Consider the following 72,089-nt stretch of genomic DNA (forward strand, 5'->3'; position numbering starts at 1 on the left):
CTGTTCTTCTTAATTAAATCAGTTCCCTGGCATCTTGTCTCCAAGGCATCCCATATCTCCTTTGCATTCTTGCAGTTAATTACCCTTTTTGACATGACATTATCAATGGCACTATGCAGCAAATGCTTTACCTTTGCATCCTTGGTAATAGATGAGATATCTTCAGCTGTATATTCACTTTTCTCCTTTGGTACAGTCATTGTTGGATGACCTGCAACTACAATAGAGAGCTTGGTTGGCTTATGTGGTCCTTCATTAATTCTGTCAAGGTATTCTGGATCTGTAGCTTCCAGAAACATAGTCATCCTCACTTTCCATATAGGATACTCAGAAGGTTTCAGTATGGGAACCCTAATAGTCTCATATCGAATATGAATTTGAGTCTTTAGAGTTTTTTCAGTTTTGGTGGGCTTGGTTGGAGTTTTCTCTTCTTCAGACATGATTGTTTTGGATCTTTACTGTATATGTGTTAACAGAAAGCTCTGATACCACTTGTTATGTCACACACACTGTAGAAGGGGGTTGAATACAGTGTATACTACAATCAAATCGAATTAAGAACACAAGTATGAAACAAAGAATAATCTTATTAATAAAACAGTATTACAATGGAACCGTTCTCTCTCGGTGATGAACAAATATCACGAGAGCTGCTAGGGTTACAATGAATAATATTCTCGATTAAGATACCACTTATAGTGTAAACCCTATGTTGTGCTTATATAGACACACAGTTACAAGACAGTCTTCTAATTGATATCGAATATAAGTCTGCATCCTAAAATATATCAATTAGTTATCTTTTCCTCCAAGTCTTCTATTCTTCATAGAATTCTTCTCCATGCATATCTCTTCTTGTGTTTGTCTTAATCTTCTGTCCTTCAATCAGCCGTCTTCCTTATCTGAATGTCTTTTTAAGTTCTGATATTATCTCCTGATAAATATCTTCTGATATCTTAAGTTCTGATAACTTAAGTTCTGACTTCAGTATAAGTACTGATTTCCAGTTAAGTTCTGATTTGTCTTGTTAGTTAAGATCTGAAAACTAAACATAAATCATTATTAGACATGACATTACAAATATATCTAACAAATTACATCATCTATAGGACTCATTCAATGAGCTGGTAATCCCCCTTATTTATTAATTACGAAATTAATAAACAATCAGGGCTTTGGGCCTCATTAATTGGGCTTCGTTATTAGACCGTATCTGGTCTAATCAATTCAACATTAGTTATACTTCTAGGCTAATTTTAGGCCCAGATCATTTGCCCCCCAACTTCTGGGAAACCGTAAAAGATTTCGCAGAAGTTAAGTTCATCTGTTCCCTTACAGGGTATCGTTTCTGCGTAAAGTGTGGAGCGACCTACACATTTACAACAATTCGCCTTGCACACGGCTTCAGGGTCGTTTTAGAACCTCCTTCTTATTTTCCTTACCTTATTCCTTTTTAGGAATTTTGTGGTATTTTTCAGGAATTTTCCCTTAATTTCTGGGATTTTTCCCTAATTTACAGGAATTTTCCCTTAATTTCTGGGATTTTTTCCTAATTTACAGGTACTCACAGGTATTTTTCCCTAAATTTTCAAGAATATTTAACAAAAATAATTTTTGAAAATAATTTTTTTAATTTTCCTGATTTTCTAAGTTTTTTGCTTTATTTTCCCCTATTTTTTGGAATTTTTCAATAATTTTCTTAATTTTAGCCCATTTTCTGATTAATTAAATAATCAGAAAATAGGCTTTTATTGCATAATGCATCCTAGGCGTTGTTGACCCCCGCCTAGGAGACGTCCTTCCAACAGCGCCTAGGAATCTTGTCTCTTGGGCGTTCTTGGAGGGTCCATACTTTCTAGGCGTTGTTGACCCCCGCCTAGGAGACGTCCTTCCAACAGCGCCTAGGAATCTTATCTCCGGGGCGTTGTTGGAGGGTCCATATTTCCTAGGCGTTGTTGACCCCCGCCTAGGAGGCATGTTTGGTACCACGCCTAGGAATCATGTCCTCTAGGCGTGGTTGGGATTTCAAGCCTTGATATATCCTAGGCGTGGGTAACCCCCGCCTAGGAGGCATGTTTGATACCACGCCTAGGAATCATGTCCTCTAGGTGTGGTTGGGATTTCAAGCCTTGATATATCCTAGGCGTGGGTAACCCCCGCCTAGGAGGCATATTGGTACCATGCCTAGGAATCATGTCATCTAGGCGTGGTCGGGCTTTCAAGCCTTGATATATCCTAGGTGTGGGTAACCCCCGCCTAGGAGGCATGTTTGGTACCACGCCTAGGAATCATGTCCTCTAGGCGTGGTTTTGTCCCTTGATATGTTCGGTGAATTTTGGTTTTTTTTGGTTTAGAATGTTCTAGATCGTTCCCAAATACAAACTTTATGGGCTTCACGCCTTTATTAGGCCCATTTCCTTTGGCCCAGATACGTTTGAGCTTCCACACGCTCGTCTATATAAGGAGTGGAGTGTGAGTTCATTTCTCATACTTCACTTCCAAAAAATTTCCTCACCTCTACATTTTTCTACTCTGCAACTATTCTCTCAAGAATCGCCACCACAAAGCGATTTTCGGCTTTCTACACCACCGCTTTCTGGGCTTATTTTGAAGATTCCGTTTGAATCTTCATCTTCTTCGCTTATCTTCAAGAGCTTTCTGGGTTTCATTCTTCTTCCATGGCGGATTCTGACTCATCCCACTCCCAGGTTCCCCAAGTTGTTCCCCGCCCATCTAGGGCCAGCCGAGGTAAAAAATCTCTCGTTCATTCCTCAGTTTTTTTTCTTAGGGATTTTTTAACCGAATTTGGGCAATCCTTCCCTAATATGTTACACTTATATGCATATAATTATCCTTCTAGATTTGATTCTGAAAAAGTAGGCACCATAGCTCGTCTTTTTGGTATTTCACACCCTTATAGGGCCGTGGCTCCAGGCCCAAATGATAGGGCATGTTACCCAAAGCCTGGGGCCATTCAGGTCTATAAGGAAACCTTTTATGTTGGTTTTCATCTTCCTCCTCATCCCTTCGTTTTTCGCCTTCTGGCTGAAGCCCGAGTCTGTCCGACCCAACTCACACCCAATTCTTGGCGTTTCATTCACTGTTATATGGCCCAATCACGTAAACACGGTTTTGAGCCCAATATTTGCGTCTTTCGCTATTTATTTAAGTTTTAAATGCTTCTGAGGACCAAGAATGTGTCAAAATAGTTCATAGATCCTTGGCCCGCTCCTGCTTTGTTTCTGGCACCAATCCTGACTCGTATCCAACTTGGAAGACAGAGTGGTTTCATGTGTTTCTGAATTCCGAGGAGGGTTGGGACCATTTTTTCAGGCCCAACTTCTCAAAAAGTATAGACGGCTCTTTAAGAGACCTAAAATTGGGAATAGATGAAGATGCGACCATCAAGGCCATCGCAGCTGATAACTTGCATCATTGCACTCTCATCCTTTCAGAGGGCAATTTGCAAAATTTAGGTCTAAGTGACCTAGGTCCCGAGGGTATTTCTTTCCCCTTTTACTTCACTATTTAACTCCTTATTTTTGTCCTTCTTTCTTACGTGCCTATATCTTTTTGCAGCTAGGGCAACTCTGGACATAATTTTCAAGAAGAGGGAGGCTCGTGCTGCCAAGGGCTCCGCTGTTGAGACTCACCGCGACAAGCGGGGTAGGATTGGTGGCGGCCCTTCAGTCACGGTTAAGGAGGTTGTCCTTACTTTTATATCTGAGATGCCCCTTAGCCTCGATGAGGATACTTCTCCCTTTACTGTCACTTGGGGCCTTCAGAGGAGGGACACTGTAGTAGGGGAGCTATGAGGCTGCTGATGTTTGGTCCGAGAGCGTGGTTACGCCTCGTGATAGGGCCGAGATAGTAGAGTCTTCTGACAACCTACAGATCGAGCATCTGGGTGCTTAGGCTGTAGCTTCTGTAAGCCTCTCCCTTGTCTCATTTTTGACTATTTTCAACCCTTTCACACTTACTTCTTGTATTTGGATATGTTTATGCAAATGAATACCTATCTCCAGGCTGCCCTTTACAACCTGAAGGATGTGAGTACTAGCCTGACCATTGCTGAGAGAGATAGGGATAGGTACCTCAAGGCTTCGGAGGCTAACTTCAATCGCTTCTGTGAGGTGGAGAAGGAGCTGGCGGAGGAAAAGGAGAAGGTCTGTAAGCTGGAGTTGGATGCTCAGAGGGCCCGGGCTGAGGTGATAGCTGAGTATAAGGCATCTCAGGACTTTCAGGATGTCCTGAATGCCGAGTATGATGCTAACTTTCCGGAGACCTTTTCTAGCTGCTGGGAGCAGATTGTGGAGGAGATTGGGAGGAAGATCCATGAGGTGACTCTCGCAGCCTATCCATTCCCTGCTATTCCTGGGCAAGGGCCTCTTCTTGAGGATATTCCTCTCTCTCCTACTCTCACTACTTCCGCTGAGGCCACAACTACTCCTCCTCGAGATGCTGATCCTATGGGAGATGAGCTCGTTCCCCCTTCTACTGCTGCTGATGGGGGAAACGATGATGATGATTTTTTTAAGGATCTTGAGTAGTTTGCTTTTCTTATTTGGCCCATCGTGGCTTTTTATGTATTAACTTATTCATATTTGGAACTTATTACCCTTCGGGGTTTATTATGTTATTTTAAGTTGTTTGTTTGCTTTTCTACTATTTCTTTCAAGTACTTGTACTATTAGTTTGCTAGCCTTTTCATAGCTTTCCCTTATTTTTCCTTGTACTTGTACTAAAATAGATAAGCAAACTCAACCATATATGGTATGAACCAAACATTTCTAGGATAAGATGAACCAAACAGTTCTAAAACAAGTTTATGGAAACTCTTGGGATTCATCCCTTACACAAGTCTTAATAATCCTCAAACTAAACATGTAAATCCTAAGCAACCAAAGCTTCAAGGTGCTTTTCAACCTACTTGTCTTCTTGACAAGTGAGAATCATACTCGATCATTTTACACGTAGTAAACCTTCAGGTTTTGTGCATGCCAAGTTCTCGGGATTTCAAAACCATTCATAGTCTCTAGCTTGTAGGTTCCTCTTCCCTGAACACTTTTGACCTTATATGGTCCTTCCCAATTCCGGGAAAGCGTCCCTTTCTGCCCAACGCCAGAGGCTTCCACCTTCCTCGGGACTAAGTCACCTTGCTTGAAGAACATTTCCTTAACCCTTAGGTTGTAATAGAACGAAGCCTTTTTCAGATATTCCTCTATTTTTGCATGTGCCTCATCTCGTACTTCATCAATTAGATCCAGGGCTAACCTTTGCCCTTCTTCATTTTCCTCAGGATTGAAAGCATGAATCTTGGGAGATGAATGTGATATCTCTACAGGAATAACCGCTTCTGCCCCATACGCTAACATGAAGGGAGTTGCTCTAGTTGTGACTTTACAGGTAGTCCTATAGGCCCATAGTATTGGGATTATTTCATCCACCCAGTTATTCCTTGACTTCTCGATCCTCTTCTTTAGTCCATCCAGGATTATTCGATTTGCAACTTCCGCTTGCCCATTGGCTTGCGGGTGAGCCACAGAGGTGAATCGTAATTCAATTTCATTCTCCTCGTAATACTTCTTGAATTCCTCATTGTTGAACTGTGTTCCATTACTGGTAACTAGGATACGGGGAATTCCATAACGACACATGATGTTTTCCCACAGGAATTGTGCAACCTGCTTAGTTGTGATTTTGGCCAATGGTTTGGCTTCAATCCACTTAGTAAAATAATCAATGGCTACAATCAGGAACTTCCTTTGTGCCGTAGCCATGGAGAAAGGCCCAAGTATATCCATTCCCCACATAGCAAAGGGGATGGGAGAGTTGATTGAAGTCAGCATCTCGGGGGGTTGTCGAACGACAGGTGCATGTTTCTAACAGCGATCACACCTTTTCACATACTTTTTGGCACCGGCCATCATCTCTGGCCAATAAAAGCCTAAACAGGTTATCTTATAAGCCAGTGCTCTGCCCCCCAAGTGTTGCCCACAGATTCCTTCATGTACTTCCTCAAGAGCCAAGCGTGCCTCATCGGGCCTGAGACATCTTAAGTAAGGAACCACATAAGATCTTTTATACAGAATTCCATCTATCAAAGTGTATCTCAGTGCTCAAACAACCAATCTTCGGGCTTCAGTAGCATCATTTGGCAGCCAACCGGTTTGAATATGGGCCTTAATGGGATCTATCCATGACATCCCCAGACATATAGGAGCTACAAGCTTAACATCAATGCTCCATATTTTCAGAACACGGAAGTATACACTTCCTGAACTTTCCTCTATCTCAGATGAAGCAAACTTTGATAATGCATCTACCTTAGCATTTTCCTCCCTTGGAATGTGCTCAATATGGCATTCATCGAATTGGGTCATTACAGCTCTTACTAGGCAGACGTACTTAGCCATCGTATCTTCCCTTGCCTCAAACTCTCCCTTCACCTGGGATATGACCAACTTTGAGTCTCCACAGACCTTTAAGTTCTTGACTATCAGTGTCCCTGCTAGGCCAAGGCCAGCTATCAGAGCTTTATATTCTGCCTCATTGTTTATGGTTGGAAAGTCTAACTTCATAGAATATTCAATCAAGAACCCATCGGGGCTTTGTAAAACTAACCCTGCTCCACTTGAAATTGTTTTTGATGCTCCATCAAAATAGAGAACCCAATATTTCTTCTCCTTCTCATTCTTTTCTTTATCCCCCTTATCAACTTCCTTGTCTTGAGGTATGGTATCTTCCTGCCCCCCGACTTCTTGGTTGGATATGGTACATTCCACCACGAAGTTCGCCAATGTCTGGGCTTTTATTGTCGTTCGTGGCTTATACTTGATGTCAAATTCTCCCAGCTCTATTGCCCACTTAATCAGCCTCCCACTAGCCTTGGGACTATGAATAATATTTCTCAAGGGCTGATTTGTTAGCACTTCAATCTTATGAGCCTGAAAGTAAGGACGCAACTTTCTCGAAGCCATTACCAAGGCTAAGGAAAACTTCTCAATAGTTGAATAATTCAACTCAGCTCCATGCAAAATTTTGCTCACATATTATACGGGTTTCTGGATTTTTAGTTCCTCCTTAACCAATACAGCGCTCAAGGCACTCTCTGAAACGGCCAAGTACAAGTATAAAACTTCATTCAAAGCGGGCTTGGCCAACAACGGGGCCTGAGCCATATATTTCTTTAATTCCTCAAATGCCTTCTGGCTTTCCTCACTCCATACAAAATCCTTAACCTTCTTTAAGGACTTGAAGAACGACAAACACTTGTCCCCAGACTTGGAGATGAAACGTCCCAATGCAGCAACCCTTCCAGTGAGCTTTTGAACATCTTTGATAGTTTTTGGTGGCTCCATGTCCAGGATTGCCTTTATTTTATCGGGATTGGCCTCGATTCCTCTCTTGGAGACCATTAATCCCAAAAACTTTCCAGATCCTACTCCGAAAGCACACTTTGTAGGATTTAATATCATCTTGTGGTATCTCAGGACTTCAAAAGCTTCCCTTAAATATGTTATATGGTCAGTCTTTACTAGACTCTTGACTAACATGTCATCGACATAAACTTCCATGGTCTTGCCAATAAGATCCTTAAAAATTTTATTTACTAACCTTTGATAGGTGGCTCCTGCATTCTCGAGACCAAATGCCATAACAAAATAACAATAAACACCAAAGTCAGTGATGAATGATACATTTGGGATATCATCCTTGTACATTTTGATCTGATTGTATCCACTGAATCCATCCATGAAGCTCAGCATCTCATGTCCAGTGGTAGCATCTATCAATGTATCTATCATTGGCAATGGGAAACAGTCCTTATGGCATGCTTCATTCAGATCATTGAAGTCCACACACATCCTCCATTTTCCATTGGCCTTCTTTACCATCACATGGTTTGCTAACCATTCTGGAAATTGTATCTCCTCAATGAAACCGGCCTCTAAGAGCTTCTCTACTTCTTGTTTTATAGATTCTTGTCTTTTTGGGGAAAAACTTTTTTTCTTTTGCTTCACCGTCTTTCGACTTGGATCCACATTCAGCTTGTGAGTGATCAGTTTCGGGTCTATACCTGGCACATCAGCTGCCGACCATGCAAACACATCACTATTTTCTTGCAAAAATTTCACCAACTTCCCTCTAAGGGGCTCTTTAAGTGTTGCTCCAACGAAAGTCACTTTCTCAGGATCCTCGGGAGCCAAAGGAATCGTAACCAAGTCTTCTACTGGCTTCTCTCTTTTCTCATCATTCTCTCAGATATCCAGATCTTCAATATGCATAACTTGCCCCCAACCCCATCTTCCCTTAGAGAGGCTACGTAACAACTTCTTGCCATTTTTTGATCTCCTCTCTCTTCTCCAATCCCATTTCGGGTGGGAAACTTCATAACTTAATGGTAGGAAGAAGGGACTGCCTTGAAGGCATGTATCCTTGTTCTTCCCATGATAGCATTGTAAGTTGAACTAGCCTTCACCACCACAAAGTCCAACATTTGTGTTGCTTGCCTTGGTTCCTGTACTATGGTTGTTGGAAACTTGATTTTCCCTTCCACGGGGCCCTCCACTCTCGCAAATCCATATATTGGCATATCGGTCGGGGTTAGTTGAGAATCATTATAAGCCATCCTTAAAAAGGTGTCATGGAGCAAGATATCCACTGAAGCACCATTATCCACAAGGACCCTCTTAATCAGGATGTTTCCTATTATCGGTGTTATGACCAGCGGGTCGTCATGGGGAAATTTTACACTCTTCAGGTCAGAATCTCAAAATCCATTGTTACTCCTGTCCTGGCCCTCTTCGGGGCTTCCCCAATAATATGCATAACTTCTCGGGTATATGCTTTCCGGGAGTTCTTGGATAATCCAGCAGCAGTTGGTACTCCAAAAATTGTGTTTATCACAGGCCCTCGGGGTCGCGGTCCTCCAAAGATTGCATTTATAACCGGTCCCCTAGGCTGGGGATTCCGCCCCTGATCATCTTGGTCCCTCCTACGATCTTCAAAGTTCTTTCTCCCATTATTATTCCTATCTCTTCCTTCCCCAGTGTCTTGTTCAATCTTCCTTTCCGAATGAGGAATTATATTTCATCCTTCAGTTGCCTACACTCATCGGTGTCATAACCAACATCTTTATGAAATCTACAATATTTGCTTTTATCTAGCTTGGCAGGATCAGCCTTCATGGGTTTAGGCAATGAATATCTTGATCTTTCTCGATTTTCATCAAGATCTGGCTTCAAGGGGCATTCAGCTTAGCGTATTCAGTGAACTTTTGTCCAGGTCCTCCCTTCTTTGGGGTTGAATCAGGATTTTGCTCATTTATGGGATACTTTCCAGATCAGTTTTTCGCTTCTTGCCTCCAGTGGGCTCGTTACTCTGTCTTCCTCATGCTCTCCTCCACTTTGATGTACTTCCCGGCCCTATCTTGGAGCTGCAACATGCTTTCAAGGGGGCGCTTGGCCAAGGACATCTTGAAGAACTCATCCCTAGTTCCTTGTTGCAGTGCTATCATGGCTACCTTGTCATCAAGGTCCGGAACTTTTAAAGCTTCTTTTGTGAAACGATTCAGGTAGTCTCTCAAGGATTCCTTCGCTCCCTGCTAGAGGTGGCCACTAGTGCGGTCCGGGCGGTCCGGGCCGGGTTGATTACGGGTTGAACACGCGAACAACGAACACTGAACCGATACGCAAGTTGAACGAATCGGGCCGGGCCGGGTTCGAACTGACAGACACAAACTCTTAACCAGCACAAGGTTCGCGAGCCGTGCGGGCTTCGCGGGTTGGAGTTCAATTTAAGTTTTTGGGCAGGATTGGTCTACGTAGCCATAACATCACTCCAAATCACTTATGCACTGTATATTTTTGTTTTGATATTTTTTTCAATTTTAATTTAAGAAGTCAACATTAATAATTATATTAAATAAATTTAATTTTAATCGATTAATTTTATTATTTTAAGTTCTTGGTTAAAAGAGGACGGTTTTAAGTTTAGGTTTCTAATAATTCTAATTAATTATAATAATTAAGCAGGGAGAATATAAATCTTGAGAAGGTTTTATTTTTGGGAAAATAAATTGGTTAGGGAAAATAATAAAAATCTGGTTGAAACTCGGAAAAAGAAACAGAAATAGGAATGGTGGTCGGTGGCGGAGACTGAAATTGAGAGAGACGGAGAGAGAAAGAGAGTTAGAGGGAGATAGAGAATTAGAAATTGAGAGAGACTGAGAGTTAGAGGGAGATGAAGAATTAGAATTAGAGTGAATGAATAAGGCAGAGTTGAATGTGATCATTGATGGAAATAAGGCAGGTGCGTGCAACACAACCGCGGGCTCGTGCGGGATGTGCGGGTTGTGCTCAACGCGCAGCTCGTGTGATTTCGGTCCGTGCGGGCTCGAGCGGGCTTGTGCGGTTCCGGGTTTTAAATTTGCAATTCGTAATCGGTTCGTGTAATTTAACGAGTTGGGCGGGTTTGAACTGACCCGTTTAGTGCCGAATTTTTTCCGTTTTCCGTACGAGCCGGTCCCGAATGAGCGGTTCGAACCCGCACATTTGGCCGGCTCTACTCCCTGCACAATGCTCATGAGGGGTGCTGAACTTTTCTCATGCACTCTCCCGCTGATGAACTGCTTAATAAAAGCTTGACTTAATTCTCTGAAGGACCCAATAGAGTTCGGGGGCAAACGACTATACCATCTTTGTGCCATACCCGACAAGGTTTAAGGAAAGGCCCGACACTTAATAGCGTCATTCACGGGCTGCAACAACAGTCCATTGGAGAATGTCCTAACATGATTAGCGGGATATCCCATGCCATCTTAAACTTTGATAGTGGGCATCTTGAACTTCCTTGAGATATGGGCATTCATTATCTCTTCAATGAATGGTGGAGTAGGATCATCATGATCTTCAAGGGGAAGAAGATTGCTTGGATCCGCTCTTGGGACTACAGCCCTTCTTTGTGACGGACCATCCAGGTCTATGATTGGAGGAGGATTTCTCCCCCTAGGTGGTAATGGGAGTCTGGGAGCCTGGTGCGCCTCCAAGTCGCGCTTCAGCCTTTGAATCTCAGCCTCGTGGGCCTTGATCCTCTCCTGCACTTATTGAGGATTCACTCCTCGGGTGCTCCTAGGACGTTGGTTACCATCAGTCATCGGCTTTTTGCCAACACATCTCCTTCTTGGGGTCACTTCGTCATCCGAAGATTCAGAGTCTCTCTCAGTATAAGGACCAGAAAATTCCTGATCCTCCGAGATAAGAGCTAAACCTTGTATGTAGGGGGTGTTTGCCCCCGTGCTTCACTCCTTCCAGCATGTCCACTTCCTCCAACCTCGGGGTAAAGGGGCATCCCGTAAGGGGGGTTAGTAGTCACAATAGTTGAATACTCATACCCAGCGGGTCGAGAATTCACAGGTGTATGTAGTTGTTGAAGTTGGGAATTCGTCCCTTGAGTAGCCGAGTGAATCGTCCCTTGTGGTTGAGGTTCAGTTGCCCCTACCTGGGCTTCGCCTTGGGTGGCGGCATAGGTTGAATGCGGAGGTACCTCCACGGTTGACGGAATCGTTTGGGTTGTCCCTGCGGGTGTTCCTCCTTCAAGGGCGCTGCTTGTTCTCCGTGTTCTCGCCATGGTTGTTGTTGTGCTTCCCCACAGTCGGCGCCAAATGTTATGGATTAAAAGTTAAGGTATATTGATTGCTGTATTTATTACTAAGGTTCGGGAGCTCAAGGCCTTTAATGGCTGCTCTCGTGTTTCGTAGCTTAATTCCGCCTTTACGAGATGCTTACGTATCTCTGTGAATTAGAGAATCAAGCCAAAAAAACGTAGTTCTGATTTGAGGGATAGATCCCTTTATAGAGATGTTGAGAGTCCTTAAATTGGACTATGGATAGGAGACTTATTGATCAAGTTCTCAAACTTTGGATAGATTTTGAAGTCTTAGAATAGAGGAATCAGATTCCTAGTTGGTATAGGTGCTATTTGAGGCTATCTTTTATAGAATTACATCATCGATATGACTCATTCAATGAGCTGGTAATCCCCCTTATTTATTAATTACGAAATTAATAAACAATCAGGGCTTTGGGCCTCATTAACTGAGCTTTGTTATTGGACCGTATCTGGTCTAATCAATTCAATATTAATTATACTTCTAGGCTAATTTTAGGCCCATATCACAATCTATTATGCAATATCGTATTATTGCAAATATTTCCTGAATAAAATAGTGTTTTTGTAAATATTTTTATAATTTAATAAAATCGTAAATAATTTTATAAAAAATAGTATTTTTGGTAAATTTCCATTTTAGTGATCTTAATTCACTTAAAAAGTAATACCCATTTAAAAAATACAAAATTTAAAATACAATCTTACTTTGCCATGGACCGCACCATCCAACGGTTCTTTCCTTTGCGGCCCTGAATCTGGACCGATTAACTGAAGTCTAGGTTGCTCTGTTATGTATCAAGCTATCATCAATACATAGCCCGCCCAAATTTCCCGCCATCACATTTCATTTAATAACCAAAATTACTGAAAACTAGTCATCTCTCTTACTGATTCATGTAATTTTGGGCGCATGGCAAGTCAATCTGATCCCCATGGCTCTGCCTTTTCTGCTGCAGAGGTTGCAATCTTTCTCTCTCTCCCTCTCTCCCCCCTCCCTCTCTCTCTCTCTCTCCCTCCCCCCCCCTCTATCTATTTACTTTAATTTTTTTTTGCTAGATTATACTTATTATTAAATTGTAGAGATGTAATTTTGGGGGATTTAAGGATAGTGTGATTCGATAATTTGTATACTCTTGGTGATTTACTGATGGCGGCGGCTATTTTATTTAATCACCGCAGTTGGAATTTCTTGCTGAAGATGAAATGGTTGAAATTGTTCCGAATATGAGGATGGATCCTCTCAATTTGATATCTGTACTTTCCGATATTACTCACACTTAATACTTTTCTTATTGTGTTAATTTTGATGGATTAGTTTATGTATCTGTCTGCATATTGCGTAACTTGTAGGGGGATTTTGGGCCTTTTCGCCCGCAAATTGCGACTCAGGTGCCTTTATGGCTAGCAGTGGCCTTAAAGAAGAGAGGGAAGTGTACCATAAGACTTCCTGATTGGATGTCAGTTGGTAAGTTTTCTAATTCACCTAGATTAGATACACTAATTTTACTTGTATATAGAACCTCTGATAGAGTTGTATGGGAAAAAAGTGACAAGGATTTACTTGATTGAACTTTGTGTTAACATATTTAGTAGATGAGTTGCTACTCTAGAAGTCAGGTTGGTTACTAAAATTTAAGAAAATTGTATGTTGAGGGTTCATGAATTTGTGCTCACCTTGCATGATCTAAATGAGAAGCCTAATCTTATTCATTGCCATCTTTTGTGCATTAGGTTGTAATTCTAAAAGTATTACCCTGCTTAAAGGATGTTAAGGTTCGAGATTAGTTCATCCTCATACGTGTGCACTTTTGTGATGATGAGTCTATGTTCTACATTTTCTGACTATTAATCCGTAATTTTCTGACTCAAGTAATATATTAATTAACAATGGTGAAAGCAAGAAATCACTAGGGCTAAATTTGAACTTGGGAGATTGGAAGATGGTAATTCAGGTTAAGGACAAACCACAGTATTTGTGGAACTTTGGTTGCTAGCTACTGCCTATACTCCTATGTACGTTCTTCATATTTCTACATATTTTAAAAATATAACAGATCTGTTTTAGAGTATACCTGTTTCAATATATTATTCTTCGGTGTTGAAAGTTGGAACTTAAAACTGTATACGATCTTATTTAAAACTATGAAGAATGGAAAATTTAAAGATCTAGATATTTCAATAGTCAAATATTGAATTATGGTAAACAGATTTCCCTAAGATCAACAAACTCCGTCATTCCCTTAATGTGCACAATTTATATTTTTAATATTTTATGGTTAACTGAGAAGTTACTATATCTGAAATAAAATGGCTTATGATCCTACAAAATAAATGTATTAAAAGCACAGAGAAGGCTCTAAGTTTTTCATATTATCATGTTATCCAATAATCCTATTTGAATGAACTTAGATGGAGTTTCTGGCTAGACATTTTGAATGTAGTCTAACAGTGGTGCCCTGTTATCCCAAAACTTTGCACTGGAGTGAAGTGTAGAAAACCTTTACCTTGTTCAAGTGTTGAGTGTTTTTTGAGAAGGGTACTTTTGATAAATTAAAGTCCATGTAATCTGCATATAATATTATATATAAATATATAACAGGATGGCTGAAAATTGGCAGTAATAGTAGCATTATTAAAATAGATCAATGTCAGCAGCTATAGACCATGGAGCCAGTGCCACATTCTTCTGGTTTTAACACGACTTGTTCAAAATATAACATATTTTTTCCATATGCCAATAGAATTGCAGTCTTTTACATTAGAGATTTGGGGCATGACAGAAAGCTAAGTGTGTCATCACCTTGTTGATACTAAAGCCAATTGTATTTATTTAGATGTGAGCAAGGTGATAAAATCGTATAATCTACTATAAATGTAATCTACCATCAGTTTTTACGTTTCACAGGCGTGTGGTAGACGTAGTCAAGGTGTTAATCTACAATCAGTTTTTACGTTTCACAGGCGTCTGGTAGACGTAGTCAAGGTGTTTGTGTCCGGTTAAGTGGCTGTGGCATACATTCTACTTGCTAAGTTTTCTAGATGTTAGTCTTGTCTTGTCTCTTGATTGTAAACCATTATAAGGTTCTCAGTTCCATATTTAAAAGAATATAATATATTATTATATAAAATACAAATCGGTCCAATATTTATTTCTGCTGTGTGCACCAGAAAAGTTAACGCAGGTTTTGGAAGCAGAGCGTGACTCGGCTCGGGATTTTCAACCACTTCCATTTCATTATGTAGAGATCTCAAGACTTCTTTTTGACCAGTGAGTAAATTTACCTATCATCTATAGTTTTACCTGGCATAAATTTTCAAACAAAAGACTGATATATTTTTTCTGTTCTGTAGTGCTCGTGATGACATTCCAGACATATATATGGTAAGCCAGTAAGCCTAAAACTGTAACATTTAGTAAGTCTCTTCATTTTCACTTCGACTCAGAGTTTAAAATAAAATGTTCTTATAGGTGAGGTCCCTCATTGAAGACATTAAAGATGTTAGATTCCACAAAATTGGCACTGGATTAGAGATAATATCTGAGCGTACTTATGCAGTAAAGGTATGATTAGCTTCTGCCTTGAAGATTTTTATCAACATGAATTCTTGATGTTGACATCATCTGTCCTAGTCCTTTGGGATATTTAAAGTTACCTATCTGTATCTGTTATTATTTAAAGAGCAAGTAGAGTAGAAATGAAGTAAATCAATTATTTTTCATGTTGATGTTTCCAAATTCCGATAATACAGCACATATTTTTAGTTGTGCAACATGGCCGAAAAGATGTCACCACTTGGGATACTATGCCAATTACCCAAGTTAATCATGCTTCGCTAGGTTTTAATGTAACTGATGGCCGTAATATCCTCCCTTTTTTGCCAGCTGTCCTAGCTATTTCCTAGAGGTCATGACTGGCCGGGGCTAGGACTACACGTGTCGAATGAAGGGGTGAGAGTGGGATGCGGAGAAGCTTGAGAGTCAGACACGTTGGGGGTTAGGTGGATGGATTGAAGGGAACAAGCATGGCCCGCTTTGGCTGAAGGCGGGGCTTTCTGCAGGTGTAATTCCTTCAGCCTCAAAGCAGGGCCTTACGGGAAAGGGTATTCCCTTCGGAGAAGTGAAAACCGTAGGCCAGGAACAATCTGTGGGTTCATAGGATTATGAAGGGAGAGGATTTTAGCTGGCCACAGGCTGAAAATTTTGGAAGCCATCAGTAACTAACTTATAGATAGGTTTAAAAAGGTGTAGAAACTACATATGATTTACAAATTACAATCAAATCTAATTAAAATGTATAAAATCCCAGCATGATAAGCAGAAATTGTTTTTTTTGTTTAAATTTATCAAACTGTAGGGTGTTTGTGGTTAATTTTAATTGGGAGAATGTGAACAAAAATTTAGATGCTTAAAAGATCACCCATGTTACTGCTTCCTGAAACTTCCTTCCACCTAAACCAGAACCTCCGCACAGTGACAAGAAAATAAAATAAAAACACATTCTCTGATATTTTATAACTGCCCTTTAATCTCTTAAATCCGAAACTGCAGCTGTTGAATTTGTCAGCAATGGAAGTCAATATAGTACGTCCATTTGTAGCAAAAGCTCTCGAGACATTTTATAAACTCGATAGTCCAGAGATGATACAAGATGCAGAGAGAAGGCCTGATGCACGTTCACAGGCAGCTGATCGTGGACCAAGAGTAAGTTCTCTTTTCAAGTTTATAAATACCAAAATTAGCAATCATTAAGAACTCAATTATGAGGAATTTCCTCATCCTCTGTTTCTACATTTACTGATAATAAGTAAAACATGCATTATGGTGATAAGAATTCTGTTTAATATCCTTTTTTTCCCAAACAATAAATAATTGAACTAGTTCTATGATTAGTTTCTTTGGAAAAAGTTTATGTCCTTAAATATGTGTCTTCTTTTCCAGCGTCCGCTTAGACCTCGATGAGAAGGGTCACCGTAAGAACTGTAGTTTCCTTCATTTGTGCAAGAGGCTTCCAGCAGGACCAGCACACTTTCATAGCTTGATGGAAGTCACATGAAAATTACCAACTATCTTTGCCTGGATTCCTAGAAATTCTATAGATCTTCCAAATGACTAATACTTTGTTAAACTGTTGCATTATGATGTTATTTAACTTGGCGCTTTTCTTGTATAATCAATCTGATGAGAAGTAATAATGTTTCCTGTTGATAAATTCTGTCGTGTGTAACCCAGTTTTATTTTTATGTAATTCTACTGTTAAGTTGCTAATGGGGAACTTTCGGTGCATTAGAAAATAATGCATGTACCTATCTTGTATATCTGTAATTTTTCTACTCAAGATATATTTGATATAGGCGCACAAGGCTCCGCCATCACAATTGCAACTTGAATTAAAAGGGAATTAGCAAAAAAAAAACTTGAATCAAAAGGGGCAGCGTCTTTTGATAGTTGTGAACATTAATAATATGCTAATTACCTTAAAACATTATGATGTGCTGAAAAAGATTTGAATACCATCAGCTAAAGCAAGGCAAATGAAAATCGGGTGCTAATATCTGAGATGTACTGCTAGGTTATAAATGTTGTAACTTTGTAATTTTAGCACTATATCGGAATAATAAAGTCATCCCTCCCCTTTAGTACATCGTGTTTTCATTTCAAAATTAAAAATGTGAGGATAACTAGACAGCATGTTGTTGCTGCCACTTGATCAACCTCACGGGGTTCTCATGGTGATTTTATGGGTTGTATTATAAATTGGATATGTATGTTTTTGTTGAATACCATAATTTTCAACTTCTCTTGTACTTGATGTATCTTCTTAGTTCTTAGTTAATTTTGTGCACTGTCAGTTGCATTTGTATTCTGAAAATTTGCCATAGGTTCTAGTCTTTTGTTGCTGGTTGTGTAATAGTTGCACCCTCCTTGACTGGATCACTTCAACCCTTACCAGGATATTGATGCCTACAGACAGGTGATGTACATAGATGTTTTGCTCCAACATCAACAAAAAGCTTTGTTTCACCCAGCTTTATTTGATGTCTCCAGTTTCGACATCTTTGCAGTTTAGAAAAAATCAAGATTTTTTTTCTCAACTTCTTAGTTTTCCCAGTAGAGATCTCTGCCTGTTCAAGGGGAAGGGGAATTCATTTTACCTTGGCATATACAAATTTTCTTTTCTATAAATATATCTGAAAACACAAGAATCTAGAATTACAGTAGATGTAGTATTCTGGTAATTCCAAAGAACTGAAAGTGATAATCTTCTAATAGAAAAGTGGTCCCACAACCTAATGCTTGGTCGTTATATTTCAGTAGATAGGAGATTCACTCAATCAACAAAAACATATCCTCTTGTTTTGTGATAGAAGTCTGGATAGGGATTTGATTCATTTTACACCAGAGGAAAACAATCCATTTATTTATCAAAAAATAAATAAAAACACTTGGCTTTAATGGACATTACATTTACATTCCAAGTTCTATAACTAATCATAACTCTATGAGAACAGTAAAGAATATGTCCCACGAAAAGATGTCCAAAATTACAGATGCATAATAAAATGTATATGTTGCGCTTGTGATGTGTGAAACCTGCATAATGTATGTTGCCCAACACATTTCAAGAGTAAGGAAGAACAACAAAATTAATTTCTTTCAAGTTTCTCTACAAGAGTAAGAAGTTTTAAAGGGTCAAGCTCATACTTGTTCAAACATCTTCCCAACAATAAGTCAATTTTACGGTTTCACAAGTTCTGCTGGGCAAATATAGACAGTGAAATAAATATAATTATTGACAAACACAGTCATTAGCTATGGTTAACTAGGCCAAAAGGAAGAAGTTACGGAACAACTAAAAAATTAGTAATAGAACATTCATAGTTTGAAGCATGGAGATTTCTCATACTATTACTGGATTCTAGAGGCAACTATCCAAACTTTAAAGTTACATCAAATGATCTAGTACAAAAATAAACAAGGTTGGTTCCTCTTCAATTTATGCAATTTTATGCAATATTCAACAAGTTCCATGGCAGTCATACTCTAATAATCTAGTACGTCTCCGGGCACTCCTAACCTAAAGATTTTTAAAATGTTTAGGCTTGGAAAGCGGAAACCTAGCTCACAGTTGTACATAACTGATGCCATTCATTTCTAGTAATGCAGTACCTCTATTCAACAACATTGCATAATTTAAACAAATTTTTGAACATACAAAAGGAATCTAGTAATGCTGGCAACAAGGCAAGATTCTATGCAAAATGTAGACCACAAGGGAAACTCATGTGTTAGAGGATATCATCTAGAGCTCTAAGCACTAATTTATCATATAGAGCTCTAAGCACTAGTATGCGCTGTTTCCTTAACCAACCAGCTAACCAAACACCAACTCACACAAAGAACTCGGTAATTACGGTAGACGAGCATAAAGTGACAACCTAATGGCAAAAATAAATCCCACCACTCTCTGTCTCAGGGATGCTCTAGTGGCAAATATATATCCCACGCATCTCCCTGTAAAAATTCATAGATTAATTCATCATTCCCCCTTCAACTCATTTTAGAATGATTTAGGAATAACACTGTGATTTTCCACTGCAAAAATTGTAACTGTGAGTTTATGAAACATTATGCATGAACCCCGCATGATATATAATTCCTAAAACATGAATATACAAGCTTTAAAAAACTTTTTTCTATTGCAAGCATTTTTGGACTCGAGATTGTGCGTGCAGTGTGCACCTTCTACAAGCACTTTCACATTCTCATAGACTAACAAAACATCAATACCAAGGACACTGTATTTAGTTAACCATTTCCAAGATCATAGTTTGTTCGCATAGGAACAATTTATATGGGATATAGAGAAATAAGTACTACATTACACGATTTGTTCTGTACTTATATTGCCTTAACATGCTTAATGATTAATGATATGGCTGTTTTGAATATGGAGATAAAGGGGATGTAAAGTGGGAGAATCCATTTCAAACCATTTATGTGAAAAAGCTCTAACATACACTTCCATATTCCATCCTTCATCCCCACTATTAATTAATCAAACAGATCCTTAGAGAATTTGATTTACAATAGTTTTGAATGTTCTGACACAATCCATAATGCCCATTGAACACTGGAGTCATACAAAAATATCTTCAGAAAATGTCATTTTCAGTAAATTTAAGAGGGAAGTCTTGGCTAAAAAAGAAGAACGCTATCCGACAACAGCAACGTATTGTACAATTACCCAAAAACTATTGCATTTCATGATTATAACTTATCTATACATCAATCATTATTCAAACAGAAGCATCAATGAGCAAGTAAAACAAAAGCAATCAAGCACATTTATTCAACAACTCAAAATTTCCTCCTTTAAGCAACACAGCAATCAAATACATCAAAGTATATTGGTGCAAATTATTCTAATTTTACCCACATTGGCACAAAAAATTAGAACTTTATTCATATACCACATATAACAAGTTACAACAATTATCAAGATAAAATGTAGAAAAAGTTTTTAATTTCTCACCGCAAATTACTTGCTCTTAACACTAACACCACCACTCCCTGCAATAATCACCGCAGTTGTCATATCAAGAAACAACCCATGTTCAACCACACCTTCCAAACTCGAAATCTCTTTCCCAGCAGCAGGAGCATCAGTAATTGGAGTCTTAAAATACAAATCCACAATATAATTCATATTATCCGTGACATACGGTTTCTCCCCATCCAATCTCAATTTCGCTTCCACCCCTTGATCCTTAAACATTTCTTGTAACCTAACCAAATTATACTTCCAACAAAACTGCACAACCTCAACCGGCATTGCAAGTCCACTACCCCCAAGACCACTAACCAACTTCGAATCATCGACAACTACGACAAACTTATCGGAAGCGGCTTCCACCATTTTCTCCCTCAAAAGAGCCCCTCCACGGCCCTTAACTAAATTCAAATCAGGATCAACTTCATCCGCACCGTCTATTGCTAAATCGAGATGCGGATGAGCATCGAGAGTCGATAATGGAATGTTTAAAGACGATGCTTGTTCATAAGTGCGTTGAGAAGTGGGGATACCTACGATGTTGTCTAGGGTTTTGTCAGCGAGAAGTTCGCCGAGTTTGGAGACGACGAAGGCGGCGGTGGAGCCGGTGCCGAGGCCGAGGACCATGCCGGATTTGACGTACTCGATGGCTTTGTCGGCGGCGAGTTTTTTGAGGTCGTCTTGGGAGAGAGTTGGGGGAGATGGAGAGGGAGATGAGAAGGTGATGAAAGAGGGTGGGGTAGGGGTGTGGGGTCGGAGGTGGAGATGGGGGGTTGTGTGGCGGCGGAGAGATGGGAGAGAGAGGAGAGAGAGAGTAGCCATGGTTAAGAGAGAGAGAGAGAGATGGTAATTGGTAAGATGTGAGACCAAAACTAAACTAGTGTTTTGTTGTTGTGTGCATCTGTTTACTGACTAGACTAGAGAACTGAAATGTGCAGACCATTGGCTTGAGGAAAATTATCATATCTTGTGGGCCCACTTATTTCATTTTACAACAGATTATTGAATATTTTTAATATCTGAAAAGCAGCGGTATTATTTTTCAAACTAAAAAAAGTCCAAATATGTTGTTCTGGGGTGATCACGGTTCGGGTTAAACTGCATAATCCGCATAAACCGAACTAATATTTAACCGATCCAAATCGAAACCGAAATGTCGTTTGCGGTTACGGTTCAACTACTTTAAAAATCCGCGGGTTATGGGTTGGTTTTGGTTTGACTTTGACCCAACCCGCTTCCGACTCGAACCGTATCAATATATGTATATATAAACACAGTTTTACATTTATGATTATATAACGTAAAACAATTATATCCTATAATTAATAACAAAATTATTGTTAAATCTTATTAAATAATCACGAACTTATCATACATTTCAATAGATTGTGTATTGTTTTTCTTTAAAAATAATGTTGAAAACTTTTTTATTTCTTTTATATTAAACATTATTATTGCAACTAACTGATCAACATGTTATTAGACGTTAGTCATTTATAATTAATAAGAATCATATACTTTACTGTGAAAGAATACATAAATTGTAAGAATGAAAGTTTAAATAGAAGAAATGTTGCTTAGATAAAAAAATAAAGACGAAATGCTATTTGAGTTCACTAATAAAAAATGTCATAAACCGTCAAAATCTGCTAACCAAACCGAATAAAATCGGACCGAGTGCTCTGGTTTTATTGGATTACGAGGTTCAGATTGGTTTGAATTTTTTCCAAACCGCAATTATGTAATTTGGTTATGGTTTAATATATAAACCGAACCAAACCTGTCCGTGATCACCCCTGCTCGATAAGAAACAAAAATATATTAATGTCACTCAGTTTTCACAATAATTTTTGTAAGGAAATTGATTTCGCGGGTAGTGATTTGTGGGAAATTAAAAGATAACCGCTCAGGGTATATTTCTGTAAAAGTCAAGTTTTTTAGCAATTTTTTGAATAGGATTAAGTAATTGTACTTCTTTTCTGTAAAAATGATACCCGTACACTGTGTCCGTTTGAAATTTTTTAAAATAAATAACCTATCACTTAAACCGAATAATTTATTGATAAGTGATAAGTTAATAAATGCTTATAAATTATACAAGTGTTTGGATAATTTAACTTATAAGTTAGAATTTTTTTTATTTAAATAAACTAAAATAAAGAATTTTTAAATATAATTATCTAAATTCTTATATTTTAAGTTAGTTTAACATTAAAAATAAATATATTTTAAAACTAAAATTTATAAAAAAATGAAAAATAAAAAATAAGTTGAGAAAAAGTACGTTGTTACTAACATTTAACTTATGAGCTTATAAATTGTAAATTTAACTTATAAATTGAGTCGAAAAACGCTCATAAGTTGTTGCGGGCTTATTAAAATTTGCCAAACGGTCCCGCTATAAGAATAATATGTCTCCCTGTAACTAGAAAAGGTTTGTCTAGAAAAGGTTTGTCTAGTGTGTGTCTATGAGCACATGCTAAGTACTAAAACTTATAAAATTTGAAGTATTTTGATCGGTGTATTTGTAGTAAATGCGGGGGTCCACCATTATTCAGAAGTGTTGATCAATCAAAACAAGCTAAAATTATAGAAGTTTGTGCTTAATGAATACTCACGGGCATACCACGGAAAAACCGAACTAGAAAAAATCGCAGCAAGCAAAAAGTTTCACATAGTTTAACTGTTCTTTGTTCATTCATTTTCTTTGTAAGGAAAAAGTCTCACATAGTTTAACTGTTTTTTTTTTTGAGAAAATAGTTTAACTGTTCTTTGTTCATTCATTTTCTTTGTTAAATCTGATCTTGTCAAAAATATAAAAGTAAGGGTTAATTGCACTTTGCAACCCTATCTTTTATTTAAAATCAAAATAGTATAACTACTGTATACTAACTTCAATTAACTGTGTTAATATAAAACACAGTTTACAACCATTAACTTTCAATACTAACTTCAACATGCATCCCTTCCGATTATAAAACTGAAATTGAGATATTAATATTAATAGACTAATTTACACTTTACATCCCAAAACTTTGGTTGAATCTCACTTCAAGTTTAATATTTTAAACTAAAATAATTTGCACCCCAAAATTTAGAAACGCGGTCAATAAGCATCACTTTAACGTTTCAGACGTTAAATCAGAAGTTAACGTTATTGTCAGAACGGTATTTCTGGTAATGTATATTTTTAAAAAATTTATGCAAACTTAAATTACAGTCTGCATCCCATATTTTATCTCGAATCTCATTTTAGGTCTATAACTTTATACTGTAACAATTTGCATCCCACGATTATTTTAAGCATTAATCTAAAATAATTGAATTTCCTTTTTTCCAGTTTTGATATAATTTAAAATAAAATATAATAAGTCGAAATATAATATTCCCTCTATCCCCCCAATTTTTTATATTGGGCGACGAGGACTCGACACGCATTTTAAAACTGTTATGAAATATGGTTGCCTCAATTTTTTTTAAATTCTTTGCTTCTAAATAGAGATTTAATGTTCAACTTTTTATAAAAAAACAAAGAAAATTCTAAAAATCAATTATGGTACTATAATTTGTAGTAGCCTCAATTATGAGACGGAGAGAGTATTATATTAAGAAAAAAGAGTAAATAATCATTAGCTAAATAAAATAAGCGTAATGAGAATAATTAAAGATAGTCTGATTTTAATACTTGAAAATTATTTTAAACGGTCAAGATTATATAATATTATATGATATTTAATTGTACAGTACTTAAAATATATATTTAAATTCATAAATAACTTATGCTTTTATGATTTGTAAATTTTATAAATAAAGTAATATCGTATTATAAAATTCTTAAAATTTCGTATAAGTCATAAAATTTTATCAATTGACTTTTAGAATTTAATATACAACCAAAATAATAAAGATTCTGCGTTAAAAAATCATATAAACTAGACCAAATTAACTAATGGTCCAGTTTTAAAATCCTAATATGAACATAAAAATTAATACAACTCAATTATTTATTGATATTTTGAAATTACCATTATTTTTTGATAACATGAATTACAAAACTCTTGGATGCAAAGTAAGATTTGAGGAAAATTCTAGGATGCAAACCGAAATATAAAAATGTTACCAAAAATACCCTTCTGACAATTAACGTTGACAATTAACGTTAACGTCTGAGTTAACGTCAAAACTACCAAAGGGATGAAAAAAGTCACCATTTTTTAAGTTTAGGATGCAAACTGTTATGGTTAAAAGTAATGGTACTAAAGTGAGATTCAGCCAAAATTTTGGGATGCAAAGTGCTAATTAGTTATATTAATAACTAAAATTTTAAATCAATAAAATATTTATTTTAATGAATATTTTACATGAAAAAAATTATATCCCCTCCGTCCCACTGGATTCTTTATATTGGTGACGGAAGATCGGCACGCATTTTAAAACTTTTATAAAGTATGGTTTCCTAAATAATTTTAAATATTTTTTCTTTTAAATAAAAATATAATATTTAGATTTTTATATAGAAAAAGAAAATTCTAAAATAAATGATAGAACTATATATTTTATAGTAGCCTTAATGCGTGCCAAGTACGAGAAAAAAGTAAGTAAAAAATCAGGGAGGAGCTAATTTCCATTAGTAATGCTCTAAATTAATCATAATGCTAAATACTTAAAATATATTTATCAAGCAAAATATATATTTTTATATATGATCATAACGTTTCTAAATATATTTATATTTTAAAATTTTAAAAATTATACCGAGTAAAATATAAAATAATTGATATTAATATTATTTTTATAATTTGAAATTTTAACTTTTAGTTTAATTCAAAAAATTAAAATTATTATTTAAATATTTTGCTGAAATTGAATTTTACCCTTCAAAATATAAATATTTTTAACAAAATGGTTAAAAGGATGCATATATTGTATTTGATGTCGAAAGTTAGGGTCGCAAACTGTATTTTTGAAAATAAGTATATAGTTTTGTTATTGAATGAAAGGTAGGGGTTACAAAATGCAATTAATTCTAAAAGTAACCATAAACTGCACCTGTGGAATTACTGGAGCCAAGTTATGGTAGTAAAACAAGATGTCATGAACTCTGGTGACAACTGACAGGCGAGCAGTGTAGTGTTTTGCTAGTTATCAGCTATATAAAAGTAAACCTGAGAGTCCAAGTTCCAGAAGACTTATTGCACAAAGGCATATAGGTTTGCTGGAGTTGACAAAACCAGGAGAGCACTGGCTGTTGCAGTGATCATGGAAGTCAAGGTAACTACACCATTGAGGTTGCTGAGGTGAGAACTCACTCAATTTGTTAAGTATAAGCATCTAGTAGTCACTCGGAAATATGACACACTTAATCACAATATAGACCTGAAATCAAGAGCAAACGCAAAAAACAAAATTAGGATGTCCATTTCTTCTAATATAGTATAGTCCATCAATAAACTTATAACCCACCAGGACGCCTATGTTGGAATAATCTTAAATTTAGTTATTAATTATTTGTTTATTTAATTATTAGATATTTAGCAATGATTAATTATTAGAGAAAAATATTATTTTAGAATTGTTTAGTAGTGGGGTAGTGGAGTTATGGAGTAAATTATGGACATGTAATTTACCCATTAATTAGTAGTGGTTAGTTTTAGTAATAGTTAGTTTTAATATGTTTGTAAAGCCTATATAATGGCTAGTTTATCTTGAGTTTTAGAAGAAGAAAAGAAGAAAAGTAAGTAAAAATAGCAGTACAAGTTCTCTGCAAAATGTAGGTGTCTTCTTTTTTCCCTAAGTTTTTCCAACATTGGTATCAGAGCCATATGATCCAGGGCTTATAAAACTCTTATAAATACACATATACATATATATATTATCCTTAATATTTTCCATGGCATCTACAAATGCAAAAAAATATGGGCATCTGGAAAAGAATTGTAGATTTAAGAATGATGAAGAAAGGATGGCTCAAGAGGCCATGAAAGAAATTTTATTTTAGAGTTGTGGAGAGAATGTGCTCCAAAGTGTTTTTGGAGAGAAAGTGCTCCAAAATGTGTTTGATGAGATAGTGCATCAAAATTGATGGTGATGAGAAGTGCATCACAGGCGAAGAGAAAGTGCTTCGTAAATTTAAGATTATGGGGGTGAATGTTGGAATAATCTTAAATTTAGTTATTAATTATTTGTTTATTTAATTATTAGATATTTAGCAATGATTAATTATTAGAGAAAAATATTATTTTAGAATTGTTTAGTAGTGGGGTAGTGGAGTTATGGAGTAAATTATGGACATGTAATTTACCCATTAATTAGTAGTGGTTAGTTTTAGTAATAGTTAGTTTTAATATGTTTGTAAAGCCTATATAATGGCTAGTTTATCTTGAGTTTTAGAAGAAGAAAAGAAGAAAAGTAAGTAAAAATAGCAGTACAAGTTCTCTGCAAAATGTAGGTGTCTTCTTTTTTCCCTAAGTTTTTCCAACAGCCTAGTTGAGAGCTACAGAGAATTACTAGTTCAAATACAGCAAAAAAGATTGAATATGATGCGGTGCAAATTAATAAATCCTAGCTTTTGCTATTTACTAATGACATAATCCAGTTATGAGATTATGTCATACTTTCCATTACAGTTTCACCTTTTATTAGGAACATGCTAACATAATTATCATGAAAAAAATTCCATACTCCTATAAACCGGAATATAATAGCATGCATCACTGAATCAGTTACTCATTGTACATGAACATGGTGTACTTGAACAACATCCATCTCAGAGACCCTAGAACAAAAACCAATTAGATTCGGTTTACTTTCTGTTGACGGAAGAATTTGGTACCAACAAAGTTTGAGGTTTCTCGCCGGAATCAAGATCAACGACGGTGGTTCTTTGCCGGAAAATCAAGCGGTGTGTGGTGGTTGTGTGTTAATTGGTGGCTGAAATTGATTAGAGCAAGTGGTGGCTCCTTTTCAGCTCTCAACTTCTTACCTCTCTCAATGTGCCTACGTACCCTTTATATAGGGATCAAGTCTGACGTATTTCTTGGGAAACAAGAAATCTAATGGGCTTAGACTTCTCATTCCTAGGCCTGGTAGAAGTCCTTCCAGAATCCATCTTCCGCTAGATTTAAAAATGTCCAACTATGAGGCCCAACTGCAAAGGCCCAAGACTCGTCTGTAATCGTAGGACTTCACGGATAATGTATCTCCCTGCGCAAGGATAACACTCCACTACTCCCTTGATTTACGGACGCAGGTATAACCACGGTTTACCCCAAATGCCGGACGCGTCCCTGTCCCCCGAATGAGGATAACCCACCAGATAGCAGGATAAGTGATCCCAAGCTTTTGGGTGCAAAGTGCAGGATGACTCCAAAATTCTCCAACGAGGGCACCCGTTGAATACAAGAACAGAGTTCCCAAAGCACACACCATAATTAACCCCGCATCCCCAATGAGGACACCCGTTGAATACAGGAGGATGCCTTCAATCATCAGGCATACCCCTGGAGGCCTTCAAGCTTTTCACGGACATCCCCCTCCTTGACTGACTCAAGAAGGGAATTCTTCAGAGAGTGCCTGCAATAAATACATTAGTAAAAATAATACTTCATTGCCTCTTCCCATGCTTGCCTTGCTCTCAAAGTATCCCTGTTTGCCTTGTCCTAGGTGAGGACAAGCCCAACCATCAAAAAGTATGCATCTTCCAGAGGACAGGACGCGTCCTCTCCTTGTGAAATGCACACATTTTCCTTGCATTGCAACCTTACTACTTATACAATCCATATTGCCAATTCTACCAACTCAAGGCGCATCCTGCACCCTGGGCGCGTCCTCAACCCTTTGAGATTTCCTCCTTATCTTTCAACATGGCAATCCTTGATCCCTGAATAACCCAAATCACGGTCAACTTAATCATAGACGCGTCCTATGTGTATAGGGCGCGTCCTCTCCTCATTCATCGCAGCCTAAAACCTAATTACTCATCTTTTTTTGCCCTAATTCAATTTCAATTGACCCGTATTTGACCCGAGATGATCAGATACCAAATTTTGGTTATAACAACTACCCCCCAAATTTTAAATGCAGTTGAAAACAAAATTGGAATTTCAACTATAAAAAACACAAGCAAAAATTTGGACCTTCCTTCCTTTAACCATCATGACGTGTCCTACGTCATAAACGCATCGTACCTTTGTACGTACATTCTCCGAAAATATATTGTTCTATAGCTGTTGCATGACAGCTATCACATACGTCATCACCATTCACTCCTATAAATACCCCCTATCATCAACAACCACTTTACCCCTTTTCTCTCTCTTTTCAAAATCACCATCTCCGCCGCTACAAAGAAGTTTGCTAAAAAATTCGGTGATTCAACCGGCCATTTATCAAGTTTCTACAGTAAATCGACTCCCCAAGTTTCAAGGTATGTAAATCTTCTTTTATTTCTTCATTTTATCAAGTAAATCGACCATAATAGGCCAACAAAAACGTTCGTATACTTCATTTCCCCATGGATTGTTCTTCATTTTTTGTCGCATGCATATGTGTATGTATCTGTAAAAGTGCCATCTTTTGCTCTTTTGATTTTCAATTAAATGTTTTTAGGGTTCAAACGAATTTTCCCCAAATCTACGATGATCGATTAGAATTCTTCCGTGTTTCATTCCTTATGGACGCGTCTACCTTATATGGCGCGTCCTATATTTATTGCATAGTTTAACTGACAAATTAATTCGTTTCAACAAGAATAGAGTAGACGTGCTATCAAACTAGGACGCGTCATACGCCATATTTTTCTAAACCTTTAGATGATTTCTTGTGATAGATTCTCTAGGACGCGTCCTTGCACAAAATCCCATCTTTACACTTTCTTTCTTCTTTTCCTTATGCCTATGCGTATCTTTCTTTTGACGTATTTCTACTATCTTCTTTTCTTTTCTTTAAGTCATGGACGCATCCTCAAAATATTTTCCCTTCTTGTTTCAGTTGGAGAACACGTCTTCATCCTCTCTATTTCATCCATTCAAGGCTTTCAATACACGTCTTGGGCTTTATTCTCCATCTCCCCTTACCTTCAGTCCCGAACTACCTGAGTATCATAGGACAGACTCTTTTCTTGAAGCAGAAACTCGTGCTTTTGAATCTCTCAAATCAAAAACTTCAATCATGTCAAATTCGAGCTCTGAATCCATGGAATACATTCCCCTCAGTGCAATGGTTGGAAAGAAGAAGGTAAAACGCAAGAGAACTTCCCAGACTGCACGCAGCTTGACAATAGAAGATTGGACTGATGATAAAAATTATCCCATCATCCAATAAATCTCAACAACATAAAATCATCTCTGATGAGGACGTGTCCCCATCTGCTCAAGACGCGTTTCCTGTTCAGGACGCGCCCTCTCCTCATAGTGAAAGTGAGTTTGAAAAGAGAGCTCCCGAGCCTGAAAAATACACTATCTCTCCCCAAAAATCTGATTCTCCACTCGAACATTGGGAGCCAGCAGACGCAGAGCTTGATTTTGATTGGAAAAAGCTTAAAAATCTCCCCGAGGCAGAAAAGAATGTTTGGAGAAAGAAAGAGAACAAGTTAGCTTGTGTTGGCATGAATTCTACAACAACAGACCTAGAGATTGCGTGGAACATGAAGTACTACAACATGGAAGGGATATGGGCGTGCCCCATTCGCAAGATGAGGCCTCACTTCTTTAATATGGAAAATCTAAGGATCCCCAGAATGGTGCTTACTCCAAAGCTCATTTCTCTTGGTGTGGGCGCGCCCTTGCACCCATACATTAAAAAGATCTTGAAATGGTAAAATGTGGCCCCGTTAGACTTTCTCTAAATTCATCTTATATATTATGTACCACAACTTGGAGTTGGGCGCGCCCTCCATAAAGGAGTTCAGCTATTTTTTTAGTATCCGGAAATCTATCCCGGGTTACCATTTCCTTGTTGTCAATAAGTGGCTGAACAACAAAGGATTCAATGAAGGCAAAGTGAGCAACGAGAGAGACTGGAAAGAGCCATTTTTTTACATTTATGATATCAAGAGGGATCGCGTTCGTTTCAACTTAGAGCCAAGTAAGTGATGTTCCCAGGGCGTGTCCTAGTAATGTGGACGCATCTTCTTTTTTATCAAATCTTTTCTTTTCCTTCCTGATAATCTTCGTTTTTCCTTTTTAGACAAAAGAACTCAAAAAGAGCTAACTGGAAAGAGGAAAAAGAGAGCCGAAAAGGTATTGAAATATGCTGAAGAGCATTTTAATCTTAAGGAAATGATCACAGAGGTCAATCTGAAAAAGGTTGGGGCCTTATCTGCGAGAGTTGGTTCCATCTGTAAGTTTCGTGAGTTTTATAATGGGAAGCCCATCCTCACAGCTTCTGAAAAAACTAAGGGACTTGACGCTTCGGAGCTAGTTCAACTTGACATTAGCAGACAAGTAGACCTAGAACAAGGTGAAAATTATCACATTTAGGACGCGGTATAGCGTTAAGACGCGTCACACATATATACATACATATCCTTATGTGCATAGTTGTTGCCAAAGTTTCCCATTTCAATCATATATTTAGGACGCGTCATGACGCTGATGGCGCGTCATGTTTATACATGTAGCTCTTATTTTGTCTGATATATGTATATGCCTATATAATTCAAATATGACGGGTCATGGCACCCAGGGCGCTTCCAATTTTCAATATTTGTTAATGCTTCCTATTTTCACAAAGTCATAATGTGCATGTATGCCACTTTTCATATTGCCATAAGTTTGTTTCCATGAGGGCATGTCCTCTTATCTGGGCACGCCCAGGACTAACATTTACCGTGTTATTCTACAGACATGACTTCTCTTCCCAAGGGGTTTGCTATTGGTGCATCCAGAAAGCTGAAAGCTGGGAGAGGTAAGCCTATTGTTGCAAAAACTGACCCAAAAGCCAAGGATCCTTCAGCTACTGTGGTGCCTTCTCCTCCACCAAAAATCATTGATACTGCTGTGGTGAACATCCTAGACAGGGAGGACGTGTCCTCTAAGTGTCAAAAGACTGTTCCGGATGATCAATCATTCGTCCTCAGATACTTGGGCGTGTCCTCTTCTGGAACCTTTACTAAGGATGAGGTGAGAGGCGGGACCTTCCGGACAGAAGAGCAAATTGAACAGGCCATGAGGGCTGCAGCTGAGCTTCACCTGCATGCAAGGAAGAATGCTAATATGGCTTCCAGACTGAGGGCGCGTCTTGAGGCCACTGATACTGCCAAAAGCCAAGCTGAAGAGAAAAACTTGAACCTTGTCATCAAAGAAAAAGATGTTGAGATCCTACGGTTACAACAAGACCAGGCGCATCTTGAGAGTGACAAGGCAAATCTTGAGGGCCATGTTACCTCTGTGGAGAAGGCAATGGATAGTGTGGTTACTCTAAATTCCATCATGCAGTTGGAGCTTGACACTCTAAATGATGACAGGATGCATGGCTGGAAGGAAGAGAAGAAGTTGGTGTATCAGAATGGGTTTGCAGCCGAATTTGAGGAGTGGTGTTCTGGGTACATAGCAAATGACCCAGAGTACACTTTTTCCAAATTTGATGAAGATACCCAAAAGTGGGTGAATGATTTCAGAATCAGGGATGCAGACTCAATCAATAGCAAAAGGATCATCCTAGGCCTAGAAGAGGATGACGCGTCCCCTGTGCCTTCACCACTTCAAGCCCACTCCACCTTCTCCAAAAGATCTAGGAAAACCACAGGATGCGCCACCGGCATAGGACGCGCCTTTATTTTATTTATGAACTTTTTATGAACTATTCAAAGGGTGTAGGTCCCTTTAAGCCTTGAAATTTGTATTCGTATTTTGACTATTTCAAACTTGCTAGATGATGTATTTATGCACTTTAAGTTTTTTCTCAGTCTGATAGCCTATTTTTATATACTCAAATATTCCTCTTATGCAATGTACAATATATGGGCGCGTCCTCATATATGGGCGCGTCAGCCTTTAATTTTAGAAGACAGGTGTTTCGAGATAACTCAAGGTAATATAATTATTGATATCGGTCCGGATGCGTCCTGAGCCAGGGCGTGTCAACCTTTTTTCTGAAAGGTAAATTACATCATCCATGCTTATGGTATCATTTTATATTGAGAATTAGATAGTGGACGCGACCTCACTTTTGGACATGCCTTGTTTTATGGACTCCTTTTTCAGGGGTATGAGATCATTTTAGAAATTACTTTAACTTCACTTTTTTAATCCCATTTCATGAAATATTAAAAGTGGAGCATTGCTCTAGGCGGGCGCATCCTACTAACAGGAGCATCAACCTCATTTTCTCTGTCTTGCAATTTATGGAAATTATATTATTGAGGACGCGTTTTGATCTCAGGATGCGTTATACTGTAATTATTTTTCAAATGACAAAAAGTTTTGAATGTTCAAAGTTTTTATCGAATAATGTGCTCCAGTGTCAAAAATGCACTGGTCCCACAGCTACTATGCTCTGTGGGGAATTTATTTAAAAATACGAGATCCTTCAACTAGTTCTAAGGTAAGATAGTACATGCACTACCCCCTAGGCTAGGAGGAGTTTTATTGCTTCTAGTCTATGATTCGGGCATAGCCCTGCTTAATTCAACTGAAAATATAAATAATATATGAGGGGCCTCAGGCGCGCCTTACTGATAATACTTTCGAAGATGCTCCGCATTCCATGCTCGTGGAACAAGTTTTCCTTCCAAGTCTTCAAGGTGATATGTCCCTTTCCATAAGATTGCTTTTATCCTATATGGTCCTTTCCAATTAGCTCCAAACACCCCATGCTGGGGAATTCTTATGTTAGGAATAACCTTTCTAAGCACCAGGTCTCCCACCTTCAACAACTGTCCCTTTACTTTCTTGTTGTAGTACCTTACGGCACGCTGTTGATACGCTGCGAGCTTTAACTGAGAGTTCTCCCTTGTTTCTTCCAAAAGATCTAGATGAAGTATCTGGGAAACTTCCGTATCTTCTTCTGTATAACGATCTCTACGAAGCGATCCCGAACCAACTTCCACGGGCACCATAGCCTCGTACCCGTAAGTGAGCATAAATGGAGACTCTCCCGTAGTAGACCTCGGAGTCGTGTTATAAGAACACAACATCTTTGAGAGTTCTTCAGGCCAACTGCCTTTGCGTTCTTCCAGCTTGGTCTTAAGAGTATGCTTTATTATCTTATTAACAGTGTTCGTTTGTCTATTACTTTGAGGATGATAGACTGCTGCGAATTTCTTCTTAATCTTCAAATCCTCACATAGATATCACAACTCCTTGCTATCAAACTACTTTCCGTTGTCAGAGACAACTTTGTTGGGGATTCCAAATCTGCATACAATAGAGTTGAACATAAAATCTTTGATTTTCTTCACAGTGATAGTTGCCAACGGCATAGCCTCTGCCCACTTAGTAAAGTAATCAACTGCGACTACTGCGTACTTGACATCTCCTTTGGCTTTCGGTAATTCTCCAAAGCGTTGGCAACGATCGCATACTCTAACGAAGTTTGTGGCATCCTCCTTCTTCGTAGGCCAATAATAACCTTGACGCAGAACCTTCATCGCCAACGAGTTACCCCCTGAGTAATTACCACAAATTCCTTCATGTACTTCCCTCAAGATGTAATTTCCCTCTTCTTCATCAACACACCTGAGTAGAGATTGATTGAAGCCTCTTTTATATAAAACTTCATCATACACTACATACCTCGCTGCCTGATAGCGGAGTCTCCGAGCCTTGAACTTATCCTCAGGGAGTATTACATTGTGAATGTAGGAAAGAATAGGCGTTATCCATGTTTCTTTGGGAGCCTTATCTACTTGCATCACTTCTACCTCTGGGATACTAGGGATCTCCTGGATTTCTAAGGGTATAGATCCCAACAACACGGCTTCCTGCCGGGATCCCATTTTTGCCAGAACATCCACGTTGTTGTTCTTTTCTCACGGTACACATTCTAGTCTAACCTCCCTGAACCTTCCGATCAGGCACTGCGCGCACCTCAAATACAATTCTGTCCGCGGTCCTCGAGCTTGAAACCCCCCATTCACTTGGTTCACCACCAACTCTGAATCACTCTTTGCAATCAGATTCCGCACTCCCATTTCCAAAGAGATCTTTAGGCCATTAATCAATGCTTCATATTCTGCATAATTATTCGTAGCATAGAACTTAAAGTGAATCGCGCTCATCAGATGATGACCCTCCAGAGATACAAGCACTATGCCCGCGCCTGCTCCTCCATTGTTAACTATTCCATCTACATGTAAAACCCACCATGGATGCGGAAACTCTTCTAAAACTTCTTCAGGAGGAGATGGATGCACCGCCACTAGAGCCTTACCATCAATTTCAGAATCAAATTCTAGTAAGAAATCAGCTAGGGCTTGCCCTTTGATTGCTGTGCGAGGCATGTATTCCAAGTCAAACTGTCCCAGTTCCACAGCCCATTTCAACATCCTCCCCGACGACTCTGGTTTGTGAAGGACTTTCCGCAGAGGATATGTCATGCGGACTTCAATTCTATGAGCTTAGAAATACGGGCGCAACTTCCTTGTTACAAGGATTAAGGCATAAACCAACTTTTTCATGCTGATATAGCGAGTCTCAGCATCGTGCAACCGCTTACTCACATAATATACTGGTGATTGTTGCATATCCTCTTCTCTCACCAGTACCGCGCTGATTGAATACTCCGAAACTGCTAGGTATAAAATCAGAGACTCTCCATTCAATGGTTTTGACAACATGGGAGGGTTCCCCAGTTGTTCTTTGATCCTCCTGAAAGCTTCCTCACACTCTGATCTCCATACAAAGTCTTTCCCTGCCACTTTGATCGCCGTAAAGAATTCTTTGCATCTGTCAGATGATTTCGATACAAATCGATTCAATGCCGCGATTCTTCCGGTTAAGCTTTGCACTTGCTTTACACTTGCGGGAGACTTCATGTCCAGAAGTGCCTTGATCTTGGAGGGGTTGGCTTCAATCCCCCTATGATTGACAATGAATCCAAGAAATTTGCCTGACTCAACGCCGAATACACACTTATGTGGGTTCAACTTCATGCGGAACCTCCTTAGAATATTAAACATCTCCATTAGATGCTTGACATGGTTGTTTTCTTCCTTTAATTTAACCAGCATGTCATCAACATACACTTCTATTGTTCTTTCAATCTGATTTTTGAACATCATATTCACCAATCGCTGGTAAGTCGCGCCTGCATTGATCAATCCAAACGGCATCCCTATGTAGCAGTATAACCCCCTATCAGTGATGAAAGATGTAAGCTCAACAAGGAATGCCCCGCTGTTGTATCGACCAACTGATCAATCCGTGGGAGTGGAAAATTATCCTTTGGGAAAGCTTTGTTAAGATCTGTAAAATTTACACACGTCCCCCACTTCCCATTCGATTTTTTTACAAGCACGGGATTCGCGAGCCACTCGGGGTAGAAAGATTCCTTAATTAGTCCAACTTCCAACAATCGATCCACATCTTCTTTTAAAGTTATTTCCCTCTCCCCACTCACCGGGCGACGCAGAGGTATTGGTCACACAGGTTTTTTCTTCCTCCGGATCTTCCACAAAGTAGTGGGCATGAACTTCTCCATTTGGCTTTACTTGGATATCCATCACATCATCTTCGGGAAGGCCATTTCCTTCATACCCCCTCCTGCGGAATTCTTTAACAGCCTTTTGGTAACAGTCGCGTGATTCATATTGTGATCCCCTCAAGCTTCCTACTCTGTTAGGCGTTGGGAACTTTATCATCAAGTGATGTATCGAGGTTATCACCCTGAAGACTCGTAACCAAAGTCTTCCCACCAGCACATTGTGCACGGAGTCTTGATCCAACACTTTGAATTCGATCATTTGAGTAACATATAGTGTTCCTTCCCCAAGTGTGACATGAAGTCTAATCGAACCCATAACCCTTATTGCTTCCCCGGTGAAACTATAGACATGCGCATCTTCAAAGTTCATATCACTATCTGGGAAACCCAATTTCTTGTACGTGCTATAGTACAAGATGTTCGCAGAGCTCCCGTTGTCCAAGAAAACCCGATGCACATTCATTGTCCCAATAAGCATGGGTATTACCAATACATCGTTGCGGGGATGATGCACCCATCTTGACTCTTTTTCTCTGAAAGTAATATCAGAAGACTCTTCTTTGAATATTTTCGGTGGTCTAGCCTCCAAGCTATGAATGTTGGTGAGTGGTTGATGTCGCACTTCCCTTGCGTTTCTCTCCAATGCTCGATTATTGTCCCCAACAAATGGATGTCCTCCAAAAATTGCCCCAATACTCCCAGCTCTTTGGAACTTGAAATCTGCTGTCTTTTCATCGGCATCAGCTTGTGGGGGATGCCTCTCATATATTCCCTTATCGCCGTTTCCCCTCCGTCGCTTCACCTTATCGATCCATTCTCCCAGATACCCATCTTTGATCAATTATTCAATTTTATCATTTAAATGACGACATTCATGAGTATCGTGACCGGCAGACTCATGGTACTCGTAGTATTTATTCTTGTCTCTACTTTTCCAGGAGGTCAAGCGTTCCGATTTTTTGAAGATTCCTCTGTCCTTGTTTACTTCAAAGATGTGATCAATGGATGCAGCCAAGGGAGTATAATTGCTTACCCTCTTTTTATAATTTGACGGTGGACTCCACTCTCTCCGCATGCTCGTGACATTTACCCTATTGGGACTCCGAGCATTACGTCAATATTCTGGACTTACAAACCTGTCCCTTCTCTTAGCTTGCCCCTTTGAGTTGTTGGTGTTATCATTCTTTCTGGTCTTAGCGAGTGACTGTTCGATCGCCTTGAAGGATTCAGCTTGCGCAAGTATGTCAGCTAGCGACACAAGATCTTTTCATTGTAGATATTTCCAGAAATCCGTTCCCACACACATACCAGCTATAAGAAGTATTTTCAGTGTCTCATCCGTTGCACCCCTCACCAAGGTGGACTCTGCATTGAACCTTTTGAATTATGAAGTCAAGCTTTCTCCTTTCTTCTGTTTCACATTCGCCAGTGTGGTAAAAGGTGGGGTATACTTCACCGTAGCTTGAAACTGAGTCAAAAACAAGGTTTTCATTTGTTCCCATGATGTGATAATCCCTGGACTAAGTTTCTGAAACCATTGTTGAGCACCTTCCCTAAAGGTGGCTGCCAAAAGTCGACACCGTGCCAAATCAGGTACTTGGTATACATCAATTTCTATATTGAAATGTCCCAAGAACTCCACGGGGTCAGAGTTTCCATGAAAACGCAAGTCATTGGTCGTGTTCCTATATCCAACGTGTAACTGCGCCTCCCTTACAACAACAAAGAAAGGGGATGGAGCTTGCGCAGTTTCCGTAACCCTTCCTCCTTCCAGATGGTTGAGCAGCCTCTTCAGATCATTCACATTAAATGTTCCAACACCGTGAATGGTTTGAACATTGAGTTGTTGGGGTTGCTCCACAACCTGTTGTTGTTCCCCTTGGTTACCCCCCGGGTGTACCGGTGGATCTTGCTGCCTCTCGCCCTGAGGCAACAGCTGTGGTATATTACCATTTTGATTTTGAACGTCCCGTAGTGCACGAGGTTCCTCCTGGCCGTGTCTCGGTATCTCATTGTTATTTTGCAACCTTTCCTGAATTCGGACGCCGTCCCTGTTATGAGGACGCGTCCTCGATCCATTTCCCGTAGCACTATGTGAAGCTACAGGAACAATGACAGGGGCTTCTTCAGCTGTGGGCGCGTCCTCTCGTCTCCCATGATATGGCGCTCTTCCATGCTGGTATCACATCCTTCTCCATCCATTCCTCGTATAGCCTCGGCCATAATTCCCAAACCTTCCTCATGGAGGGACATGCTCGTGTTCGCGGTGCCGCACCCTATCATCCCTTGGATATGTAGGGGGCACACGTGTTGTATCACGGGGCCTCGCTTCTCCATCGTTTCCTTCCTTCTGCCATTCCAGCAGCAACATCCTCAAATCATCTTCCAACCTTATGCCAAGTCTCCTTTTCAGGGTTGAGAAATCTCTTCTTTCTTCCTCCTGATTCTAGATATTTTCCACACGATGAAGCTCGTCAATCGTACGCCCAGACCTATGCGGGTGTGGAACAACCTGATTGTCGATACGAGGTCTTGCTCTCCCATCAGTGTCCTCATTAATAAGTTCCATGATAGGCTCAACGTCATCTGAATATTCTAGACATCGCGAAGTGATTCAAGGATTCCCTCTGCTAGCTTGACCGCGAACATCTCGCGCATCTCCCTTAATCATAGGAGCCTTCTCCATAGCATGGCCATGGCGGGGAAGATGGTGGCCTCTCCTTGTCTTGCGACGTTCCACTGTACTCAATCTTGAGTTAAAGGTATTCAAGGTATCTCCCATGCGATACAACTGCTCAAAGATATCGGCGTTGCTGATGAGAACTGGGGGTGTCCCTTCCACATTCGGAGCTCGCGGAGGATTCATCACGTTTCTAGGCACGTATGGCTCTTGTTGAGTGAAGTCTCCCTCGCCATCTCCTTCAGATCTACTATCACTTCCATCATAAGAACTTCCATCATGATTGTAGGACATCTTTTCCTCCTAAGACTATGATCTTGATTAGTCCCCTCCTTCTAGCGCCAATTTGTTGACGGAGAAATTTGGTAACAACAAAGTTTGAGTTTTCTCGCCGGAATCAAGATCAATGACGGTGGTTCTTTGCCAGAAAATCAAGTGGTGTGTGGTGGTTATGTGCTAATTGGTGGCTGAGATTGATTAGGGCAAGTGGTGGCTCCTTTTCAGCTCTCAACTTTTTACCCATCTCAATGTTCCTACGTACCCTTTATATAGGGATCAAGCCTGACGTAGTTCTTGAGGAACAAGAAATCTAATGGGCTTAGAATTCTCATTCCTAGGCCCAATAGAAGTCCTTCCAGAATCCATCTTTCTCTAGCTTTAGGAATGTCAAACTATGAGGCCCAACCGCAAAGGCCCAAGGCTCGTCCATAATCGTAGGACTTCACGGATACTGCATCTCCCTGCGCAAGGATAACACTCCGCTAAAGCTATCTCCCTTGATTTATGAACGCATGTATAGCCACGGTTCACCCCAAATGCCGGATGCGTCCCTGTCCCCCGAATGAGGATAACCCACCAGATAGCAGGACAGGTGATCCCAAGCTTTTGGGTGCTAAGTGCAAGATGACTCCAAAGTTCTTCAACGAGGGCACCCGTTGAATACAAGAACAGAGTTCCCAAAGCATACACCAAAGTAACCCCACATCCCCAACGATGACATCCGTTGAATACGGGAGGAGGCCTTCAATCATCAGACATACCCCAAAAGGCCTTCAAGCTTTTCACGGACATCCCCCTCCTTGACCGACTCAAGAAGGGAATTCTTCAGAGAGTGCCTGCAACAAATACAATAATAAAAATAATACTTTATTGCCTCTTCCCATGCTTGCCTAGCTCTCAAAGTATCCCTGTTTGCCTTGTCCTAGGTGAAGACAAGCCCAACCATCAAAAAGTATGTGTTAGGAATATGTTGTGAACTAGATAATAAATTAAACAAAACAACTTAGTAGATTCAACTTAGTGAATTTTGTAGCACTCGATGGATGATTAAATATAGTCCCGACGGATGATTCAATATAGTCCCGACGTGATGATTTGACATCCATCGAGTGAGTAGCTTATGTAATAATAAGTATTGTAGCACATTTCTGCAAACAACTTTGTATAGATTCTGTATGAGTATATGAGTCATGTTGACTACTAGTGGATATGCAGAATAGGTTTATTAATTATAAATATGAGATGTCTTGTAATTCAGTATAAATGAAATGGAGTCAAGTGACAAATAGATACCCAACGGATGATCAACAAAGCTACCCGACGGATGATCAACAAAGCTACCCGACGGATGACAAGCATGTATCCGACGCATGATCAAATTCAAATATCTGTTGACAGTGACAACACAGTCACATGCGTTGGGTGTTTGCAAAAGGAATGTGGCAGCCTGTTTAGCAGGAATTTGAGAACAAAGAAGCATTACCATTTCCATACTATTATGAAAATATTCAAATATGCTGGAATAGAGTAGTGAAGTAGCATGGAGTTAGACTAGATATGTTTTGTTTTATTATCTTGTCTTATTATCATGTAAACTTGGTGATATATAAACCAAGTGTAGCAAGTAGAATAATTATCGAACTAAGCACACACATTTTCAGAGAAACATTTTCAAACTGTATTCTGTAGCATTTCTCTGTTAGTTTAGTTGTTCATACTTGTAAGCAGCTGTGAGCTAATCAAGCTTCACAGGGTTCTCATTCGATATATATATATATATATATATATATATATATATATATATATATATATATATGTATATATATATATATGGTGGAAACTTTCAAATCCACCAGAAAGTTTTAAAAGCTTGTGTATTTTTATTACTTTGTGTTTTGATTCATATAAAGTATTTATTCCGCACTCTGCAAATCAAACACTTATATATTATCAAGTAAGAACTGTTTTAAAAATCTAGAAAAAGAAGCCAGAATTATATTCAACCCCCCTTCTGTAATTCTTGTTGTATTGTTAGGGAATAACAATTGGTATCAGAGCAAGCTCTTGAAGTACAAAGAGTGTAAAGATCACAACAAACAACAAGATGAACAAGAAGGATGTTGGAGTCAAAATTCCATTTCTGGACAAAGATAATTATCACCACTGGAAGGTGAAAATGCACCTACATCTTCTTTCCCAAGATGAGGCCTATGTGGATTGCATAGAGAGAGGTCCTCATGTACCAATGAGAGCTGCAACAAGCAATGAGCCATCTATTCCGAAGCCTAGGCATGAATGGTCAGACCCTGATATTGAGCAAGTCAGGAAAGATAAGAAGGCCATGAATATATTGTTCAATGGAGTTGATGGTAATATGTTTGATAACATCATTAACTGCAAAACAGCCAAAGAGGTTTGGGACACTATCCAGATTATTTGTGATGGTACTGAGCAAGTAAGGGAAAATAAGATGCAGCTACTAATTCAGCAATACGAACACTTCCATTATGAAGACAGTGAATCTCTCACTGATATTTTTAGTAGATTTCAAAAGCTACTAAATGCTATGAAGTTGCATGGAAGAGTCTATCAAACAAAAGACTCTAACCTCAAATTCCTTAGATCTCTTCCAAAAGAGTGGAAGCCAATGACAGTTTCATTGAGAAATTCTCAGGATTACAAGGAGTTCACCTTGGAGAGACTGTATGGCATCCTAAAAATTTATGAGCTTGAAATAGAGGAAGATGAGAGGATGGAGAAAGGAAGGAAGAAAGGAGGGTCCATAGCACTGGTTGCTGAGTTAGAGAAAGAGAAAGAGATGAAGGTAGAAGCTATTGAGTCTACATTAAAGGTCTGTGAAAGCAAGGGTAAAGGGCTGGTAGCTGAAAATGAAGATCAATTGAGCCAAGATGATATGGATGATATTGATGAACATTTAGCATTCCTTTCCAGAAGATTTGCCAAGCTCAAGTTCAAAAAGAACTTTGGAGCAGTCAAGCCAAGTAGAAATATGGTGGATAAATCCAAATTTAAATGTTTCAAATGTGGCTTGTGTAACGCCCCCAAATCCGGGGTCAGAGAATTTGGTCGTCACTATGAAACCTCAATCCAAATCAACCTGTTTAATCAATAAATAAATGCCAACGGAAGATATTTATCATAAATGACCCCAACTAGTCCAAGATATTTTAAGGTTACAGTTCTAGAAACAAGATATCCAAATTCCATAAATAAAATTTTCACTTTCTTTTAAAACTCTTTTCAACAATTCTCAATCTCAAAACTTAACCCGCTAGTATAACTTCAAAAAGAAGTATACTAGGCCCAACTATAAAATACACAACTATAATATAATATAATATAAGCAACTTTATAAAATAAAACTTACACTAGTCCGCCATCTGCGTTAGAGCAGAACATTTGAAATCGTAATTGCTGAATCAGAAAATATATTAAAGAATCGGATAATTGTTTTTCACTGTACTCAAAACTCTTTTTGATATTTTCGAGTGAAATGCTTCAGCAATACTTTGGATCTTGACGAGAATAAAACTCGTAAAACAGTGTTTATGGAAATATCGTAAACAACAATAACAAAAAGCAATGATTATGGAATGAATCATAAACTTTACTCAAAACTGAACTCTTGATATTAATACTCATTTTGATGTCATATCAAATTAGATATCAATACGAACTTTGATGCTCACAACCTACCCGCGCTAAAATAGGGAAGTCAACATCAATCATCTGCATTAATACTACCTTTGATATTTAACAACAACTTAAATATCAACATCAATCAGCAACTGAATTAAAACTGTATTCCGCCTTTATTTAAAACCAAAACAGTTGATAAATCATTTTCTTATAAGATTATCAAAAGCAATATAATAATTTAGATTGAAATCCTCGAACGACGGTGTGTTATATCCCGTATAACACATAGCTCACGCTGGACCGCCGCCACGGCCTCTTACGCAACCATCCAATCTTAAAAACATTTTATTTAAAGGGGTCATAATATTCGACACCCTTATAAATTTTTATTCGCCCATTTACTTGGGCAGAAAAACCAAAACAACGTCATCTTTCTCAAAATCCAAAACATTTATAAATCCAGTAATTTGATGAGTAAAATCACTTAGCTATTTTGAACATAGAATAACAGAAGAGTACTTGCATAAACAGAATCATTTAATTCAGCGATATGTAAAACATTTATCTATTCTGAACTGAGAATATGGAAATCAATATTTGCATAATGAGATTCAAATAAATATTACTTGAATAATAAGTGATGATAGGGATACTTGCCTTTAAGATTTAGCAGTTAGTCACACTCGCAATGACACATCTATTCTGATATTCTGTCTCAAAACATCACTGTCTTTCACTTCGCTAAATCTCTGATTTGTTGCTCATGCAGTGCTGCAACCCAATATATCATACTATTTAACTCTAGTCTTCATCCATTTCATCTAGTCCTGATCGTCTTGAAAGACTCGTATCTATAATTAAAAGATCACACTTTAATCGTCTAATCGATAATTATTCGACGAACTGCGCGTCAAAACCCTACCGTCTACCCATACGATAGCCCACACATAAAGAAAACATCCAAATACAAGACTTATGACCCACGTATACACGTAATACACATAACATGTATACACATAACTCACGTATCACATAATTCATATCACACATGCCTCGGTTCTTCAAAAGGTTCGACTCGGTACTTTAAGAATTTAAAACGGGTCAAAATATGATTTATTGATCAATAGACGACTCAGAATGATTCGCAAAAACAATTGAGTCCCCAAAAAAAAGAATTTAGGTCTAGAAAGTATTTTTAAAGAAAGCAAAATATTTTTCTGAGTCTATACGCGTTCATTTCGTAATAAACGGATGAACAGTTTATCTAATAAGAATAAAATATGAATAAATTATTTAATAATATTTATCGAGCCTTGAAAATAATTTAAAATAATATTTTAAAACTCAAAACTATTTCGGAATTTTTAAATCATAATAAATAATTAACTCGAATTAAATAATCAATTAAAATTCATTAACTAAATAATTTGGATTTATTTTCGAATAATAATAAAAATAATAATCTTCAGAACTAAAAATAATATTTTCTTGAAAATCGGACAGCACCTCCTCTATTTCTCGGACTGCAAGTCGATATCATATCGACACAACCAACAACAATCAACATAATAATTTATATTTACGCGTATAAACACTCCAGAAATGAATAACACGGTCAAAAATGACTTCTACAACCACTTCTAAAAATTACGAAATAAATATATAAACACTAACATGTTATAATATACCCAAAATATAAAAGCAGAATCTCAGAATCCTTACCCAAAATAAATTCTGGTCACTCCAAAGAGAGAATATCTGATGTCCGGAAAATATCTCCAGAAAAATCCGAAATTAATATCCATAGATATACGTACGCTGACATGCCATGTGGAGTAATCAAAATCATCAAACTCCTTTTGTACGTCCCGAGAATAAATTAAAACGGAAATATAACGGAAATATGCCCCGCAAATTGTCTCCTCAAAATCTTGCAAAATATATACCTATGCGTAAGTATCGAAGCGCTGATCGTTTATATATATAATAATTGAAATTTGGACGAACGGTTTGTAAGATACAAATTTTTGAAGATTTAAAATATAACTATAAGTGGAAAGATAGACAGACAGAGATGGAAGAGAACAAAGATAGTCAGGGATGAACAGAGATAAAAATAGGGGTGGGGGTGGGGGTGGGGGTGGGGGTGGGGGGGTTTGCGCGCTTGAAGTAAAGGAAGGGGAGCAACAGTGATGTGTTTTTTTTTAATAAGCCAACATGTAGCAAAATAAGTTACTGGTTACCTGCCACGTATTAGTTAACTTATAGGAATTTTACAGGCGTCCGAAAGGATAGACATAAATCCCCTGCACCTCATTTTCGTACCGCGATTTGCAATTTAACGGATAACTTGCGGGTGAAAATAACCCGAAAAAAATTACCGAAATACTTCTAAAATTCTCAGAATATTTAAAAACTAATAAATAAAATTTTCATAATTTTTAAAATATTTTTGAATTGTGCATCTGACCCACATTTTATAATTAACGAACCGAGCTGCACTTGAAATGAATTCAGAAAATCATAAAAATAGTCTTAAAATGTTAAAAATATCCCAAAGTTTATAAAAACATAAATTTCATAATTTTAAAATAATTTTTGAAACGCAATTTATACCCGCTTTTAACAATTAAATGATTCAACGCGCGAGTAAAATTAATCACAAAAATCCCAAAATAATTTTAAAATTCTCAGAATACTCCAAACTTAAATAAATATGAGTTTCATAATTTTTGAAGAATTTTATAATTAAATACGGATTTTACAAATATATGAAATCAGAAAATCATACAGGGCTAAATAATTGATGAAATATTGACTTCTAAATTTTATAAAATCCCAAAAATAATTATTGTAATTATAAAGTCATAAAAATAATTTTAAAGATAATTTAAAGATTTATAAAATTAAATTTTCAATAAAATCACTTTTAAAGACAAAAACAAAACGATACGACTCAGTAATTAATAATACAAATAATCCTCAATCATAACTAAGTCCCACACAATTAATATTACATACAACACACAGCAGACAGAATATCCATCCAATTCCTAATATTACTAAACGAACTCAATTTACTGATATCAATAAAATGATCGGTTTTCAAATAAACTTTTGAAAACAATACATTTAAGTAAATATTTTTAATAATTAACAAGGCTCGATACATCAATTTACAGTTAGCACATAACCATTTAATACCACAACTCATCAAATAGGAATAAAACATCCACCATTTTATTCCTTCTAAATCAGAAAAGCGCATAAGTATATTAAAATAAAAGTTATAATAATTCTGAAAAATACGGAATATCACAGCTTGGCTGGGCATTTTGCCAGTGAGGGTAGAAAGTCAGATTCTAGCAAGAAGAAATTTGAGCCTGTGGATTATAAATAGAAATACTTTGAGTTGCTCAAGCAAAATGAAAGGGCTTTCATTACACAAGAAAATGACTGGGCAACTGATGGGTTGGATGAAGATGAAGAAACAAGCTATTTCAGCCTAGCCCTGATGGCCAAATCTGATGAAACAGAAACAAGTTCTTCAAGTAATCAGGTAATCACCACTAACCTATCACATTTATCTAAAGCTGAGTGTAATGATGCAATCAATGACATATCCATATAATTATATCACTTGCGTGTTACACTTAAGTCCCTCACTAAGAAAAATGCTAAAATTAAAGAAAACAATTTGTTTTTAAGTGAGAGGAATAATGCTAGAGTCTCAGTTTATTGAATTTGAAAAATTGAGAATTGAGTGTAAGATTGCTAAGGATGAATTAACTGAGTCCTTGAAGAAATAAGAGATTTTAAAGAAGCAGCTTGAACGAGAACATGAAGTGATTAAAGCATGGAAATCATCCAGAAATGTCCATGCTAAAATCACTAAAGTTCAAGGCATTGAGTCCTTTTGTGATGCAGCCTGGAAGAAGAGTAAAGAAAAGCTTGAGTCCAATTTGGTTGAAGGATTGTTGACAGATGTGGACTCGACGGATGATGAAGATCATCCGTCGGATAATCAAAAGGATTATCCGTCGAGTGACAAAGAGCCACATCCGTCGGCTGTGAGTAAACCTATTAGCAAAGCTAAACTAGCTAAGTTAAATGAGAAATATGGATCAGTTTCTAAAAACTTTATTCTGGGAGAATCTGGTCAAGTTAAGAAAGACAGGAAAGTTAATGTTGGTCATCTGTCCATCAAGCAATTGAATGACAGATTAGAAAAGATTGAGGTTAAAACAGAAACTAAAAAGAAAAATAATAGAAATGGGAAAGTAGGAATTAACAAACATAGCAACTACACACCTGATAAATATGCACCAAGAAAAATCTGTGTTAAGTGTGGTAGTGTTAATCACTTGTCTGTTAATTACAATTTTGTCATGCCTACTCCTATGTCTGCACCTCCATCTTTTCTCAACATGACTGCCATGCCTACCATGCCTATGAATGCAATGTCTACTCAGAATATGGATGCACAATTTGCTAATATGCCATTTGCACCTAATACTTATTATGCTGCATTTAGTATGCCACAAATGCCATTTAGCATGCCTTACTGGAATAACATGTTTGCAAATAGCATGCCTTTTCCTGTTAATCAAAATGTGCATGATAATTCTATTTTAATGACTGGTTTCAAAGGTCCAATTCAAATGACTAAGGATGAATCAGAAATTCCCAAGTCAAATGAAATTAAACCTAAGAAACCAAAGAAGAAAGCTAACAAGGCAGGACCCAAGGAAACTTGGGTACCAAAATCAACTTGATTTGATTTTGATGTGTGCAGGGAAACAGAAAGAATCTTTGGTAACTGGATAGTGGTTGTTCAAGGCACATGACAGGAGATTCTACCCTGCTCACAGAGTTCAAGGAAAGAGCTGGCCCAAGTATTACTTTTGGAGATGACAACAAGGGTTATACTGTGGGATATGGCTTGATTTCAAAATACAATGTCATCATTGAAGAGGTTGCCCTTGTGGATGGTCTCAAGCACAATTTGTTGAGTATCGGCCAGCTTTGTGATAAGGGCAATTCAGTAACCTTCAATTCAGAAGCCTGTATTGTGACAAACAAAAGAAGCAACAAAGTGGTTCTCACTGGAGTGAGAAAAGGAAATGTGTATTTAGCTGACTTCAACTCATCTAATTCAGAATCTGTCACTTGTCTTCTCAGTAAAGCAAGTTAAGATAAAAATTGGCTATGACACAAGAAGCTGTATCATCTAAACTTCAAGACCATGAATGAGCTTGTCAAGAAAGAACTGGTTAGAGGCATTCCTCAAGTGGAGTTTTCTAAGGATGGATTGTGTGATGCCTGCCAGAAAAGAAAGCAGATCAAAGCATCATTCAGAAAGAAGCTTGATTTAACAATTGAAGAACCTTTGTAATTGCTACACATAGATTTATTTGGACCAGTCAATGTGTTGTCCATCTCTAGAAAAAGATGTTGCCTAGTAATTGTGGATGATTTTTCAAAGTTCTCTTAGACATATTTCCTAAAGTCTAAAGATGAAGCTAGTGAAATCATCATCAATCACATAAGGCAAGTCAACAATCATCCTGATTTTAAAGTAAGAAGAATCAGGAGCGACAATGAAACTGAGTTCAAGAATTCTGTGATGAGATCATTTTGTGAAGATAATGGGATTATGCATGAATTTTCTGCAGCAAGAACTCCACAACAATATGGAGTAGTGGAAAGAAAGAACAGATCTCTTATTGAAGCTGCAAGGACAATGCTTGAAAAATCAAAGTTACCAACATATTTTTGGGCTGAAGCTGTGAATACTGCCTGCTACACTCAGAATATTTCTTTGGTTAATCAAGGAAAGTGTATGACACCCTACCAATTGTTCAAGAACTAGAAACCAACTCTAAATTTTCTTCATATCTTTGGCTGCAAATGTTATATCTTGAGAAATCAAATTGATCAACATGGGAAGTTTGATGCTAAAGCAGATGAAGGAATTTTTGTTGGATATGCTGTGGGAAAGGCATATAGGGTCTACAATCTAAGAACCAACATTGTTACGGAATCAATACATGTTGTGTTTGATGAAAAAAAGATTGAAGGACTGCAAGATGGAGATTTCCATGAAAGCCACAAGTTTGATAATGTGGAGATGGTTAGTGATGACAGTGATGATGAAAGTAATCAAGAAATAGTGAATAAGGATAATGCAGAAAAATCTACAACTAACGAAGCACATAATTCAACATCTATCGAGTTACAAAATGCTTCATCCATCGGGAGACAATCTGCCTTATCCGTCGGGAGACAGTGAGCTTCATCCGTCGGGACACAAAATGCATCATCCGTCGGGTCATTAAGAGAAGCTGGAAGTCATAATAGATCACTTATAGAAAGTTCCCCTTTCTCAAATCAAAGATTCACAAACTCAGGGGGAGTTTCTAATAATCAAAACTCAGTCACACATCAAGACAACAATGAGACCTCTTCATCTAGAGCTAATCTACCTTAACAAAGAAAATGGACTAAAGATCACCCTTTTGAGCTCATCATTGGTGATACATCTTCTAGAGTTCAAACAGGGAGAGCAACTCAAGAAGAATGTCTATACAGTAGCTTCCTATCTAAGGAAGAACCAAAGAAGGTAGAAGAAGCTTTGTTGAATCCTGATTGGATTTTAGCTATGCAGGAGGATCTAAACCAATTTGAAAGGAACAAGGTATGAAAGATGGTACCTAAACCTAAAGGAAAGAATCCAATTGACACCAAGTGGGTATTCAAAAACAAGATGGATGAAAATGGCATAGTGGTACGGAACAAAGCTAGATTGGTTGCTAAGGGCTACTGTCGAAAAGAAGGAATAGATTTTGATGAAACATTTGCTCCTGTTGCAAGACTTGAAGCCATCGGAATCTTCTTAGCCTATGCAGTTAATGCCAATTTCAAGGTCTATCAAATGGATGTCAACAGTGCTTTTCTGTATGGAAATTTGGAGGAGGAAGTATATGTTAGTCAGCCTCCTAGTTTAGAAGACCCAAATTTTCCAGATTATGTCTACTATATTTTGAAGGCACTTTATGGACTAAGCAAGCACCTAGAGCCTGGTATGACACTTTATCAAAGTTTCTTTTGGAAAATCACTTCACAAGAGGTACTGTTGATAAAATTTTATTCTTTAGAAATGTTAATGGCTCTAGTATACTTGTTCAAATTTATGTAGATGATATTATATTTGGCTCTACAGATGAAAAACTTTGCAAAATGTTTGCCAAATTGATGCAAAATAAGTATGAAATGAGCATGATGGGAAAACTAACTTACTTTCTTGGTTTACAAGTTAAACAAGTTAGTGATGGAATATTCATTAGTCAAACTAAATATATTCATGATCTTTTAAAGAAATTTGATCTAATGGATTACACATCTACAAAAACTCCCATGGCCACCGCAACTAAGCTTGAATTAAACACTACTGAAAAGTCTGTGGATATTTCAAGCTATAGGGGCATGGTTGGCTCACTTCTATACTTAACAGCTAGTAGGCCGGATATAATGTTTGCTACCTGTCTTTGTGCTAGATTTCAGGCTGATTCTAGAGAATCTCACTTAGTAGCTATTAAGAGAATTTTCAGATATCTCAAGGGAACACCAAAACTTGGCATTTGGTACCCTTGAGATTCTGGTTTTGATCTAACTGGTTATTCAGATGCAGATTATGCAGGTTGTAAAATTGAGAGAAAAAGTACAACAGGAACCTGTCAATTTCTAGGGAACAAGCTTGTGTCCTGGTTCAGTAAAAAGCAAAATTCAATTTCTACCTCTACAGCTGAAGCTGAATATATTGCTACTGGTAGTTGTTGTGCACAGATTTTATGGATGAAAAAACAATTGTTCAACTATGGTCTACAAGTGGATAAAATTCCCATTTTCTGTGATAACACAAGTGCAATTGCCATCACTGAAAATCCAGTGCAGCATTCAATAACAATGCACATAGACATCAAGTACCACTTCATTAGGGAACATGTAATGAACGGTACTGTGGAACTTCATTTTGTTCCAAGTGAAAAGCAGTTTGCAGATATATTTACCAAGCCACTTGATGAATCTACCTTTTCAAGGTTGGTAAGTGAGTTAGGTATGCTTAATTATTCTTGAATCATTTCAGTTACTTTTGCAAGTTTTAATGCATCCAGAAAATTAATTGATTTTTCAGCTTTGGATGAAATTTTGGCTAAGTCAAAATTTACATCCCGACGGATGCTCATTATCCATCGAGTTTGGTCATCCGTCGGAATATTATTTGTTAATAAAAATTAATTACTTTTCTAGATTATTTCATAACTCGACGGATAATTGATTTACCTTCATCCGTCGAATTGTCTCAATCTTAGCCGTAAAACTCTGAATATTATCCATCGAGTATACTTACAGTTTGTAAGCATGACACAACGGATAAGTGACATAATTTTTACAGTTTATTTATTATTAAATGGCTATTTTGGGCTATTTTGATTGGTTACTTTATTTCACTTCATGACTTTTGACAGCTTATTTCTGGGACAGTATAAAAGCGGAATTCATTTTTATTCTACTCTTTTATCATTCTCAATTCGATTGCTCTAACTTCTTTCTTCCTCAAAAGCAAATTCTCTCTCTGCATATTTCAAATCTTTGACAATGGCACCAGTTGTCAAAATCATGTCTCAAACTGGATATATCTATGAAAAGAACAACTTCACAGCTCAAGTGGATAAGGAGATTCAACAGTCTGGAGATTTTCACAAAATGATGGATTTTGTGAAAGGCTGTAAACTTAACTATGCAATGCTGGAATCTCCCATAATCTACTGTGAGGTTGTAGAAGAGATATGGACAACTGTCGTGTAGAACTCAACTGACAAGACCATAACTTTCAGTCTCAAAGGTAAACAATTTTGCAGTAATAATGACATTGTCAAAGCATGCTTTATAATTCCAGATAATACTGCCACTTTTCCACACACAGACACTGATATAGTTAACATGCTAAATTCCATGGGCTATGCACTTTCTACTTCTAAGTTAAGTGAAATTAGAAGGTTAGGTCTTAGAAAGGAATGGAGCTTTTTGTGTGATGTGGTAACTAAGGTGTTTTCTGGTAAGATTATTAACTTTGATTCTGTTAACATTTCCATGCTTAACATGCTTTATATGCTAGTTATTGATAAGTACCTTAACTTCAGTGACTTAATCATATTTGAGTTAGGTTTTAAGTTAGGAGAACTCAATAAGAGAGGTAAAAGTGTCTATTATGCTAGATTCTTTATGATGCTTGCTAACCATCTTATTGAGGACATTGCAATTGAGAACCCAACCAACAAGCTGAATTGTTGGGTTCAAGAAAGAAAAATTATTGTAGATCTCAATAGAGCAAATCACCACAAAGAGGTACCCCTATTCTATTTTCCAGTCATGGAGGGACCTCAGGTAAGTGAGGTAAGCACCACTGTCTCCACTCTTCCAACCTCACACATTTCTTTGTCCTCAAATGTAGCAATGACATCTGTGTCAATGACCCAACAGATGCCTACCCAAGCTACTAAACCAACAGTTTCAAAATCCATGTCTAAGAAAGCCCCCTCTGGTTTCTTTCAAAAGAAATTAGTTACAAAATCTGCACAGAGTCTACAATAGTCTGCACTCCAAACTCATTCATTTCTTCTATCCCGATGAATATTCACCATCCGTCGAGTAGTGATTGTATCACTTCGGATAAGCTTAACAGCAGTCTTTCATCGGATAGCCATACTACTATCCCGATGGATATTCATCATCCGTCGGGTCTCTCTGCATAACTTCAAGTTTCTTCAATTCTTATAAGTGCAGAAGACTTAGTGGTAGTGCAATCACTCTTAGGACTGAGGGAAGGGAGTCAACTAAGTGAGAAGCTGGGTTGCTCCCAAGCAAAAGGAAAGAAAATGAGTGAATCAATATAGTCCATTTCTTCAAGACTGGCAAAAGTGAGTGAGAGGAGTCCCACCTTAGATGGTGAAGGTGAGGGTGGGAAGCCAAGGGGAGCCCTTGATGCAAAAAGAGAGAGATCATGCGAGAAATGCAGGTACTGGAGAGATAAGGATGGACACCATTGCTAGTGAGTCAATGAATGTCAGTGATGCGGAAAGGAAAAGACTATTTCAATAAGAATATCAAGCTGTCATAGATTCTATATCCCTAGATACTGAGACATTTACTCATCCTGTTACATCTTATCAAACATTAGTTGTACAGGGAAATGAGGAGGCTAAAAGAATTCTTAATTTGGTGTATACTACTTAATCTCTACAAAGAGCAAAAGATGCAATTACTGCTATGCCTTCAACTACTGGCAGTGATTTTGAACTGGCTGAAGACTCATTTGGGGATGCTGGTGGGGATGATGAGGAAGACAATATGAGCATAGGGGGAGATGCAGATGTTCCTGCCTGGATGCTAACAAAAGTATGTTCCTACTCACATCTTCAATCAACACTGTTCAAGCTGATTCATGACACCCAAACAGCCATTCAGACATCTACAAGTGCCAAAACCAAAAAGCTACTAACAGCACATCTTGAAGCACTCCAGCTGTACAAGATTCAAGCTCTCCAACACAGTCAAAGTGTGGATGAAATCAAGCAGGAAGTTTCTGAAGTAAAACAGGATTTCATAGCAAGGTTGGATGCTAGACTTCCTGGAACCACCATGACTGAGATAGCTCGGAAGCTAAAGAAGGAGGCTGATCTCAATAGAAAAGTTGAGGCCATGGACTCTAGATAATCAGATATGGAGAAGTCAATGGCCAATATACTTTCTAATCAAGAAACTCAAACTGCTTTACTCCAATAGTTGGTGGCTGCTCAACTCCCTTCCACTCTCCAACTTGCTGCTAACAAAAAGGGGGAGAAAGGCTCATCTAGTGAGGGGGAGAAACATCTCAACATTCAAGTTAGCAAAGTAATTGTGCCTACAATTACTTTCACAAAGCCACCAGCCATGGACACCATTGACATCATCAATCTGGCAGCAGCAAAACTGGAAACAAATGACAAACTGTTAAAGATTGATGTAGTAGCAGCTGAGAAGGAACTAAAAGAAAAATGGAGGAAAATAGATGCAGGAATTCAACAGAAATTTGGACCAATTCAGAAACCAGATAAAGTCTTTAATCATCACTCTCAAGTCAAGAACATCTCTGTGAATGAAATAAGTTTGAATTATCTGGAAAAGGGTCAAACATCTTGCATCAAATCTCCAAAAGTAAAGCTGATCATGAAGCCTAAAAGAAACTACTCAAAATTTTTAGACAAAAATCCTATGGATATTGTGTATGAAACACCTAGGCCAGATGAGAAGAAGCTGTTGGCTAGGTCAATTGCATTTTTCAAGGATCCAGCTGATTCAACACTTAAAAGAAGAATTGCCAAGATTTACAGAAATGGTAAAGAAATCTGTGTGGTGGCTGGACACCCTATGTTTGTGGAAGCTAAAAAGGAAGAGAAGGAAAGAATCTGGCAAGAAAAGAAGCAAGTTGCGTTGGATGTTAAGAAGCTCAAATAAAAGAAAAGGGAAGCTGCTATCTTGGCCAAACTTCAAGCTATAAAGACCACAACTGAGATTTCTGCACAATCAACTGTAATTGCTGAACTTCAAGATCAAAAAGTGCAAGATGAACCACAACAGAAAAGAAGATTCAGATACAAGCTACCCACCAAAAGAAAATTGGACTTTAGTGATGAGGAAATGGAAGACTACATTCCCAAAAAGCCTACAACTTCAACTCAGACATCAAAACCTCTCAGTGGTATTTGAAGAATTCAAGGTGGTGGATCCAACTAGGAACATTCATGCTGAACCCATAATTCCTAAGGATGAGCCAGTAGACTGGGATAGTTTGCCAATTTCTAAATTAAACTTTCCAATCTTCAATAAGCCAAAGAAAACAAAGACTAGAGCAATCAAGAAAGTGAAGCCTGTGTCTCTTAGATCCAAGACCCTAACCAAATCTCAACCCACAGTCAACAAGGGAGATCTCATGTATATCTGTGATGTCAATGAGTTTTTAGACTTGAATCTCTACTTGGATGAACTGGAAGAAGTAAGAGGAATTGATGCTTACAGACATCTTCCTGAAAGACTGGTATTTAAATACAAGGGAGGGAAAGAGATGATATGGCCACTTCACGGGATTTTTCTAGAAAGCCAATCTGTTCTAATAAAGATCTACTCATCTTTCAAAAAGAACTTTGGATAGAATGTGACTGCAAGGAGATTAGTTCTAAAGAAAATTGAGGAGCTGAGGAGTAATAGAGCCAAAGATGCACTACCAAAAACTCTATCAATTCCCTTCACAGGAAAGAGAGTGCATTTGAGGCCCTATTGGCTGATGGAATTCAGGGATGAAAAGGGAGTAAGAAGATTCTTCAGATTGGAGGACCAGTTGAGTATCTCTAGCAATGGGACTCTATTGGAAATGCAATAAATGCTAGATCTCTCAGAAGCTGATGAACTTGAGTTCCACAGATAACTCCAAAATCAGATATAAGAGAACAACAGGAGGCTTGGGAAGAAATCCAGACAATCAAGGAAACAGATTTATCTGCTCAGGCTAGAGGAGCACCTTGATAATGATTGTGAGCAACTTCTTTGTACACTTTACTTTGTTCAATTTTTAGTAAATTTTGTAGCACTTGTCAGTTTTATCTACTATCTTTATTCTGTATCTTTTGGATGTTTTGTAATCATCAAGTTTCTCTTAATTTATGGCTACAATTCCAGTAGACATAAATTGGGGGAGATTGTTAGGAATATGGTGTGAACTTGATGATAAATTAAATAAAACACCTTAGTAGATTCAACTTAGTGAATTTTGTAGCACTCGACGGATGATTAAATATAGTCCCAAAGGATGATTCAATATAGTCCCGGCGGATGATGATTTGACATCCATCGAGTGAGTAGCTTATATAATAATAAGTATTGTAGCACATTTCTGCAAACAACTTTGTATAGATTCTGTAGGAGCATATGAGTCATGTTGACTACTAGTGGATATACATAATAGGTTGATTAATTGTAAATATGAGATGTCTTGTAATTCTGTATAAATAAAATGGAGTCAAGTGACAAATAGCTACCCGACGGATGATCAACAAAGCTACCTGACGGATGACAAGCATGTACCCGACGGATGATCAAATTCAAATATCTGTTGACAGTGACAACACAGTCACATGCGTTGGGTATTTGCAAAAGGAATGTGGCAGCCTGTTTACCAGGAATTTGAGAACAAAGAAGCATTACCATTTCCATGCTATTATGAAGATATTCAAAGATGCTGGAATAGAGTAGTGAAGTAGCATGGAGTTAGACTAGATATGTTTTATTTTATTATCTTGTCTTATTGTCATGTAAACTTGGTGATATATAAACCAAGTGTAGCAAGTAGAACAATTATCGAACTAAACACACACATTTTCAGAGAAACATTTTCAAGCTGTATTCTGTAGCATTTCTCTGTAAGTTTAGTTGTTCATACTTGTAAGCAGCTGTGAGCTAATCAAGCTTCACAGGGTTTTCATTCGATATATATATCTCTCTGGTGGAAACTTTCAAATCCACTAGAAAGTTTTAAAAGCTTGTGTGTTTTTATTACTTTGTGTTTTGATTCATATAAAGTATTTATTCCACACTCTGCAAATCAAACACTTATATATTATCAAGTAAGAACTGTTTTAAAAATCTAGAAAAAGAAGCCAAAATTACATTCAACCCCCCTTCTGTAATTTTTGTTGTATTATTAGGGAATAACAGTATGCATCTTCCAGAGGACAGGAAGCGTCCTCTCCTTGTGGAATGCACACATTTTCCTTGCATTACAATCATACTACTTATACAATCCATCTTGCCAATTCTACCAACTCAAGGCGCGTCCTGCACCCTGGGCGCATCCTCAACCCTTTGAGATTTCCTCCTTATCTTTCAACATGGCAATCCTTGATCCCACAATAACCCAAATCATGATCAACTTAATCATAGACGCGTCCTATGTGTAGAGGGCGCGCCCTCTCCTCATTCATGGCAGCCTAAAACCTAATTACTCATCTTTTCTACCCTAATTCAATTTAAATTGACCCGTAATTGACCCGAGATGATCAGATACCAAATTTTGGCTATAACACTTTCAAAAAAGAGGGATTAATATTTGAGAAATTCAGTCGAGTTAGATCTCATCATAAAGACATCTTTCACTCACTGAACACTAAAAAAAGTTCTCCGCACCTCTCAGCATTGGGAGATTCGAATTGAAACCACTTCTCCATCAGCTCCAGCTCCCATCACATAACACCTGATGAAGAGTCCTGTTATAAGACAAACACCAAAAAAAGATATCAATTAGCTGTCATGGAAATATGATAAACTGAGGAAAGGTACTTCATCCGATATTTTGAAGGTAAGATAACTTTACCTTCATTCTCTTGCAACTCGGTCTTTAAAGCAGCTGCATGTAGATTTATAGCTTTTGGCATCAACAATTTCTTCACCCAGCATTCAGGACCAAATAATTCTATTTTATTAGGTCAGTATGAATATTAGGAAGTGATTACTTTTCTTATCAATTTTATTTTGCAGATATTAGCAAACTTATCTTGTCAAATGGGTTAAATATCAATATGGTCACTTAACTCAGGGCCATATATCAAAAAATACACTCTAGTTATCGGGGCTTCATTCGCATCACTCTAGTTGACGATAATGAAAGCCCCGTTAGTCAGAGCCGTTGACTTGACGAGAAACGTTTAATTATAAACGAAAGTTACAGGTGTTCACACGTGGAACCATGTGGCATGTTACGCGGCGTACAACTCAGCCGAACTAAATTATAACACAGTTATAACATTAAAAAACCATTTCATATTGGATATCGCGGCAACTGGAGCAAATTAGGGTTGGAGAGGCGACTTGGGGGGAAAAACCCTAACCGGCGAAATCGTTCAATTGAGAAGAAATAGTGTCGATTTTGTGAAGAGTGCTTTCATTCGTCTTTAGTTAGAGGTATATTCGAAAAAACCCTACTTTTATTGAGAAGAAATAGTGTCAATTTTGTGTAAATGTATGATGATATGTTTAGAGTAACGATTTTTTCTGTTTTTTGTATGTGTAACCATTTAATTGTTTGTAGGTTTATGCCTATGTTGACAATTTTGCAAGAAATACACTTCAAGTTTATGACAAGGATGAGGCAAAAAAGGGATGACATGATGAAATATGACCTTCAGATTTGTCGTAAAATTAAAAAATATATGGACATCTTGATCACTGAGTCAAGGAAGTGGTTTGCTACATAGGATGGACATAAAAAATTCAAGTTAAGTTAGGAATAAGTGCAGTGATAGTAGACCTAGAGGCAAGAAGCTGTGATTGTAGGATGTTTGACTTAAATGACATTCCTTGCCATCATGCCATTGCAGCCATTCATTCAAGGAGGCACCAACCTGTTGACTATGTTTCAGAGTACTACAAGAGGGAAAAATATATGACAACATATCAATACTCACTTGAAGCTATGGAGGGGGAGGAATACTGGGACTTCCATGGTACTGAGGAGTTGTTGCCCCCAGACATACCTAAAAAGCTAAGAGGCAGGCCTAAGAAGTTAAGAAGGAGAGAGGCATGGGAAGGAGGCTCAAGGAGTCAAGCAACACCATCTCAAGGTGTTATCTTACAAAGGTTTTCCAGTAAAAGGGTGATGCATTGCAGCAACTACAGACAAGCAGGACACAGAGTGTCGAAATGTCCAGGGAAATATGAAGCTAAGGACACAGATGGAAACCATGAAACTGCAGAAACTGAAAAGCAGAATTCAGCCAATAAAAGGAATAGCACAAGAACTAATCCAAAGAAGAAATCAACCAAGGAACTTAAAAGACATAAACTGATTGTGAGAAGGCCAGTGAAAGGGATTCATATTAATAAACCACAAACACAATCTTCACAAACTGGAAAAAGTAAGGTCAGGGAAACATCTTACACTGGTAAAGGCAAGGCACTAGCACCATAATCTGAATCAGAAAATGATTCAGATCATAATTCTGAGAAGATGAGTGACAATGAGGTGTGGAGACTATTTGAAGGTGATTATTTTGGGCATGAAGATGAACAAGGGATACCAGAGCCACTGGTAGCAGAGAAAGAGATAGATGATGAGCCATTAGCATTTTTCAAAAAAGTTCCAAGTAAGAAAATGCCCTTGGTCAAGGGTCAAAATGCAGATGACTGGAAGAAAAGTTAGTGACAAACTTAGAGGGCCTGTAGGCACTAAGGCTGTTTTCATGCCTACACCAGGCCTCATTTCTTTCAATCCTCCAAGGGGCACACCACCAGCATCAACTCCCCCACCTGGAACCAGCAACAACTCAAGCAGAAATGCTCAGTAAAACCCTCCACCACCTCCTCCTCCTCTCAGCAACAGGTATGGACTCATATTGAGTCCCGAGCTCAAAAGGTTGAGTGGATTTAAGAACACTCCAGAAGATCCAATTAACCTAGCTAATTGAATAATGAAGTAGAATGCCTTAAGCTTCTCTTTCAAGACTTATGACTATGTAATGATGCTAATTATCTATTTCCAGACTTCTAAATATGTAATGTTAAGTTCCTCATTCCAAGACTTATGTATTTTGTTTTTTACCATCTGATTGTAAAACAGTGTATCATTTTTGTTATTTGGTATTGATAGTATTAAATGCAGTTGAATGAATTTGTCTACATAACAATTCATTTTTTAGTCTATTTATGCTATTTGGTTTGATGAGTGATGACTTAGATTTAAATACTTTGGCTATTTATGCAAATACCAAAATTAGGTCTACATGACCTTTTCATTCATTGCAAAATATACCATACATTCAGTATTACCACCCACATTCACTACTACTACCTACCATTGCAATCAACAATTACTACACTGCAACTACATCAGCATTATCACAAATGCAACCACTATCACAGCTAAGAAAATGAAGATCTTCAATTATTTTTTCATATATGATTTGTCAGCCTCCAGCCGAATCCTTGCATCAATTAACAACCTCCTTTCCTCCTTTAAAATCTTTCTTTTTTCAACGCTTTCTACTAAATCATCTTCCACAAGTTTCAACTTCTCCTCTAAATAGATTCTCCTGTAATTTAAGTGAGTAATCACTTTCATTGCTCTGGGGCAAAATCTTCTTCAAACCACTGAAAGAAATGGCATCCTTCTCCTGCCTACATTTACAAAAAATAGCTTTTTACAATTACATAAATCTTAAGTTAAAAAAAATAAAGCAATTACCTTAGGAATTGCACAAGTGTAAAAACGTCTTCCAAGATTTTTTATTGTCCATGATACACAGATTCTAGCTCGTCTCCCACAGAAACACATTTGGTGCTCTTCCTTTTTCACCGAAGATAAACTATCACTGCTTCTACCCATGTGGCTTCTGTATGTCGACATATTACCTCCAATTTTGTGTAATGAATTAAACTGATATATACAGAGGAGTTTCTTTCCATTATGTTCACACAGATGCTTGCTTACCTTCACATCCGTCGTCAAAAGAACATTGAACGTTGTGCAGATCTGAGATGAAGAATAACAAAATATGGGTTATTTGTTATGTGTGTGTGTATTTACATTTTACACAAGAAAAGAGTCAAGACAAATGAGTACCGGCTATCCAGATTCCATTCTTAACATTGCTCACTACACTAGAGCCCAATGCCAACATAAATTTCTCTAATTTCATGTTTCTTAGAAGTTTGGAGGAAGAGGTCAACTTCTTAGTCAGAAATGTGACTGATGAGTTGAAGAAAAATGCTCAAATTTTCATCCAATCTATGTTTTTCAGTGAAACAAACCAAGGCAAATAAATTTCAGTATGTATACTAACATTACATACCATATAAATATCTACTTTTAGCCACATAACAAAAGATATGCTAGCATATAGGCTTCCCATCACAATCCATATCATCTATTGCCTTGTCATTGGCTATTCATGTTGTTAAGCAATCAACTCTCCTAAAACATTAGGTGTTTGAAGAGACTTTAAATGGATTATATACCATATTCAACACATGTCAATTGTAATCCAGGGTATAAGCCCTTGACTTTGTATTTGATCTCTTATTTATGTATTAAGGTTTATAGATATAGATTAGCGGGACAAATACATATAAAAATTAAAAAAAATAATATTTGGGTAAGAAAAGAAAACATGGTCTAAATGTATGTACACTACTAATGCCAGGAGAAGAGATTTTTGTATTACTTAACCAACAGAAAATCAATTGTCTCATATACTATATCATCCCTAATCATATGTTTCACCACTTCTCAAACATCCATAACAGAATCTTGACTAACAATCTGCGGCAAATTCTGTAGATAAATACATATGCTACTTTTTGGACACAAAAAACATCTATTTAGCTTTATTATTTGGTTGGAATCTTAGTAATATAGTAAAAAAAGTGTATAGTACTACAGTTTTAAATAACTTAGCTCCATCCTGGCTGCAAGAAATAAGGTAGATAACAAGTTAATTTGAACAAGATGGAATTTTGAGGTGTCAAAAATATGTCAAACACAAAATCTTAGACTCCAACAAACAAATATAACCGAAACAGTATACTAAAAATTATATGAGAAACAATCACCGATATGTGTTTCCTTGTGACGGAACATGAAACTGTGACTTCCATCTGCAGGCAAGTATCCATTTTATGAGTTCGCATACTTCACTTGCCCAAAAAAAGATGTTGCACTACAAATATAGAGAGGTAAGGTTGCTTTCTTGCCAAAGGCTGCAACATAAAGTTTTATCCATTTGAATGCTAACTTCTTATCAGGAACCTGAACAAGGTCACGTACACATGCAAACTTCAACACACATTCCTCGTCCAATCCTAGATGCAAAATAGCTATAGCTATTGCTATAATATAGCATCAAAAAGTGCATTTTGGTTCTAAAATAAAACTTGCTCTCCAATGCTAATTGCATAAGTAGTTTTAAATTTCCATAAATCTTTTAACTTCTACTTAATTTAATATTGTTTTGATACTTTAAGATGTACAAGACAATAATTATTTAACTTTTCCCCTCCATTTGTAGTAATAGATGATGTGGCAAGGATGCATATATGCATCCTTGGTTTCAAATATAGAACCAAGGATGCATATATGCATATTTGCATCTAGGTATGGCACCCCTTTGGAGTTGAGTTTTTTACATTTGGTGCTATAATATAGCAATATCCCCAAAGATAGCATTGCACTGGACTTGCTCTTTGGTGCATCCAATGCAATGCTATCTTTGGTGCTATTGCTATATTATAGCATCAAATGCAAAAAAACTCAAGTGCAAAAGGGTGCCATACTTAGATGCAAATATGCATATATGCATCCTTGGTTCTATATTGAAATCAAGGATACATATATGCATACTTGCCACATCATCTATTACTACAAATGGAGGGGAAAAGTTAAATAATTATTGTCATGTACATCTTAAAGTATTAAAACAATATTAAATTAAGTAGAAGTTAAAAGATTTATGGAAATTTGAAACTAGTTATGAAACTAGCATTGAAGTGCAACTTTTATTTTAGACCAAAAAACACTTTTTGGTGCCAAATTATAGCAATGACTATAGCCATTTTGCATCTACCATTGGACTTGCTCTAAGAGCATGTCCAATGGTGGTGCTATTGCTATAATATAGCACTCACATAAAAAAATCAACTCCAATGGGATGCTATACTTGGTGCTAAAATAGCAAAATGCTATACTTAGTTCTAAATATAGAATCAAGTATAAATAGTGCTATAATTACCACATAAGTGTGGAAGTGGCAAAATGCATTAATAAAGTAATAATGACAAGTATTGTTGTGTATTTTATGATTATAAAATTTGAAATAAAGCTTTATTTGGATATATTTGGTGCTATTTTGCATCTATTATTGAACCATAAGTTCTATTTTAGCATCAAAAACCACTTTTTGGTTTCAAATTATAGCAATAGCTACATCTATTTTAACATCATCATTGGACTTGCTCTAAGAGCAAGTCCAATGCAATCCTATATGTGGTGTCATTTCTATAATTTGAAACCAAATGTCAAAAATTTCAACTTCAAAGGAGTTCTATACTTGAATGCAAATATGCATATATGCATCCTTGTTCTAAATTTGAAACCAAGAATGCATTTATGTATCTAACCACATCATCAAACTACTACAAATGACATGAATGTTGTTGTGCTTTAAATAAAACTTAGGGGAAAGTGACAAAATTTAGGTAAATTAGGAAATATTTGGTTTCAAAATGCATATAACATTAGAGTTGAATTTTTATTTTAGCATCAGAAGATACTTTTTGGTGCCAAATTATAGCAATATCTATAGTTATTTTTCATCTTACATTGGACTTGCTCAAATACGTTTGAACCAATGGCATGTTGCTTCCAGCATAACCAGAGATTTCCCATCCAAGTTCTTTGCAATCTCTCTCCACAAATCTTCTTCACAGCTTATTATTATTATTATTATTATTATTATTATTATTATTATTATTATTATTATTATTATTATTATTATTATTATTATTATTTGTATAATGAAAATTTGTCGATACAAGTATAGCAAAATGTATAAAGTTTGCATCATGCTAAACAACTGGTAGGTGCCAAAATGTAATGAGTAGAGGAGCATAATCTATATTTTGTCAATACTAAAAAGATGGACCATATATATATCAAAAATAAATAGGAATAAAGCGAGATGAACTAAAGAAAAATTAAATCTAGACATGATAATCAAATTAAAGAGGTAGACTCCATGTATTAAAACTTGAAAAAAGCTAATTAAGACTATTACAGTTTTTACTATAATAAATGAAGTTTAATCAGAGTGAGAGAGCTATATATCTCCAAAAAATTTACTTAAACTTTGCAAAGTATAGCAATTAAGGAAACATGCATAAAAATTAATTAGTAATGTTAACTATTTATTAAGAAATTTCGTAGACAGTGCAACTAATTCTAAGATTATAAGATTATACTAGCAATTCGAATTTTAAGATCAGAACTCTATATAAACGAAGTGAAATAGGTGCAATTAAATCAAAAGCAGATAAAATCCACGAAATCTATTGTTTAATGATAATTTCTATGTTCCTTAAGTTCGATTAAGCTCTAAAGTGCTATAACAAAGTTTAAAAGAGATTTGCAGCGAAAGCTAAAACACAAAATGATCACACTTTTTTGAACTAATCATAATGCGTGTGTGTGCGAGAGAGAGAAAGAGTACAAAGCTGATGATTGAAAATGCCGAGATAAGGTTTAAGAAGCGCGCAACTGTTGAGGAAAGAACCAGCGGCAAAGTACTTTAAACAACATTTGAGTTTTTTTGCAGTTGAACCTCGATAATAATTAATAAAGTAATAATCTAGATAAAATAATATTTTTTTCTAATCCAATATAATAAATATAATGTAAATTTATTTTCAATAAAATAATAAATTTGTCAAAATAATAATTTTTCTTGATACCAACCATATTACTTTAAAATAGTTCTAAGTCTATGTTTGAAATGAAAGTGAAGTGCTATTTAACAGGGTAGTTGTTACAGAAAGCGCAGCGACAGTTATTAGCTCAAAGTAACCTACATCTACATGTTTCCGCTTTTCTCCAGTCACAGACAAAGTCTTTATTAAACATGATTAAGGTATCAGTTAATCAATTCATGTATCTGTCTTGGAGAGCATGTGCAATGCAGGGGTCAGTTCCCCCGCCCTTCCTGACATTATATTGCCACATCGTCCCGACTTAGTTTTATAAAAAAAGTGACCCCAACCTATCCGATATTAGAGCCCTTTTCCCACATTTTATAGGACCCCTTATATTATTATTATAGTATATATTTAATAAAATAATTTTATTATTTAATTTTAAAATAAATTTGTAATAATTAAATTGTAATAATTATATTAAAATGATTAAATAATAAAAAAATATTATTAAAATAAAAAACATGTTCTTTAATTAAAATGCATCATATTATTAAAAAAACATGAAATAAAAAACAACACACAAGAAAATATTAAATTTAAACGTTACAATATAAAAAAAATTAATGATTATTATGGAACTGCGAGATATGCTCAACCAAGTCATTTTGTAGTTGACGATGTGCCCGTCTATCACGCATTTGTATACTATTTTGAATATACGTTTCATACGGGACTGGAGATTCTTCACCTAAATTTGGTTGTGATAACCCATTTGTTGCATCATCATAATTTGGTAATGGACCAAATTGAGTGGCATATGTGTCCCTTTCGTCTTCAATAATCATATTATGAATTATGATGCATGCTCTCATAATTTTCCCAAGATCTTCTTTGTCCCAAAAACGTGACGGACCACGTACAATTGTCAAAGTTAGACTTCTTCTGGTAATATTTTAAATGAAGTGCATTAGCTTCTTAATTATGTTGTCCAAGTTTGAACCGCTCCCGACTCTTCGTAGAGCCTCATCATAACACGATCCATATTTCTGAGCACCTTTATTTATTCGTTGCCACCTTTTTTTCATTACCATAACTCCTCTCTTAATAATACCAGGATTATCTTCTTCACAATATTGATAAATTCGATCCCAAAATACTTCGGCTTTTTGATCAGTACCGATTAGTGGATCGAGTGACACATTCAACCATGCGCTTATCAAAAGTTTACCTTCAACCCACTTCCACTGACCAATAGCTTCTCGTACTTCTTCGGTTTCCTCACAATCATTATTTAGATCAATAATGTTTTCGTGACCAAATGACGGGACTTGCGTTTCCGGAGAATTTTGAATATTGATAGGTGTTTGTTGGGTTTCAAATTGTGGGTTTGAAAAAGGAGGAAATGGAAATTGATATGGAGAATTTTGAGGATATGAAAATGGAAATTGAAAATTTTGAGAATGTGGAAATTGGTATTGAGAATTTGAGTTTTGAGAATTAAAGTTTAAATTTTGTGGGTTTGGAAAATAGGAATTTAAATATGGATATGGAAATTGAGGGTTTAGATTTTGAAAGTTTAAATTTTGATTTGAAGATGGGGGATTATTTGAATTCATCTTTTACTAATATAATTTTTTAAAGTAAGGAGTGTAAATAATAAAAGCTTGGAGATTGGTATTTATAGGAATTTTTTTTATTACCGTTTATATATACGTTGTGTTTACAACGTTACTATTTAGCAACGACTATATATTAACGTTACTTTTCTTTTACAATTGGAGGTGCAGTGCAACTTTTACAAAAATGACTGTTAAAAGTAATAAAAAAATTGAACTATCTGAGCCCAGGGTGGTGGCACTTGACCACTTCAGTGTCTCCTCTCCAATGCTGTCCAGTGTCACAATTTATTAGCCAGTTCATTTTGTTTGTCCCGAAGCAGCAAACGGCCCCGCGTTGCACATGGTCTGAATGTCGTGAATGTGTGGGTTTTGAATTAATTGCTCGGAATTCAAAAAAGTTGTTGATTAAAGCATAAATACCATTGAATCCTCATTTAGTTACTCCAGAGTTTTAGTAGAGGCAAAACACGTAAAGGATACTCTAAATTAACTCTAGAGTTTTAGTAAAGGCAAAACACATAAAGGATACTCTAAATTAGGGGCATGTTTGAGACCAAAATATAAGTTGTTTATTGGTTTATAAGCCCGTAACTACTTATTAACTAGTGTTTGTCGACCCAATTTATAAATCAGATTTTCAATTTATAAGCTGATAAGTTGAATATTAGTAACGATGTATTTTTTCTCAACTTAATTTGATTTTTCGCCTTGTTATTAACTTAAGTTTTAAAAAATATATTTTTAAATGTTAATATAATCTAAAATTCACGAAATAAGATAATTATATTTAAAAATTATTTATTTTGATTAATTGAAGTAATTTTTTTTTGACTTATGAGTAAAATTATCTACACTTATACTCCCTCTGTTTTTTTTATATGTCGTTTAACTTTTGTGCACACGTTTCTAAGTCCATTGACCACATAGTTAAAATAATAATTTTTAATTTTTTTTTCTGAATTAAAGTTTTAGTTATAAATTTTTATTTATAAAAAGAAAATTTTAAAAATATTATTTTAACTACGTGGTACAAGAGTGTGCACAACAGTCAAACGTCGTATAAAAGAAAACACATGGAGTATAACTTATAATGATTCAACTACTTATCACTAATAAATTACTTATTTATTTTAAATCATAAACTACTTATATTAAAATTTTCCAACCGGACACTATAGCTTATTGACATCAAAGTCATAATCGAATCTGAGGTACAATTGCAATGCGATCACACCTTGATTTGGATAATCGTCGTATGCTTATGCAACTATTTAACAAAGTATTTTTAATTTTTTTTGGTCAAACAATTATGTTCTTATTAATTAATTAAAAAATTCTCAATTTTTTTGTAAAAAAAATGGATTATTCGTAATTTGAGTATATTTTTTTTTATCAATATTTAAAATTTCTTAATTATAATTTAAAATATAAACATATTGCAAAATTTACCCAATACGCTATTTTTTTATATTTGAAGACCACCATAACCTTACAAGTACCAACAGATTTTAAAGAAGTATTAAAGTCTTACCAAATATTATCAAAATTTTAAAAGTAATTCAGATTCTTTAATTAAATATCCCAAAACCAAAAAAAATATTAAACTCCTAATAAAATAACAACAAATTTAAGTAAATAATTTAGATATTAAATAAAACAGAGAATTTATTAAAAAAATACTTTTGTAAAATTATTTGTAATTTTACTAATTATTGAAAAGATTTGTCAAAATACTATTTTATTCTGAAAATATTTGTAAAAATACGATATTACATAAAATGTCGCAATTTAGTGTAAATTGTGTAACTGTTTTAGATGATATTTCAGGTGATGTTTAAAAATACCCGTTTTCGGGTGCAGTGACTGAAAATACCTATTTTTAGAACACATTGGAAATATCATTTTAGTTACGCATTTTATAATTGGGTAAGTGTAATATGCATTTGAAAATTGGGTATCCAAGAAAATTACTAGAAATACGCATTTGTAGTTTGTGTATTACCATTGTCTTAAAAAAAGAAGAAAAAAGATACCGATTTGACAAATGCGTATCTAGTACAAAACATGATACTCAAATGACAAATGCGTATCCAAATTGGTATTTTCAGCCATCCACTTCCATAATTGGTATTTTCTCTATTTGCATCAAAAAATTGTTATTTTTAACATTTTTTCTTGTATTTGAGGTTACATTTTATGTTGTATCTTAAGTTGCAAACATGGTTACAATTTAAAGAACGTTTTTTACATTTTTTTTATAATTTCAAGTTATAAACGAGATTGCAAAAATGATTACACATACTTTTACAAATATTTTTAAAAAATAATAATAATTTTACAAAAATATTATAAAACTTGAATATTTATGAAAAAATTCCAATAAAATACGCCACCACTTTTAAAACCAAATTCAACACGCTCTAGAAGTCTTTTTTTTTTTTGCCAGAAACACGCTCTAGAAGTCTAGAACAATAAATTTAATGCTTTGTATACATGATAAATTTTTCGCTGAAAGAGAAAAAAACCTAGTAGTGTCCTCTTTATTTACTCTTCCAGTAGTCCATAAACACCCACAAAACCATGTCTGCAATTCAGAGAAGCCAAGTAATTTTCTATGCATTCATTCAATACTCATTCTTTTTTTTATTACACACACACACACATATATATATATATATATATATTAATTTTTTGGTTTGTTTGTTTTAATATTTTTCAGCTGGATCTATTGGAGTTCATAGATTGTACAGGAATTGAGTGTTTGAATCAGAACCCTAGTCAGCCTTTTGGCAATGCTCTTAAACAGGTCTACATTTGATTTTTTATATGTCTTTCTTTTATGTATGATAGGAATTGTTTTTTTTAAAGATACTATTTGATGAATTCTTGAATGTTCATAAAGTTGGGGTTTTTAGTTCTTGATATTATTTGAAATTTATTGATTTTTAGTTATGCGTTTCGGGTTCCTATGATTGTTTGAATGTCTTTCTTTTAAGTCACTTGTTGGTGGTGCTGATTTTGGATAATTTTATTTTGTTTGTGTAAAGGTTTCGTTTTTATTTACTCTTTCATGTTTTTTTTTGTTTGGATTTTTTAGTTTCTGTTATTGTACTTGAAGTTAAATATTATGATTACTGCTTGGGACTAAGATGTAATACCATGGTAATGTTAATTTGTTTCATAGTTCGTACTTTGTAGCAATTCAAGTGTACAACAACAATATTCCAATTTTATCAGTTAGTGAGTGAACTGATGCCTTTCAGTTTCTTTTATGTTTCTTGAGCACTGGTTAAGTGTAGTCGTGGGGTGATACTAAAAGCCCAGGACTAAGATTTATATATATTCTGTTCAACAGCAACACCTTTGACGAAAGGTTTCGCAAAGATGAAAAACAGACGTAAAGAATTGAAAATAGTCTTAAACAATTGGCAGAGTGAAAATGAACCTACACGGTGAGCCGGTTTCAGTCTTTCGCTCTTTTTTTTTTTGGGGGGGGGGGGGATCCCGGAAAACAGTTTGTTTGTTGGGCATGATCTTTATTCTAGATCTACTGTTCTAACTGCATAATAGTCAACTTGTTCCCAAGAATATGCACTTGTGAGAAGAAGGATTGCTTTTTCTCAGGTGAATATCATACTTCAATAGTGCAGTTACGGCTATTTACGCCAATTGTAGACTTCTTAGTTATTAGATTGAATTAGCAATAAGCTTTAAATGTTTGAATATATGGAATTGTTTCAAGCACATTTGCGTGACTGTTCAGAAGATCTCTATAGGTTGATATCCTCCTGACCACTACCAGACCCCAAGGAAAGATTATTTCTCTACAAGAGACGTAGAAGTTTATACCATAATTTAGCAAAGATGATGGCAGAGACTAGATAGAGAAAGGAAGAGAAAAAATATGTATAGAGAAAGAGAGGATTGTGTACTTGGTAGGTAGCCTTCTGCTTTGCTGAAAGAGTTATCTCCAAACGGCTGACTTGGGGTCACCTAGTAATTTCTATTCTTCATTTCTTTCTTTTTTCTTCTATAAGACTCACTATAGCTATATTTACGATTCCTGTCCTCAAGTTTGTTATCCAAGTACATATACTCTTTAACAATTATACTACATGGATTACCGATAATATGTGATCTATACTATTGCATCTTATTGCAGTTTTTTTTATCTGGTAAACCTGTAAGATATATATTCCGAGTTTATTTGGTAAAAACCGGGTTTGCACGTGATGTTATATATACATCTGAATTTAGAAAGAGAAATGAAAAAACGAAAATCTCTGGAATAGGAAGGCGCCAGTCTGTTTTTTTTTTTTTATAAAAAATTATGATGGTGTTTTTTATGGAGTGCAACCCTATATATATATATTTATTTATTTGTAATTTGTTTTTACAATTATATATTATGTAATTATATAATAAATAATGATTACTTATCGTGAAATGCTTGTTGCAACTGCATATGTCTTGATGGTTTGCGACTTTGCGCCCACCATGACTTGGCATGACACCACGATTACTAGAATATCTACTAAATCTTTATCATGTAAAGATTGATTACTTGTAGATATCCTATTTTAATATTGTTCCTTCTTTATGCTTTTCCAATCTAAAATTGCACAGTAAAACATTTGATCCACTGTTTATCGACATTAGAAAGGAGAAAACTAACCCAAACCCGCCACCTACTATTAATGCTCTACTAGTAAGAATTAAGCAGCTACTGTGTCTTACTAGTTAACTTTTTTAGCCAAGATGTTATCTCTATATCTCTACTTCCATGTTACTAGTACGTTTTACAGTCTTTAATTTAAGATCCAGGCCCAATTGGCAGTTTGACCCAGTTTTTATTACTTTGTGATTGTAAAACCTAATAGAGAGATCGCGTGGCTTGTGCAGAAGGAAAAGAATACCGAGCCAGCCACATAAATCTTTATCTTTGGGTGATTATTGTCGTTCTGGATTACTGCTTTGTCTTGTGTTTGTTTTTATATCCTCAACGTTGCATGTTTCACTAAGTGATTATAAATATACAAATGTATGCATTTAGTAGTAATTACCTGCCACAAAATTAATTAATTTCTAACTTCTAAGGAACCTCTAACAAGGAGGCAAGAAAATCAGATCTATTCGAAGAAGGGAGTTGCATCATACATGTAATTGTAGTCTTTTGTGCATCACTTTGGACGAGCTAGGCGTTGTCTGGTCTGAAATATTAAGTTGGTGCAAGACATATCTCATGTTTGTAAAATATAATTTAAACTTAGTATGGAGCTAATATAAAGTTCGCCGAAGTATTAAAACAATTAAATTTTTGTTGAGGGGCTCTTTCCATTTTGAAATAATTTTTGAGGGAAAAGAGCAATGGTTTAAGAGCTGTTGTTTTGCGTGCAATTTATTTCAACTGAACTGATAAGCACATTGCTGGTTGATTATTGACCAGCCATTAAAATATAGGTCGCTCCATATGTCAATAAAGAATACAAAAATACTAAATCTAGCTGATTAACACATTTCAATCTTGTAATGTTTACATTCTTACTAGTTACGGTAAGCGATTGACTACTAATTTACGTCTAATCTATAATATCAAACATAGTCATGAGTGATTTTGTTCGATTCGTATTTATGAGTACTTTAATACAATGAAATTTTTGTATTTAATACTAATACGAAATTAAAGATATTAACAATCAAAAGTGTGCATTGGCATTTAGCAAAAAAAAAAAAAAAAGTGTGCATTGGCAAACGTGTCCAACACAAATAGGAAACGTTTTTAGGGACGGAGGGAGTACTACTTTTTCTTTTCTTGATTTGTCGTCCTTTCAAGAACTTGAGCTTACTCTTTCAATTACTTGAGCGATACTCTTTCAAGTTCTTGAGCGATTTTTTGTTTTGCAATTTACCATCAAGAAGAAATATTTGTGCAGATTCGTGAGATTTGTAGGAATAAAAATCTCTAAATGATCTTATTTTCCAGTCCGTTTACCTTATGAATGCAATTTACTGGAATGAAACAATATCTGCCATCAAAGGCAATCAAATGTAGGAATGACATTTTTAATGCACTGCACTTGAACTCGTGCATAACTAAAGATTGAATTCATGATAGAGCATCAAGCCTTCAATTATAATTGTTTTTAGACAATTTGTAACAAAAATTTAGCAAATACATACCCTGCTAATTTTTTGTCAGAAAAAAAATAGTTTGGATCCCTACTTTTCATCCACTATATAATTATTGGGATCTCAGTTTTGAAAGTATTTTTTCTATACCTATTAATTGTTATATGTTATCCTTCTCAGTTCTCACATTTATAATTTACTTCTTGCATATTTCGATAATAGTTGAGATTAATTATATATCTATTGGTGCATTAGGGTTATAGAGAAGATGCTGGTTTGTTTCTAGAGAGTGACGCAGATGAGCAA

General features: G+C 36.5%; 5 protein-coding genes across 12 annotated transcripts in view; 2 read left to right on the forward strand and 3 right to left on the reverse strand.

The window, feature by feature from the left end:
- Positions 1 to 12,396: 12,396 nt before the first annotated feature.
- LOC141689466 (DNA replication complex GINS protein PSF2) lies at positions 12,397 to 16,965 on the forward strand. Of its 2 annotated transcripts, XM_074493764.1 has the most exons (8): positions 12,398 to 12,631; positions 12,853 to 12,927; positions 13,024 to 13,138; positions 14,842 to 14,941; positions 15,025 to 15,055; positions 15,143 to 15,235; positions 16,223 to 16,375; positions 16,613 to 16,965. In XM_074493764.1, the coding sequence occupies exons 1-8, from the start codon at positions 12,584 to 12,586 to the stop codon at positions 16,631 to 16,633; spliced, it is 636 nt and encodes a 211-aa protein (XP_074349865.1). In that variant the 5' UTR covers positions 12,398 to 12,583; the 3' UTR covers positions 16,634 to 16,965. The 2 variants fall into 2 exon arrangements, with proteins under 2 accessions (XP_074349866.1, XP_074349865.1); XM_074493765.1 differs by lacking the exon at positions 12,853 to 12,927 and having other exon boundaries at positions 12,397 to 12,631.
- A 1,132-nt stretch (positions 16,966 to 18,097) lies between these two features.
- On the reverse strand, positions 18,098 to 21,133 carry LOC141689464 (putative ribose-5-phosphate isomerase 3, chloroplastic). 7 transcript variants are annotated; one of them, XM_074493756.1, is made up of 2 exons: positions 20,208 to 21,133; positions 18,098 to 18,265 (listed from the first exon to the last, which is right to left on the reverse strand). In XM_074493756.1, the coding sequence occupies exon 1, from the start codon at positions 21,045 to 21,047 to the stop codon at positions 20,214 to 20,216; it is 834 nt and encodes a 277-aa protein (XP_074349857.1). In that variant the 5' UTR covers positions 21,048 to 21,133; the 3' UTR covers positions 18,098 to 18,265; positions 20,208 to 20,213. The 7 variants fall into 7 exon arrangements, with proteins under 7 accessions (XP_074349857.1, XP_074349864.1, XP_074349860.1 ...); XM_074493763.1 differs by lacking the exon at positions 18,098 to 18,265 and adding an exon at positions 18,410 to 18,426; XM_074493759.1 differs by lacking the exon at positions 18,098 to 18,265 and adding an exon at positions 18,413 to 18,429.
- An 11,762-nt stretch (positions 21,134 to 32,895) lies between these two features.
- On the reverse strand, positions 32,896 to 33,360 carry LOC141691247 (uncharacterized). Its single transcript, XM_074495985.1, has one exon. It carries the CDS (start codon positions 33,358 to 33,360, stop codon positions 32,896 to 32,898), a length of 465 nt encoding a protein of 154 aa, XP_074352086.1.
- Positions 33,361 to 34,194: 834 nt separating this feature from the next.
- Positions 34,195 to 34,761, reverse strand: LOC141691248 (uncharacterized). The gene has a single exon (XM_074495986.1). It carries the CDS (start codon positions 34,759 to 34,761, stop codon positions 34,195 to 34,197), a length of 567 nt encoding a protein of 188 aa, XP_074352087.1.
- A 33,339-nt stretch (positions 34,762 to 68,100) lies between these two features.
- Positions 68,101 to 72,089, forward strand: part of LOC141693932 (PITH domain-containing protein At3g04780-like) — a 6,709-nt gene continuing 2,720 nt past the window's right edge. The window contains exons 1-3 of the mRNA XM_074499122.1: positions 68,101 to 68,258; positions 68,374 to 68,460; positions 72,039 to 72,089. The exon at positions 72,039 to 72,089 is cut by the window's right edge and continues 73 nt beyond it. Of these exons, the coding sequence (XP_074355223.1) occupies positions 68,235 to 68,258; positions 68,374 to 68,460; positions 72,039 to 72,089 (162 nt within the window). The 5' untranslated portion in view covers positions 68,101 to 68,234. The remainder of the gene's footprint in view (positions 68,259 to 68,373; positions 68,461 to 72,038) is intronic.

This window comes from Apium graveolens, chromosome 10 (genome assembly GCF_009905375.1).
Source record: "Apium graveolens cultivar Ventura chromosome 10, ASM990537v1, whole genome shotgun sequence".
In the NCBI taxonomy this organism is placed as follows: domain Eukaryota; kingdom Viridiplantae; phylum Streptophyta; class Magnoliopsida; order Apiales; family Apiaceae; genus Apium; species Apium graveolens.

What these genes read in the sequence shown, in the direction of transcription:
- LOC141689466 (XM_074493764.1), top strand. Translation starts at nt 12,584, where the DNA reads ATGGCAAGTCAATCTGATCCCCATGGCTCTGCCTTTTCTGCTGCAGAG. An exon ending in ATCCTCTCAATTTGATATCT is followed by an intron (nt 12,928 to 13,023) that starts GTACTTTCCGAT and finishes CGTAACTTGTAG; the next exon opens with GGGGATTTTGGGCCTTTTCG. An exon ending in TCCTGATTGGATGTCAGTTG is followed by an intron (nt 13,139 to 14,841) that starts GTAAGTTTTCTA and finishes TGTGTGCACCAG; the next exon opens with AAAAGTTAACGCAGGTTTTG.
- LOC141691247 (XM_074495985.1), bottom strand. Translation starts at nt 33,360, where the DNA reads ATGTTGTGTTCTTATAACACGACTCCGAGGTCTACTACGGGAGAGTCT.
- LOC141691248 (XM_074495986.1), bottom strand. Translation starts at nt 34,761, where the DNA reads ATGACATATCCTCTGCGGAAAGTCCTTCACAAACCAGAGTCGTCGGGG.
- LOC141689464 (XM_074493756.1), bottom strand. Translation starts at nt 21,047, where the DNA reads ATGGCTACTCTCTCTCTCCTCTCTCTCCCATCTCTCCGCCGCCACACA.